Source organism: Trematomus bernacchii, unplaced genomic scaffold, assembly GCF_902827165.1.
Source record: "Trematomus bernacchii unplaced genomic scaffold, fTreBer1.1, whole genome shotgun sequence".
Lineage (NCBI taxonomy): Eukaryota > Metazoa > Chordata > Actinopteri > Perciformes > Nototheniidae > Trematomus > Trematomus bernacchii.
The window spans coordinates 280,329-350,471 of NW_022987746.1; the positions used below are offsets into that span (position 1 = coordinate 280,329).

The window sequence follows — 70,143 nt, forward strand, 5'->3', positions numbered from 1 at the left end:
GAGGAGTCGAGGAGGGGAACCGAGGAGAGAGGAGTCGAGGAGGGGAACCGAGGAGAGAGGAGGGGAACCGAGAAGAGAGGAGTCGAGGAGGGGAACCGAGGAGAGAGGAGCTGAACCGAGGAGAGAGGAGGGGAACTGAGGAGAGAGGAGTCGAGGAGGGGAACCGAGGAGAGAGGAGGGGAAGCAGCAGGCGGTTAGAGAAATGAGAACTCCTCTCCTCTGAGCGGTCATTTTAAAGAGACGTCCATTAATGATGACAGGAGGCACAGCAGCCCTCTGTCTGATGGACAGATGTGTTCATGACGACTTGTATATTTACTTTTAATTCATTCACAGTGCGGTATGATGAGACAATAACAGGCTACAGATGCAGACACACACACACACACATATATGTATATATATATATATATATATACATATATATATATATATATTCTGTTTGTATATATATATATATATATATATATATATATATGATTTGAAAATCAAACAAGTATCAGAGCACTCTCACAACGTAACAATATCAAAGACTGAATATATCCCCCCCCCCTCTCTGGTCACTACAATGGTTTCTGACCTTCAGCCACTCATCACTGGGGTCCCACAGGTCTCCATCCTGGGGCCCCTCCTTCCCCCCCATACATATAATTTGTCCTAGTCGTTTTCTTTCATATCGCTCGTTGACGTTGTCAGTAAGTTTTAGCCAAATAAGGTCAAAACTATTTGATAGGTTGCAAAGTGACCCTGACGTACATTAAAACTTCACACCATAACATCAGAGCAGAAGTCGACTAAAGAGCGTCACCTCAGAGCAGACGCTCTCTAACAGCCTCAGGTCTGCAGCAGGACTTCAGACTCTTGTCCACGATGAACAGAAGAACTCAGCAGGAAATGGGTAATTCAATATATTCTAATTGTAATGTGTGTGAGTGTAAAACATTGCTTTCTTCTTTTACAGAGACATTGTCTCCATGTTTTCCTATTTATAGTGTTTCTGATTCTTGGTCAGATCTGAGCAGCAAAGTGTTTAAAAACAACATTTATTTCAAATGTGATTTTCAAACTGATGAACACAGAATTATAAATTCAATGCATTTGTTTCTCTCAGAATAAATTGAGTAAGAAACTGGCGATGTATCAACATCTTCTTCTGACAAAATCAATTTGATTATTTAAAAAAGTCAGATTTGAGTTTGTCTAATGGTTTTTAGTTTCAGCAGAAAGATATTTGTTTGTGATTTTAAAGAAAAAGTCAGGGTGAGAACCGAACAATTCTCTGTGTGTTTTTTAGTTCTGCTTTAGATTAATATCTGTGACTGGAGATGAACGTCATGCTTTGTCAGCGTGACCAGAACGTTTATTATACATTACAACTTTACAAATGATAAAATCCACCTTTCAGTGCAATGGTTCCTCATGGATGCTCAACACACTGGGAGTAAAACTGCATTAACATATAAATAATGTGTTTATCTTTCAGAGGAAATTGAAGAACAAGAAGATGACTATGTTAATGCCTCAAGAGGCGCTGTGGATAAAAAGAGAACCCGTCCAGGTGCATTATGAACACAAAACAATCCACATTTAATATTGTCAGAAATGGGATTTATGTAGCAATCATATAGTGTTCAAAAATGGGAGTGCAGAAAGTTGAAAGTGTGAATATTTAATCGTGTCTTTTTGTTCTAAATGTATCCTAAGCATCTGTGACTGTCATGTTGTTTAGCTTTTTTAACTGAATTATTATTTTTCAGGCCAGAGGTTTTTTCTTCTGATAGCAGTGTGTTGGCTCATACTGTTAGCCATCATGGGTCTCCGTATCTACTGTGAGTATCTTCTGTGTGAAAGTCAGTTCAACAGTTTGTATTAGATGTGACCTGAAGCTCTGTAACTCTGTCTGTTGACCCAACAACATCTCCTCTCTCTTTTGCTGCAAAGATTCTGCAATAGGAAGCTGAAATATGTGTTAAGGGCGAAGTGTGTGTGAAGGTGTCTTCCTGTTCTCCATATTTTGCAAAAGGCAGTGGTTTGAAATGTCAGAGCTGTTGTAAGATGTCTACAATACAGAGGAGACCAGTCGCTTTCCAAATGCATTTAGCTCTTTGCTATGTGAAGCAAACATGTGAACCCAGTCTTCCATGTTTATCAAGAACATTCAAACACTCAGAGACACAAGCCTTACAGCCCAACACCTTCCTCTGTCTGTGTCTGTAGTGACCTCTGAACTTTCAGGAAACAATGCCGAGCTGTACTCACGAATCCAGGAGCTGGAGACAAACTGGAAAGAGCACAACGCCAGTCGAGCTCAGTGGAGCATCGATTCCTACTGCTTAGGAAACACCGGTATGTTCAGATCCTATATATTAGGTCATAATTACAATGTTTTCATACTGCAGTCATGATGTTGATTGTTGGGACTCTGTTGTTTCAGATAAAAAGTGTCTACCTTGTCAGAAGGGCTGGTGGCTCTCTCAGCCCAGCTGCTATGCGTTCAATAACCCAAAACAGAAAACAGGGAAAACCTGGGAAGAAGCTCGAGAAGACTGCAAAGGAAAGATTTCAGATTTGGCTGTTGTACATGATCCTGCTGAAAAGGTAAGTCTATTAATATGATGCAATTAGAAAGTAATTGTGTTTTGTGTAGGTTTGAACACACTTTGGGTCTTTAGGTCATTATGTGTTTATTACAGTTTAATGTTTAAATATCTGACAACTCTCTCTGTTTTCCAGGAAGCCATCAATGCTAACAGCTTTGGAACTAATGTATACTGGATTGGTCTGAGAGTTGAAGATGGGAAATGGAAGTGGGTGGATGGAAGTGATCTGACTGATAGGTAAGAGACACGTTACTAAACACTTTGAATAATAACATCTATCAGTCTTCATCTAAACATCATGTTCTCTCCTCAGCTCCTGGATACCAGCTCCTGTTGAAGGTCACTGTGCAATGTTTTACAACGGCAGAGACACATGGTTATCATGGAGCTGTGATTATAAAGGCCCATGGATCTGCCAGAAGAAGGCTCTGTCTGTTTAAACAAATCAGTCATACTAAGAAGGTTTCTGGAAACTCTTTGAAAAAAAGATGAATTACTTCATTACTACAAAAAATAAAACAAAAAAAGTATAAAAAACAGTAATTCCAGAAACGTTTCACAAACTCGATACAAACAATAAAACACAAAAGTTAACTCATGTGGATTATTTTAAAATCAATGTACTTTTAGTTTGACTTAATTTCTATGGAGCTTGCTAAATTAATGCAAATATTTCTTTCTTTAACATTTTTATGGTGTTTTTATCAGATATGGATGGTTAAAATAGTTATTCTGTTTTGTGTGAATAATGTTATTCTATTGTGTTAGAGATGCAATGCTTAAACTCTGCAGATTATTGCAAAGATTATGGACCATTTTATTTGATTGCTTCTACCGGCCAACAGAGGGCGCTGCATCACTTGTTCTCAATACAATGTTCCAGAGTCTGTTTAATAACTATTTTCAAGATTCAAGATTCAAAGGTTTATTGTCATGACATTTAGAAACTACGGTGTAATTATGTAATGTATAAAAAATGTGATCGCAGGTTCCTTAACAGTGCAATTAACAAGACGTAAGAAATACATATAACAAACAACAATACAAATAGAAATAGTGCAAGCTCAGGTGTTTAATAGTCTAATGGCCAGTGGGATGAAACTGTCCCTGATACTATTCTGATGACGCACACTTTATGGATGATTTGTATCTATCTGTATTTCTATCTATGAGCAATGTCTTGTTTTACTCTGTTGTCACCAGTGAATAAATGTGCTGCCACACATTGTTGTTTTTGTCTTTCTCTTGAAAACATCAGTGCTTTAATCAAGTCTGGAGAAACAATCTTATTCATGGTGCGACCATTTTGATGAAAATAAGATAGAAGGAGATCAAGCCTCAATATTCAGTCACTCTGTCAACATCAGCACCAGCAGAGTTTCAGAGAGGGACAGGAAGTGGAGGTGAATTGGCCAAAAAAAGAGCAAACACTCAGTAAGATGTATGTATGATGATAAGATGTGATAATAGTGTTTAAACTCATCAATGCATCAGTGTCCATCAATGCTGCTCAGTTCCTCTAACCCTTATGTTGTGTTCAGGTCTCCTGTGACCCTTTTCAAGTTAACATTATATAATAACTACCCTCTAGTTTTTATCAGAACAAGGCTTCATGATATCCTCCACAACAGCTATATGAACTCTAACAAACTGATTTAGCCAAGTCTGTTGGGGGGCGTGGCATGAACAACATTTTCTAACAGAAGCTTGTTTTTTGTAACTTTTTCTAGCATGAATCTATATGGGTTGATTTTGACCCGTAACACCACAGAGGTTACTACAGTATAGTTAATAATATGAAGTTCTAAACACTTATTTTTTAAAATTGTATTCTAGTATTAGTCTATCATAGTCAGATAACATAATTACCCTTCTTCACTATAGGGAATATAATGAGTGAATTGAATCCCATTTTGTTCTTAAATATGTGGTGTAATGTGTTTTGGGATTGTACGGTTATGAATGCATAATAAGTTAGTTATCATGTCGTAAAAACAATATTGGATGATAGTCATTATTTTGTAGGGTTTTGGAGATAAATCATGGGTCAAAATGTACCCGCGAACACCATGAACGGTAACAGCTTTCGAACACACTTTTTGTCCCAAAGCAAGACACACACACCAAAATCATGTTACTGATTACATCGTGACTTATTGAAGGACCCAAGTATGTGTATTAAAATACAAGAGTTTCTTGTTTGTCAACCTAGGATGGCTTAGAGTAGAGGACAGAGTACAGCTACTTGCAATGGGCCTGGTCTACAAGATCCACTACACCTCTATGGTACCCATGTACATGTCAAAATTCTTCCCAAAGGTCAAGGAATACCATGATCATAACACCAGAGGGAGCTCCACAAATCATGTAAAACCCAGATTTGGCACAAAAAAGGGGGAATACACGTTTCGCAATTATGCCACATCAAGGTGGAACGCTCTTCCCACAACTGTAAAGGAAAGTAAAACTATACTTACCTTCAAAACCTCTCTTAAAGAGCACCTTCGGGGGAGAGCATTGCAAAACTGGCCCCGGTAATGGTACAAATCTCACCCTGTCGTACAATGGACAGCTTCCCCCCCCATCTATATATATACTCGCATTTTAGACTCTGTTACTAACTGTATATCTGTAGACTTGGTATGTCTTAAATGTCCGGTTAGGATGTATTAGAACGAAATCTAAAATGAAAATTGTAAATAAGCCATCTGTATGTAAAAAACCACCTGTATGTAAATTGTAAATAAGCCATCTGTATGTCAAATATGTCTTATATGTCTTAAATGATATGATGAATTGGAAATGGGGGACCCTGATGTAAACAAGACGAAAGTCTTTCTCTGGTCTGCATCCCCTTAACAATTGTATGTTTTGAGCTGTACTGTACTGTACCCAATATACAAGCTGTTAATAAACTTTTCAATCAATCAATCAATCAGATGGTTGGATTCAATTACTTTGGGTGCATGCTTTCACAGGAAGTTCCCAAACCAGTTTTATCAGTATTTGAGTGACTTGAAGAGGGTTTGTTTCTGACCTTCATCAACTCATCACTGGGGTCCCACAGGGCTCCATCCTGGGTCCCCTCCTTTATTTCTCCATACATATCTTTTGTCCTAGTCGTTTTCTTTCATATCGCTCGTTCACGTTGTCAGTAAGTTTGAATCAAGCCAAATAAGGTTGCAACATGTCTGACTCTGACGTACATTAAAACTTCACACAGAAGATTTGAGTTTTTCCCTTTGGTCTTTACTCTTGTTTTAAAAAGTCAGCATGATACACTTCTCCGTGTGTTTTTAGTTCAGATTTCCTGCTCTGTTCGTTGCGTAACTGCAACTCATTTTACATCGTTGAGTTTGATTATAAACTCCATCATTTAGTGAAATGGTTCCTCATGCGTGCTGAACATAATGGGAGTGAAGCTGCATATCTGATGAAACAGTATGTGTTTATCTTCCAGAGGAAATCACAGAAGAAGCTGACTATGTGAATGCACCAGAAGGCCCTGCGGATAAAAAGGCAACGCGTCCAGGTGAGCTGTGAACACAAGCAAACATGAGATTTATTTAACAGTCATGTTATTTAAAAATTAAAAAGTGATGAAGATTAAACATTTGAATATTAAATCAGCTCTTTTTGTTTTATAATAACTGTTAATTCATGTTGTTTAGTAACTTAACTCAGGCCAGAGGTTTCTCTTCTTCACTGTATTTTCCACCAATAGCAGTGTGTTTGCTGATTATAAAATCCATCTTTTGTCCAATGGTTTTGAAGTTTGATCATATTGGGAGTTAAATGCACATCAATGTTTTATTTTTTTTCATTAGTTCACATATTTTGTTCCAAATCTATTTCTGCGATTTCAACCATATTCTGTTTAAATACTGCTATATTTTAGTACATTTTTGAATATTTTTAAATGTTATTATATTTTTCTTAAAATATTTTTCTACCTGTGTTTTATTTTTATTTATGTACCACGACATCAAGCCAAATGCCTCGTATGTGTTAACCTACCTGGTAATAAACCTGTTTCTGATTCTGATTGTGACACATTACGTTTATATTTTTCAGAGGACACCAGAAAAGAAGCTGCACCAGAAGGCACCGTGGATACAAAGGCATCCCCTCCAGGTGCCTGATCAATACATTTCACTATTTAATACTGTTAACATGTTTAAAAAAACATAAAGGTAAAACAGTGAGATAGTGACAAAGGTTGAAATGGTTTAGCTATTTTTGTGGTGTGTTTATAATGTATTGAAAGCATTAGCTTAGCCTGTTAAATGGTTTTAGGTGTTAGGATAAAGCTAAACTCCTGAGCTTGCACTTTTAGTGTTTTTTGAATTTATTTTAAGTCTTGTACATGTTTATATTACATGTTTTAACCAACCTGTGACCTCAGTCTTTATCTGTGTATATGACTTTAAAACCTTTGAAACCTTACAAAAGGCAGTGGTTTGAATCGTCAGAGCTGTTGTAAGTTGTCTACAATACAGAGATCAGTCGCTCCGCCTGTTATCTCTCCAAATGCAGTTAGCTCGTTGCTAACTTGTTGCTGCTCTAGTGAAGTTAGCCGGCTGTGGCTGACATGTTCCTATGGTTCACTTTTTCAAAGGACAGGTCTGTCAGACGCCCACATGTACATAGAAACAGTTGGTGTTAGGTGTAATCCTGCCTCCTGTTAACACTGGCCCTGTGCAAAGATGTATTTCAGAAGAGGTTTTTTGTTTCACTTTCAAATCAAATCAAATCAAGTTTTATTTATATAGCACATTTTTAAACGATTTTTGGTCGAGCCAAAGTGCTGTACATATAATAAAAATACCCTACAGTAAAGACACTTTACAGCAAATACAACAGCACAGTTTGTGCAGAATATCAGTATGAGAAAACGACACCCTCTGTCCTTAGACCCTCTGTCCTTAGACCCTCTGTCCTTAGACCCTCACATCGTACAAGGAAAAACTTCCAGAGAAAAACCCACAGTTTAAAGGGGAACATGGGAGAAACCTCAGGGAGAGCAACAGAGGAGGGATCCCTCTCCCAGGACGGACAGACGTGCAATAGATGCCGTGTGTAAATCGAAGAGAAAATACATTTTACAGCATAGGTAGGTAGACCGAATGTTTGGAAATGCATGTGTCTATAATAAGAAGATGAATCCACGAGGATGTCAACAACAACCCTGTGGGAGCCTTCAGGGAAGTAGCATGATGAGAGTCAGGCAGGACCGCAGAAACAGGTTCAGCCACGACTCGAAGTCCACGACTTTATCCAGAACTCAGGATAGAGGATCCAGGGCACAGGACCACAGCAAGAGGATCAGCCTCGACTCAGGATCCCGGCGTCGATATAGACACAAAACAAGAACATTTGGGGGAGGCTGGGTTAATCGGAACAAGAGAGTACACAGGTACAGACAGGCAGAAGGAAGAACAAGCACTCCCTTAGGATAGGTTGAGGGGAAAGGGTAGCAAGTAAGAGAGTAAGAAACAGAGGTGGAGAGGCACACGCAGGGAACAAGGTCCCCACTGGAGCCTTAGTTGGAATTGGTGAGAGGTAAGGAGGTACGCTGTGAATACGAATCATAACACTCCCCGGCCTGCCTCAGCCACTCTGCAAACCTGTTTCCCTCTAATAAAACCTCGAGAGGTCAGAGAGGGAAAAGGTTTTTGGATAAAGAGAGGATAGAAAGAATAGATTACAGGAGTAGAGAGTATGAGAAGTAGAGAGAGAAAAGATTTAGAAGAATGAGTAGTAGTAATAACCTTATTTTTAAATATAAGATCCAAGTTTGTTTATCTTCTACTTTAGAAGATAAACACTTGATTTAACAATCTTAGACCATCAATGCTGCTCCGTTCACATGTTTATATGTGCGTCTGACTATTGTTTTAGGAAAGATAAAACATATGAACGTGTTCTTTAATGTCTATTATGATCATTAATCACTCAGAGACACAAGCCTTACAACACCTTCCTCTGTCTCTGTAGTGACCTCTGAACTTTCTGAAGACAACGCCAAGCAGACTGCAGAGATCCTGAACCTGACATCAAGAATCCAGGAGCTGGAGACACGGGAGAATCTCACGGACCAGTTGGGTAACCTGACACAAGCCTTTACTGTCTCAGAAAGCAACGTGAAAGACCTGTCTGCAGAAGTCCAGGAGCTGAAAACACGAAACCAGGAGCTGGAGACCAAGAAGAAGAACTTGACACAGCAAATACAAAACATGGAGACAACCTCGAATGAGCTCAACGTCAGTCAAGCTCAGTGGAGCATCGATTCCTACTGCTTAGGAAATACTGGTATGTTCAGATCCTATATATTAGGTCATCATTACAATATTTTCCTACTGCGTTGTTGATGGTTTGGACTCTGTTGTTTCAGATGAAAAGTGTCAAGCTTGTCAGTTTGGCTGGGGACTCTCTCAGCCCAGCTGCTATGAGTTCAATAACCTTCCTTCTCCTGGTTGGAAAACCTGGGAAGAAGCTCGAGAAGACTGCAAAGGAAAGAATTCAGATTTGGCTGTTGCACATAATCCTGCTGAAAAGGTAAGTCTATTAATATGATGCAATTAGAAAGTAATTGTGTTTTGTGTAGGTTTGAACACACTTTGGGTCTTTAGGTCATTATGTGTTTATTACAGTTTAATGTTTAAATATCTGACAACTCTGTTTTCCAGGAAGCAATCTATATGTACAGCTTTGGATTCAATGGATTCTGGATTGGTCTGAGAGTTGAAGATGGGAAATGGAAGTGGGTGGATGGAAGTGATCTGACTAATAGGTAAGAGATTCATTACTAAACACTTTGAATAATAACATCTATCAGCCTTTCTCTAAACATCATGTTCTCTCCTGAGCTCCTGGATAGATCCTCCTGTTGACGGTCGCTGTGCAGTGTTTTACAAGGGCATAAACACAGATAAATAATTCCTAAGTAGCAGCTAGATTAATGTTATGATGTTGTTTCAAGTTCAGGTGTTTAATATTCTTATGGCCTTCGTTACCGTACTGAAGTACATTTTTCTGGTATCAGTTCTTTACTCCACTACTTATTTTTCTGACGACTTTTTACTTTGACTTCTTACATTTTGAACACAAATACCTGTACTTTCTACTTCTTACATTTTGAACACAAATACCTGTACTTTCTACTTCTTACATGTTGAACACAAATACCTGTACTTTCTACTTCTTACATTTTGAACACAAATACCTGTACTTTCTACTTCTTACATTTTGAACACAAATACCTGTACTTTCTACTTCTTACATGTTGAACACAAATACCTGTACTTTCTACTTCTTACATTTTGAACACAAATACCTGTACTTTCTACTTCTTACATGTTGAACACAAATACCTGTACTTTCTACTTCTTACATGTTAAACACAAATACCTGTACTTTCTACTTCTCACATGTTGAACTCAAATACCTGTACTTTCTACTTCTTACATTTTGAACACAAATACCTGTACTTTCTACTTCTTACATGTTGAACACAAATACCTGTACTTTCTACTTCTTACATGTTGAACACAAATACCTGTACTTTCTACTTCTCACATGTTGAACACTAATACCTGTACTTTCTACTTCTTACATTTCCCAAACAGGCTGGTTCCTTTAGTTTGAATGTGTGTTTGGTGGCGTGATCATTATTATTTAGAGTCATTGCGTGCCTATTGATTTGAACACGATCCGTGTATCCATCATTTCCTGGTCTTCTCTAAAGAAGAGGGACCAATGAAAACGTTGTCATGTTGCCGTTGTTCAGCATGGAAACATTCATTAGCTAACAATGACATTATTGTTCTATTAATATAAAGGGAGGTCAGGTACTCTTTAAAACAGCTGCTAGTTATGGGTACTTTTTACTGAAGTACTCTCTAGTTCCTACATCCCTCCACGCAGGGCCGGCCCTAGACTTTTGGGGGCCCTAAGCGAGCTTTGGCTTGGGGGCCCCCCTCACTCTAGCCCGTTCTCACTACACACAAAACGGAACCAACTTTTGTCTTATGATGTTAGCATAAGCACACATATTGTATAAATAAGCATGTAAACACCGTGGACCTAACCTCCTCTAGGGGGTTCCTAACCTCCTCTAGGGGGGTCTTAACCTCCTCTAGGGGGGTCCGGGGGCATGCTCCCCTGGGAAGATTTTTTTTTAAATATTGAAGTTAAAAGCATCAATCTGGTGCACTTTGAGAGCAACATTAAGAGATCTATGGATACATCTCTCAACACCCATATGAAACAGAACTGTAAACAGATTTTTCTTTATGGATATTTTACAAATCACTCTCCTTTTAAACTGTATTCTTGTTTTGTCATAGAGTATTTCATAACTGTTTTTCCTTTATTCTCTCTGCCTTTCCATCTCATAATGTTCACATAGAAACTAGCTGTCAATAGGAATATCATTCTGAAGAATTATAATTTCATGCAAAAATCAGTCACAAAAAGAGGTTGCACATTTACATTCAGGTGTTGTTATGGCAACGTCAGTGGCCAAACAGCCACATTTACTGCTGCAAATATGTTCAAACATGCTGTCGACACGTAAAGCAGTGGCAACTATGCCACCATTTCAGCTGACTTTTTCTCAGAAATACTGTCACATAACATCCATATATTTCAGTGCTAGGTTGATGCTTAGCTAAGCTAACTATGAAACACTTTAACTGACAGGACTCAGGATCAACTGTCTACTGTAAGGTAGCTTCTAGCTTCATGTCGAACAGTAAGTCAACATTTCCCAGAGAGCTTTCTTTGAAATCACCAGGGGCCTCATTTATAAAGGGATATACGCTCAAGAAATGGCGTACGCCAGTTTCTACGCAATGTTTGCGATTTATAAAATACTAGCTTGACGGGAAAATGTGCGGTCCTCCACGCACACTCTAACCCATGCGTACGCACTAAGCACAACAACGGGAGAGACGAGAAACTGCGACACCGTTGGCAGAAGGAAGAATGGAGAGAAATATGTGGAAATAATACCATAAATAAAATGTTACCTCTCATTTATCAAATATGAAGAATTCATTTTCAAACATTGATTAAAGCCAATCTTAAAATGATTAAACAAACGCCTGTTTGAGACTCCTCAGTGCACACAAAAACATAACTTGGAGAAATAAATAAATACGGAAATGTTATTTAAAACCACCTCGAATATGTTGTGTTCATGTTATGAAATGTTTTCTCATAAATGATGCGGTAAGCAGGAGGACAGAATTACGTCTAAACTGACGCCGTTTTGCATTTCTATAGGTTGTAGATACGAGCATGGTTTTATATACTATCACGTTTAATCGTGTTTTATGCCGTTTGCCAAGACTTGATAAGTCGCTCGTAAAACACAGGAGGTATGGAAACTAGGAACACCATATGTGGTAAATTGTACAGCTAATATAACACAACACATTGTATTTCCTTTAACTGGTGGATTATGGATATATAGTTGCTGATCGACAGCTGGAACACAAACCACCAAATACAACAAAATAATTCAGATCCAGTCGTCATGACTCCACTCCGGAGGGATTCCCCCATCATTTCTTACAGTTTCTCATCAAGGGGGTGTCTCCTGTCCCCGGGACAAACACACTGCCTGAGGAAGGTTATGTGTATTTGTTTTGTCATTAACTTTTTTCGGACCACTTATTTATTTATTTTGGTGACGATCCGACCTCCATGCTGCTACTCTGGTTCAAACTGCATCCACCAAACAATATGATTTATCTCGACCTCCCCAAAATAACCAAAATCTGACACGGTGTGAGATGTCTTTTTTAGCTGTTCTATCGTAATTCCCTGCGATCTTCTTCATGCAGTCAGTCAGAATGAATGAATGAATGGGCGTTTCTTTGACTATTTATAGGCAAATATGGGCGTTACGAGTCGATTGTGATTTATAAAGGGAAACAGGCGTAGGAAGTGCCGTACGCACTTCCCTCGCCGGTACGCAATGTTTTGTGAATCGGAAAATGTCGGAACATTTCTGTACCTATTTTTTTGCTTTGTACTACGTAAGCAATCTTCCCACGTCAATCCTACGCAAGGCGTTATAAATGAGGCCCCAGGTAACGCTAAAAAACATAACATTTAGATTGTATGACAAAGTGTTTATTTAATATATCTGGCTAGCTATAGCTACTTGCTAACGGTTTAGCTTACCCCCACGATTCAAAGTAACGTCAACGTAGGTTTAATTTATGCTTTGCTTACATGTTCGCATAACTTGTAAGTTTACTGACATTTACATACCTTGTTCACCTGGCTCAAGTGCTGGCTCTGGGGTTGTTGTGTGAGCCACCACTTGAGAATTGTCTTCTTTTTTAAGAAAAAATGTTCATATGTCCATCTTCAAAAACTCTGAGTCCGACTGACAGTTTATTTTAAACATTCCTCTGTTGCATTCACTGAACACGGGAAATTAAAATCCTGCCGTCCTCTCTAGTGTCATGATGAGGTTCAGGTGTAGCACGGTTAATGTATTATATGATTGACTCAATAATATAATACATGACTTTGAGAGTAGGCAATCTAGGCATATTAACACAATTAATTAAACATACTTATCACGGCGACGGTGTACTGAGATTATTATTATTATTATTATTATTTATTTTTTTTGCTAGGGGGCCCTTAGTGGCTGCAGGGCCCTAAGCGGCCGCTTATGTCGCTTAATGGGTCGGGCCGGCTCTGATGACGACTTATATATTTACTTGTAATTCATTCACAGTGCGGTATAATGAGACAATAACAGGCAGATGCGGATTTACACTAGAGATGGCAAATCCGGATCATTTTACGGACTCAGGGTCTTCTGAGTCAGTCATTGAAGAGATCCGGATCATACGAGTCATTTGAGTCATTTGAGTCAGCATCACCAAGACCGTAGAAATCCTATTGGTGAAACCGAAAAGTTGATGCATTTCACGAGCATATTATTATTCCATATATTTTGAATATATATATATATTTGTATATATATATATATATAATATCTGCATGTATATTTTCTATTTCGACATGTATATTTTATATTTTATTTTTATTTCTATTCTTGTATATTTTGTAGTTTTGTTTTATTGTAAAATGCCTTTTATGCTGCTGTAACAACAACAATTTCCCAATTTGGGATCAATAAAGTACTATCTATCTATCTATCTATTAAACTGACGTTATATTAACCTCCGCTACACAGTGTATTTTGCTTTAATAAAAAATGTTGATCACAAAAAAAAGGGTTATTTTGCGATTTGGCAAATCTGAGTCTGCTGTTGACTCGTGCATGAGGACGAGTCTGCTGGATCTCTGGATCTGCTGCTATATACGGCTCCGAGTCCGCACGAGTCTGATCCGCTGTGTGTTGCACACACAGTGAGTCAGGATTTGCGAATCCGAGTCTGCTGTGGACTCGTACATGACGACGAGTCTGCTGGATCTCTGGATCTGCTGCTATATGGTTACGGCTCCGAGTCCGCACGAGTCTGATCCGCTGTGTGTTGCAGCGAGTCAGGATTTGTGAATCTGCGAATCTGCGAATCTGCGAGTCTGCTGTTGGAGCCGTCGGCTCCTCTGAGTCCCCACGAGTCTGCAGGAAGTTTCACTGATCCGCGTCTCCTCCCCTGAGCCAAACGATCACTTCTGGCAGCTATCCTGTATACTTGCTAAAGGGTAGGTAGATGGACTTGGGGTACGTTGTAATGTGATTTTACATGTTATAAAGAGAGTAGCGAGTGACGCAATTTATAGTTTTAATTTGTACGTCACACCAAGTGTGGGACTCAAGGACTCGGGTTAATGGAGAGGGGAGACTCGTCACGACCAGCTCATTTCTAGGATCCGGGTTAATGATCCGGATGAATCAGGACTCGCCCATCTCTAATTTACACACACACACACACACACACACACACACACACACACACACACACACACACACACCACACACACACACACACACACACACACACACACACACACACACACACACACACACACACACACACACACACACACACACACACACACATACACACACACACACACACACACACACACACACACACACACACACACACACACACACACACATATATATATATATATAGTTCTGTTTGTATACGATTTCAGAATCAAACAAGTATCAGAGCACTCTCATAACGTAACAATATCAAAGACTGAATATATCCCCCCCCCCCCTCTCTGGTCACTACAATGGTTTCTGACCTTCAGCAACTCGTCACTGGGGTCCCACAGGTCTCCATCCTGGGGCCCCTCCTTCTCCCCCCCAAACATATAATTTGTCCTAGTCGTTTTCTTTCATATCGCTCGTTGACATTGTCAGTAAGTTTTAGCCAAATAAGGTCAAAACGATTTGATAGGTTGCAAAGTGACCCTGACGTACATTAAAACTTACCTCCATAACCACAGAGCAGAAGTCGACTAAAGAGCGTCACCTCAGAGCAGACGCTCTCTAACAGCCTCAGGTCTGCAGCAGGACTTCAGACTCTTGTCCACGATGAACAGAAGAACTCAGCAGGAAATGGGTAATTCAATATATTCTAATTTTAATGTGTGTGAGTGTAAAACATTGCTTTCTTCTTTTACCGAGACATTGTCTCCATGTTTTCCTATTTATAGTGTTTCTGATGTCAGATCTGAGCAGCAAAGTGTTTAAAAACAACATTTATTTAAAATGTGATCTTTAAAATTGTGATTTTCAAACTCTGATAAACACAGAATTATAAATTCAATGCATTTATTTCTTTCAGAATAAATTGAGTAAGAAACTGATGAACGTCATGCTTTGTCAGCGTGACCAGAACGTTTATTATACATTCAAACTTTACAAATGATAAAATCCATCTTTCAGTGCAATGGTTCCTCATGGATGCTCAACACACTGGGAGTAAAACTGCATTAACATATAAATAATGTGTTTATCTTTCAGAGGAAATTAAAGAACAAGAAGATGACTATGTTAATGCCTCAAGAGGCGCTGTGGATAAAAAGAGAACCCGTCCAGGTGCATTATGAACACAAAACAATCCACATTTAATATTGTCAGAAATGGGATTCATGCAGCAATCATAGTGTTAAAAAATGGGAGTGCAGAAAGTTGAAAGTGTGAATATGTAATCGTGTCTTTTTGTTCTAAGTGTATCCTAAGCATCTGTGACTGTCATGTTGTTTAGGTTTTTTAACTGAATTATTATTTTTCAGGCCAGAGGTTTTTTCTTCTGATAGCAGTGTGTTGGCTCATACTGTTAGCCATCATGGGTCTCCGTATCTACTGTGAGTATCTTCTGTGTGAAAGTCAGTTCAACAGTTTGTATTAGATGTGACCTGAAGCTCAACTCTGTCTGTTGACCCAACAACATCTCCCCTCTCGTTTGCTGCAAAGATTCTGCAATAGGAAGCTGAAATATGTGTTAAGGGCGAAGTGTGTGTGAAGGTGTCTTCCTGTTCTCCATATTTTGCAAAAGGCAGTGGTTTGAAATGTCAGAGCTGTTGTAAGATGTCTACAATACAGAGGAGACCAGTCACTTTCCAAATGCATTTAGCTCTTTGCTATGTGAAGCAAACATGTGAACCCAGTCTTCCATGTTTATCAAGAACATTCAAACACTCAGAGACACAAGCCTTACAGCCCAACACCTTCCTCTCTTTGTCTCTGTAGTGACCTCTGGACTTTCTGAAGACAACGCCAAGCAGACTGCAGAAATCCTGAACCTGAAAACACGAAACCAGGAGCTGGAGACTGAGAAGAAGAACTTGAAACAGCAAATACAAGACATGACAACAACCTGGAAAGAGCTCAACGTTAGTCGAGCTCAGTGGAGCATCGATTCCTACTGCTTAGGAAACACCGGTATGTTCAGATCCTATATATTAGGTCATTATTACAATATTTTCATACTGCAGTCATGATGTTGATTGTTTGGACTCTGTTGTTTCAGATGAAAAGTGTCAACCTTGTCAGAAGGGCTGGAGACTCACTGGTCTCAGCTGCAATGCGTATAATAACCCTCCTTCTTCTGGACGAAAAACCTGGGAAGAAGCTCGAGAAGACTGCAAAGGAAAGAATTCCGATTTGGCTGTTGCACATAATCCTGCTGAAAAGGTAAGTCTATTAATATGATGCAATTAGAAAGTAATTGTGTTTTGTGTAGGTTTGAACACACTTTGGGTCTTTAGGTCATTATGTGTTTATTACAGTTTAATGTTTAAATATCTGACAACTCTGTCTCTGTTTTCCAGGAAGCAATCAATACTGGATACTGGATTGGTCTGAGAGTTGAAGATGGGAAATGGAAGTGGGTGGATGGAAGTGATCTGACTGATAGGTAAGAGACACGTTACTAAACACTTTGAATAATAACATCTATCAGTCTTTATCTAAACATCATGTTCTCTCCTCAGCTCCTGGATACCAGTTCCTGTTGACGGTCGCTGTGCAGTGTTTTACAAGGGCAGATACATATGGTCATCACTGAGCTGTGGTGACCACAAACAATGGATCTGCCAGAAGAAGGCTTTAACTTTATCTGTTTAAACAGGGCAGTCATATAAGAAGGTTTCTGGAAACTCTTTGAAAAAAAGATGAATTACTTGTGAATAATGTTATTCTATTGTGTTAGAGATGCAACGCTTAAACTCTGCAGATTATTGCAAAGATTATGGACCATTTTATTTGATTAATTCCACCGGCCAACAGAGGGCGCTGCATCACTTGTTCTCAATACAATGTTCCAGAGTCTGTTTAATAACTATTTTTCAAGATTCAAAGGTTTATTGTCATGACATTTAGAAACTACGGTGTAATTATGTAATGTATAAAAAATGTGATCGCAGGTTCCTTAACAGTGCAATTAACAAGACATAAGAAATACATATAAAAACAACAATACAAATATAAATAGTGCAAGCTCAGGTGTTTAATAGTCTTATGGCCAGTGGGATGAAACTGTCCCTGATACTATTCTGATGACGCACACTTTATGGATGATTTCTATCTATCTGTATTTTTATCTCTGAGCAATGTCTTGTTTTACTCTGTTGTCACCAGTGAATAAATGTGCTGCCACACATTGTTGTTTTTGTCTTTCTCTTGAAAACATCAGTGCTTTAATCAAGTCTGGAGAAACAATCTTATTCATGGTGCGACCATTTTGATGAAAAATAAGATAGAAGGAGATCAGGCCTCAATATTCAGTCATTCTGTCAACATCAGCACCAGCAGAGTTTCAGAGAGGGACAGGAAGTGGAGGTGAATTGGCCAAAAAAAGTGCAAACACTCAGTAAGATGTATGTATGATGATAAGATGTGATAATAGTGTTTAAACTCATCAATGCGTCAGTGTCCATCAATGCTGCTCAGTTCCTCTAACCCTTATGTTGTGTTCAGGTCTCCTCTGACCCTTTTCAAGTTAACATTATATAATAGCTACCCTCTAGTTTTTATCAGAACAAGGCTTCATGATATCCTCCACAACAGCTCTATGAACTCTACCAAACTGATTTTGAACATTTTAGCCAAGTCTGTGGGGGGGCGTGGCATGAACAACATTTTCTAACAGAAGCTTGTTTTTTTTTAACTTTTTCTAGCATGAATCTATATGGGTTGATTTTGACCCGTAACACCACATCCCGATAGCAATGAATCACTTAAAGGGCCCATGTCATGCTTTTCCGGTTAATACCCGTCCCCTTGTGTGTTATGAAGGTTTTTATGCATGTAAACGGTGTGCAGAGTCAAAACCCTCAAAGTACACCCTGTAGCGAGTAAAACTCTAACCCTAACCCTAACCCTCCCCAAAACGCCTCGTTGGAGATACGTCATTGTCCATTTGATTCTTCCATTTCGTTCCGGGTACGGCATGATGTCAAGCCGTACCCGGAACGAAATGGACCAATCCGTGGCGCCGTTACGTTAAGCCCCCGCTGATTGGTCCAAATTGACCAATCCACGGACTTCCTCACACACACATCTGTGTGCAGGGAGCAGGCAGCTCAGCTGATTTCTCCTCCCTGGCTGCAGGCTGATAACAGACAGTTGGGATCACGGCGAAATTCTCTCTGCAGACCCATTCTCTCTGCAGACCCATTCTCTCTGCAGACCCATTCTCTCTGCAGACCCATTCTCACAGCGTTTATCAACCTTTTTCTTACTCAATATCAAGCCACACTTATTGTTTTTACTTCGGCTGTGAGTTTGTGTGTGCTCAGGATGAGTTTGGCTGTGTTTCGCTATGTATCCTAAACAAGGAAACAACACCTCCACGGAGCTCAGCGCGATTCACAACGTCCCGACCAATCAGAGCACACTGTGCTCACAGGGAGGGTGGGGGCTGGAGCTATTGGAGCTACAACGAGCCGTTAAAGGCAGAGAGTGAAATTCAGTGAATACACGTAGTTTACAGAGATGCTGTTTGAGAAACCAATGTGAGTTTGGAAAAATGTACAATATAAATCTATTCTAGTAGACCTCAACAATGGAATTATGATCAGTGGAAATGGCCATGACATGGGCCCTTTAAGTGCTTTGACAAAAAATCCATAAAGAAATGTCATCTGTGGAAGCCGTAGTACTGTAAAAAGCACGACCAATCATTTTAGCCGGCCCGGCTAAAATAACTGGATGGCCTACCTGCCTGTCAGCCTTCCATCTGTGCACACACTTATCTCGTGCCCTCATTGGTCATGTGCGCGTTCGTGTGTGTTGGAGGAGGGGCTCTATAAGGAAGTGGCAGATTTTCTCCAGTTGTGTATTTTCAAATTCTAGCGATCTCGAGCCGGTTTCTCAAACTTACCTACCCTACCTTTAATAATATTCATAAACTTAACCATGTGGTAGCCTGAGAAAGGCTAAACCATATCAAAGAATACATTTATTAACTACATTATCTCATTTAGCTGTAGCTTTTATAAACAACAAAAAATACGTATTGTTCAGTCGTTGAACCAGGGACCCTGCGGTCGTGAGTCAACTGCTTTCCAGCTGAGCCACAGCACACACGCTGAATCTCCCTGAAAACACTGCACCATATTTATTCCTGTATTTATTCATTTATTTATTCATGTTTTTATTCCTACATTTATTTATGCTTGTATCTATTTATACTTATGACATGTTCCGACCTCTATATAAGTGAGGGTCTGAGCTCTTTTAATTCCATCGTGTCACCAGCGGGCCGGGGGTACAGGAGGGGTAATATGGTTCTTATTATACATCCATGGGTATTATGAGCGTTGTGGTTCAACGGTTCAACCGATCTGAATCGCTTCCTGAAGCAGTCACGTGGTATCGACAGGCAGCGAGGCTTCGTTTGTCATCGATGACGTCACTGGCCCAAAACGATACAAGCCTCGATACATGCTTCACAAAAAGCTTCAGGGATTACTCGACACACGCTCCAAAGCCTCGGCGCAATACGTAACATCACTACTATTTAGTCACTTTTTTTTAACAGAAAGTTGTCCTTATGTTCCTTATTTATTTGTTTGTTTTGCAAATTGGCTGGTGAGCCTCTTTACTTTTTAATGAAAACCTCACTTTGTGGCTTCAGCAGTCAGTTTCCTCTCCTTTTTCTCTCGCCCGGTTGTTTTTGTGTTTTGTTACTTCCCTTTGTACCCCTAGTTTAGGAGGGAACGTAACAAATGGGGGCTCGTCCGGGATCTTTGAGACAAGGAGTGAGTATTTGATTGTTTGTTGTGTAGTGTTGAGATTGTGTTTGGTGGTGAGCAGTCGTGTATATAAGTGTAGCATTGGCTGTGAAGTCTCTTACTGTTGAAAAGCTTCCTCAGTTTAGACAGGGGAGCGTCTAGCTGGGCTGTACAGTCCTTCCTTCAGGCACTCATTTATTATTTTGCCTTTTTTATTTTCGGGGTAATCCTGGGTGGGGATTTAGTCCCTGTTGGGGGCAGCAGGCGCTTCAGGGTTTCGGCCGCTGATGTTTGCCTTTTTAACCTGTTAAGCACTGAGCCTGTTTTTCAGGTCTCAGGCTCGAAAATGCCATTCCCAGAACAAATGACCATATCTTCCCTTCTAAAAGGGTTAAATTAATAATCTTTATTCTCAAAGTAATGATAACCCTGTGAGTTGGATGTAGAAAAGTCAGAATCAATATAGATGTTTTTTATTTTAAAGAAAATTCAGATTTTACATAGTAAAAAACTGTAAATTATAGTGTCCGTCCAAAAATTATTTTTTACTTATAGTGAAAACTACCCTTGGATGATGGGTTAGTAGACTAAAAGCTTTAGGAATCCAAAGTACAACATATAATAAGTACCCTGTATCAAGATTGATGCAAAACAAGTGACATTTGACCTTTTTAGAGAGGTTTAGCAAAAACAACTCCACCTCTGAGGTGATTTGGGTGGAAATGTTTTTTTTTCCATATCTCTGGCCCCCCTTGCTCGATTTTTGACGAATGAAATCTCTTTCTGACCGTTAGAGCCAATGGAATCGAAGGGGAATCTCCACACTCACACTGTAAAACAAAAAGGTGGGGGCTTCGCGCATGCAGTTTTTCATCAGAGTGGACCTATCTCTAGCTCTGACATCTGGAAACGGAAAAGCAGGTTTATTGCTTTTGGATTATCAGAAATCATTTCAAAGGGACACAGACACATTGGATTAACCTATGGATTAACTTCAGCAGCGTTTTTATCGTTTTAATGCCATTGAAGACCAGTTTTGACCAGACAACGACACAGGTAAGCCATGTTAGCGTTTTTACCTAGTGCCACATGTTTTGATGTCTGTTTGTGTTTATAAAGTCGCAAGTTCGTATCATAGAGTGATAATGTATGTACCCTTCGATTCTGTGTCACCTCACGATGTGAATCGATGTGTTGGATGTGCAGAAAAGATAAATAATAAGGTTTTATGAGTGATTTTCGGTGCAGTAATCTGTTAGCATGTTTCGCTCGTTGCTAATTCAGAGGCTCAGTGTTAGCATTGTGGGTTTTATTTTGAAAAAAAAATGTAAATGATCAGTTAGATGAGTTTTTTCCCGTTACATGGATATAAAACATTCATAGTTTATTAAATATTAAGATGCCCTCAGACACTGTTTCCTCAGATGACGCGTTTTTCCCCCCGGTATCGAGATGCACTTGCCTCGAGCCCGGCACGCTGCAGAAGATAGTTAGGTAAGTTGTGGTAGGCAGGATCTGGGGAAGTTTGTTATTTGAAAGACTAGAGTCAATGTTTGTGTAGCATCAGATATATTTGAAAATGAGTTTGTGTGTTTAGTATGGCCTCCCTTGTGTTGTGTTGGTTCTAAATTAGATGCCAGGTTGAAAGTGAGGTTAGCTCGTCTCCAGTGGGAGAAGGAGGAGCGTGAGCGAGATTTTCAGCTCAGGAGGGAGCTGGAGATCAGGAAGTTAGATGCAGACACAGCTTTCAGGATGGGTCGGCTAGAGCTGCAGACGGGTTCAGTGGGGTCCTCTTCGGGTACACAACCATTGTCAGGTTCTGATGCTCCTTTTGATGTTGGTAACAACATTCAGCTGGTTCCAGTATTTCGTGAGTCTGAAGTTGAGTCATACTTTGTTGTGTTTGAGCGCATTGCTGCTGCTTTGCACTGGCCCAAAGATGTGTGGGCCATACTGTTACAGTGCAAGCTAGTTGGTAAAGCTCAGATGGTTTGCTCTTCTCTTCCTGTTGAAGATAGTATTGTGTACGAAAAGGTTAAATGCGCTATTCTCAAAGTGTACGAGCTTGTGCCTGAGGCTTATAGACAGCGTTTTCGTGGCCTAAAGAAAACACCTGGACAAACTTTTGTAGACTTTGCGATAGAGAAGAGAAAGCTATTCAACGGATGGCGTAAGGCATCAAAGGCTGACGACTTAACTTTATTCTGAGAGAAACAAATGTGATTTAGTGCAGCATGGTGTCTCTGTCTCTGTGTGAGGCCTGTGCTTTTGTGAATTGTTAGATGTACTCCAGTTTATCTTTGTGTGTGTTGTACTATTTAGTCACTTTCTTTTAACAGAAAGTTGTTCTTAGTTAAATAAGTTTGTTTTGCAAATTGGCTGGTGAGCATCTTTACTTTTTAATGAAAACCTCACTTTGTGGCTTCAGCAGTCAGTTTCCTCTCCTCTTTCTCTTGCCCGGTTGTTTTTGTGTTTTGTTACTTCCCTTTGTACCCCTAGTTTAGGAGGGAACGTAACATTATGAATGAGAAAAGTAATAGTCATCGATGCCCGACCGAGCTGAACGTTTTGATGTTTGAACGGAGTTTTCGCGATGTGGGATGTGGGAGGAGAAGAGGCGCAAAATAACCCGGCGGAATAATAAAGAATTTCGTGCGTCGAATAACAGATAGTGAATACTAATACTAGTACTAAATAACAGGCAGATGCGGATTTATACACACGCACACATATATATATATATATAGTTCTGTTTGTATATATATATATATATACAATTTCAAAATCAAACAAGTATCAGAGCACTCTCATAACGTAACAATATCAAAGACTGGATATATCCCCCCCCCCTCTCTGGTCACTAGAATTGTTTCTGACCTTCAGCCACTCGTCACTGGGGTCCCACAGGTCTCCATCCTGGGGCCCCTCCTTTCCCCCCCATTACATATCATTTGTCCTAGTCGTTTTCTTTCATATCGCTCGTTGACGTTGTCAGTAAGTTTTAGCCAAATAAGGTCAAAACTATTTGATATGTTGCAAAGTGACCCTGACGTACATTAAAACCTTACACCATAACTACAGAGCAGAAGTCGACTAAAGAGCGTCACCTCAGAGCAGACGCTCTCTAACAGCCTCAGGTCTGCAGCAGGACTTCAGACTCTGGTCCACGATGAACAGAAGAACTCAGCAGGAAATGGGTAATTCAATATATTCTAATTTGTATGTGTGTGAGTGTAAAACATTGCTTTTTTCTTTTGGCGAGACATTGTCTACATGTTTTCCTATTCATAGTGTTTCTGATGCTTGGTCAGATCTTAGCAGCAAAGTGTTTAAATCAAATCAAATCAAGTTTTATTTATATAGCACATTTAAAAGTGCTGTACATGTAATAAAAACACATTACTACAATCAAAATAAAAGACAATAATTTACAACAGAAATATACAGGGTTCTTGCGGTCATTAAAAACCTGGAAAAGTCATGGAAATTCTAAATGCTAATTCCAGGCCCTGGAAAAGTTATGGAAAACAATATTTTTCCCAAAGTTTTGTTAAAGTCATGGAAATGTAACTAAAGTTGCATCAAATATAATTTATATTTTATCTAATCGCCGAAATAGTAATACTATAATGATAATAAATACTGTATCGTATAGTAATGAAACGGAAAATGGCATTTAACTGCATGTCGAGGTATTTTGCTGGTGAGAGATTTTAGTTGCTTTAGCGTGTAGAAGCTAGTAAGCCAACTATTGGATTTGTTTTAGATAGGCACGGCATGTTTCATATGCAGACCTTATGTTCCTGTTCCATGTGGTACCGCTGAGAAAGAGTAATTTTTTTGGTCATGGAAAATGAGGTAAAGGTCATGGAGAAGTCGTGGAAAAGTCATTGAAAATCATTGGTGAAAAAGGGTATGAACCCTGAATATAAAAAACACAGGGAATAGTCAGGTGTCATGCTCCTGTTGTTTGCAAATACCAACATTTATTTCAAATGTGATTTTCAAACTCTGATGAACACAGAATTATAAATTGCATTTGTTTCTCTCAGAATAAATTGAGTAAGAAACTGGCGATGTATCAACATCTTCTTCTGACAAAATCAATTTGATTATTTAAAAAAGTCAGATTTTAGTTTGTCTAATGGTTTTTAGTTTCAGCAGAAAGATATTTGTTTGTGATTTTAAAGAAAAAGTCAGGGTGAGAACCGAACAATTCTCTGTGTGTGGTTTTTAGTTCTGCTTTAGATTAATATCTGTGACTGGAGATGAACGTCATGCTTTTTCAGCGTGACCAGAACGTTTATTATACATTCAAACTTTACAAATGATAAAATCCACCTTTCAGTGCAATGGTTCCTCATGGATGCTCACCACACTGGGAGTAAAACTGCATTACAATATAAATAATGTGTTTATCTTTCAGAGGAAATTGAAGAACAAGAAGATGACTATGTTAATGCCTCAAGAGGCACTGTGGATAAAAAGAGAACCCGTCCAGGTGCATTATGAACACAAAACAATCCACATTTAATATTGTCAAAAATGGGATTCATGTAGCAATCATAGTGTTCAGAAATGGGAGTGCAGAAAGTTGAAAGTGTGAATATGTAATCGTCTCTTTTTGTTCTAAGTGTATCCTAAGCATCTGTGACTGTCATGTTGTTTAGCTTTTTTAACTGAATTATTATTTTTCAGGCCAGAGGTTTTTTCTTCTGATAGCAGTGTGTTGGCTCATACTGTTAGCCATCATGGGTCTCCGTATCTACTGTGAGTATCTTCTGTGTGAAAGTCAGTTCAACAGTTTGTATTAGATGTGACCTGAAGCTCAACTCTGTCTGTTGACCCAACAACATCTCCCCTCTCGTTTGCTGCAAAGATTCTGCAATAGGAAGCTGAAATATGTGTTAAGGGCGAAGTGTGTGTGAAGGTGTCTTCCTGTTCTCCATATTTTGCAAAAGGCAGTGGTTTGAAATGTCAGAGCTGTTGTAAGATGTCTACAATACAGAGGAGACCAGTCACTTTCCAAATGCATTTAGCTCTTTGCTATGTGAAGCAAACATGTGAACCCAGTCTTCAATGTTTATCAAGAACATTCAAACACTCAGAGACACAAGCCTTACAGCCCAACACCTTCCTCTCTTTGTCTCTGTAGTGACCTCTGGACTTTCTGAAGACAACGCCAAGCAGACTGCAGAAATCCTGAACCTGACATCACGAAACCAGGAGCTGGAGACACGGGAGAACAACTTGAAACAGCAAATACAAGACATGACAACAACCTGGAAAGAGCTCAACATCAGTGGAGCTCAGTGGAGCATCGATTCCTACTGCTTAGGAAACACCGGTATGTTCAGATCCTATATATTAGGTCATTATTACAATGTTTTCATACTGCAGTCATGATGTTGATTGTTTGGACTCTGTTGTTTCAGATGATAAGTGTCAACCTTGTCAGAAGGGCTGGGGACTCACTGGTCTCAGCTGCTATGAGACCAATGACCCTCCTTCTTCTAATCCAAAAACCTGGGAAGAAGCTCGAGAAGACTGCAAAGGAAAGAATTCAGATTTGGCTGTTGCACATAATCCTGCTGAAAAGGTAAGTCTATTAATATGATGCAATTAGAAAGTAAATGTGTTTTGTGTAGGTTTGAACACACTTTGGGTCTTTAGGTCATTATGTGTTTATTACAGTTTAATGTTTAAATATCTGACAACTCTGTCTCTGTTTTCCAGGCAGCAATCTATAGGTACAGTTTAGGATTCAATGGATTCTGGATTGGTCTGAGAGTTGAAGATGGGAAATGGAAGTGGGTGGATGGAAGTGATCTGACTGATAGGTAAGAGATTCATTACTAAACACTTTGAATAATAACATCTATCAGTCTTTATCTAAACATCATGTTCTCTCCTCAGCTCCTGGATAGATCCTCCTGTTGACGGTCGCTGTGCAGTGTTTTACAGGTTCAAAGACAAATGGTCATCAGAGAGCTGTGATGAGAAACAACAATGGTTGTGCAAGAAGAAGGCTCTGTCTGTTTAAAGAAAGCAGTCATACTAAGAAGGTTTCTGGAAACTCTTTGAGAAAAAGATGAATTACTTGTGAATAAAAACAATTTCCAAACAAAAAATAAAACAGAAAAAGTATAAAAAACAGTAATTCCAGAAACGTTTCACAAACTCGATACAAACAATAAAACACAAAAGTTAACTCGTAATGTGGATTATTTTAAAATCGATGTACTTTTAGTTTGATTTAATTTCTGTAGGCTGGCAAAATGAATGCAAATATTTCTTTCTTTAACATTTGTATGGTGTTTTTATTAGATATGGATGGTTAAAATAGTTATACTGTTTTGTGTGAATAATGTTATTCTATTGTGTTAGAGATGCAACGCTTAAACTCTGCAGATTATTGCAAAGATTATGGACCATTTTATTTGATTGCTTCTACCGGCCAACAGAGGGCGCTGCATCACTTGTTCTCAATACAATGTTCCAGAGTCTGTTAAAAAACTATTTTTCAAGATTCAAGAATCAAAGGTTTATTGTCATGACATTTAGAAACTACGGTGTAATTATGTAATGTTTGAAAAAATGTGATCGCAGGTTCCTTAACAGTGCAATTAACAAGACATAAGAAATACATATAAAAAAGAACAATACAAAAATAAATAGTGCAAGCTCAGGTGTTTAATAGTCTAATGGCCAGTGGGATGAAACTGTCCCTGATACTATTCTGATGACGCACACTTTATGGATGATTTTTATCTATCTGTATTTTTGTCTATGAGCAATGTCTTGTTTTACTCTGTTGTCACCAGTGAATAAATGTGCTGCCACACATTGTGGTTTGTGTCTTTTCCTTGAAGACATCAGTGCTTTAGTCAAGTCTGGAGAAACAATCTTATTCATGGTGCAACCATTTTGATGAAAATAAGATAGAAGGAGATCAAGCCTCAATATTCAGTCACTCTGTCAACATCAGCACCAGCAGAGTTTCAGAGAGGGACAGGAAGTGGAGGTGAATTGGCCAAAAAAAGAGCAAACACTCAGTAAGATGTATGTATGATGATAAGATGTGATACTAGTGTTTAAACTCATCAATGCATCAGTGTCCATCAATGCTGCTCAGTTCCTCTAACCCTTATGTTGTGTTCAGGTCTCCTGTGACCATTTTCAAGTTAACATTATATAATAACTACCCTCTAGTTTTTATCAGAACAAGGCTTCATGATATCCTCCACAACAGCTATATGAACTCTAACAAACTGATTTAGCCAAGTCTGTTGGGGGGGCGTGGCATGAACAACATTTTCTAACAGAAGCTTGTTTTTTTTAACTTTTTCTAGCATGAATCTATATGGGTTGATTTTGACCCGTAACACCACTATACAGTAGTTAATAATATGAAGTTCTAAAAACTTATTTTTTTAAATTGTATTCGAGTATTAGTCTATCATAGTCAGATAACATAATTACCCTTCTTCACTATAGGGAATATAATGAGTGAATTGAATCCCATTTTGTTCTTAAATATGTGGTGTAATGTGTTTTGGGGCCATAAAATAAAATTACAACAGGATTGTACGGTTATGAATGCATAATAAGTTAGTTATCATGTCGTAAAAACAATATTGGATGATAGTCATTATTTTTAGGGTTTTGGAGATAAATCATGGGTCAAAATGTACCCGCGAACACCATGAACGGTAACAGCTTTCGAACACACTTTTTGTCCCAAAGCAAGACACACACACCAAAATCATGTTACTGATTACATCGTGACTTATTGAAGGACCCAATTATGTGTATTAAAATACAAGAGTTTCTTGTTTGTCAGATGGTTGGATTCAATTACTTTGGGTGCATGCTTTCATAGGAAGTTCCCAAACCAGTTTTATCAGTATTTGAGTGACTTGAAGAGGGTTTGTTTCTGACCTTCATCAACTCATCACTGGGGTCCCACAGGGCTCCATCCTGGGTCCCCTCCTTTATTTCTCCATACATATCTTTTGTCCTAGTCGTCTGCATATCTGATGAAACAGTATGTGTTTATCTTCCAGAGGAAATCACAGAAGAAGCTGACTATGTGAATGCACCAGAAGGCCCTGTGGATAAAAAGGCAACGCGTCCAGGTGAGCTGTGAACACAAGCAAACATGAGATTTATTTAACAGTCATGTTATTTAAAAATTAAAAAGTGATGAAGATTAAACATTTGAATATTAAATCAGCTCTTTTTGTTTTATAATAACTGTTAATTCATGTTGTTTAGTAACTTAACTCAGGCCAGAGGTTTCTCTTCTTCACTGTATTTTCCACCAATAGCAGTGTGTTTGCTGATTATAAAATCCATCTTTTGTCCAATGGTTTTGAAGTTTGATCATATTGGGAGTTAAATGCACATCAATGCACACAATGTTTACAGTATCTTTTTTTTCATTACTTCACATATTTTATTCCAAATCTATTTCTGCGATTTCAACCATATTCTGTTTAAATACTGCTATATTTTAGTACATTTTTGAATATTTTTAAATTTTATTATATTTTTCTTAAAATATTTTTCTACCTGTGTTTTATTTTTATTTGTATTTATGTACCACGACATCAAGTCAAATGCCTCGTATGTGTTAACCTACCTGGTAATAAACCTGTTTCTGATTCTGATTGTGACACATTATGTTTTTATTTTTCAGAGGACACCAAAAGAGAAGCTGCATATTACATGTTTTAACCAACCTGTGACCTCAGTTTTTAGACTAAACTGTATCTGTGTATATGACTTTAAAACCTTTGAAACCTTACAAAAGGCAGTGGTTTGAATCGTCAGAGCTGTTGTAAGTTGTCTACAATACAGAGATCAGTCGCTCCGCCTGTTATCTCTCCAAATGCAGTTAGCTCGTTGCTAACTTGTTACTGCTCTAGTGAAGTTAGCCGGCTGTGGCTGACATGTTCCTATGGTTCACTTTTTCAAAGGACAGGCCTGTTAGACGCCCACATGTACATAGAAACAGTTGGTGTTAGGTGTAATCCTGCCTCCTGTTAACACTGGCCCTGTGCAAAGATGTATTTCAGAAGAGGTTTTTTGTTTCACTTTCAAATCAAATCAAATCAAGTTTTATTTATATAGCACATTTTTAAACGATTTTTGGTCGAGCCAAAGTGCTGTACATATAATAAAAATACCCTACAGTAAAGACACTTTACAGCAAATATAACAGCACAGTTTGTGCAGAATATCAGTATGAGAAAACGACACCCTCTGTCCTTAGACCCTCTGTCCTTAGACCCTCACATCGTACAAGGAAAAACTTCCAGAGAAAACCCACAGTTTAAAGGAACATGGGAGAAACCTCAGGGAGAGCAGCAGAGGAGGGATCCCTCTCCCAGGACGGACAGACGTGCAATAGATGCCGTGTGTAAATCGAAGAGATAATACATTTTACAGCGTAGGTAGACCAAATGTTTGGAAATGCATGTGTCTATAATAAGAAGATGAATCCACGAGGATGTCAACAACAACCCTGTGGGAGCCTTCAGGGAAGCAGTATGATGATAGTCAGGCAGGACCGCAGAGACAGGCCCAGCCATGACCCGAAGTCCACGACTTAATCCAGAACTCAGGATAGAGGATCCAGGGCACAGGACCACAGCAAGAGGATCAGCCTCGACTCAGGATCCCGGCGTCGATATAGACACAAAACAAGAACATTTGGGGGAGGCTGGGTTAATCGGAACAAGAGAGTACACAGGTACAGACAGAGAGAAGGAAGAACAAGCACTCCCTTAGGATAGGTTGAGGGGAAAGGGTAGCAAGTAAGAGAGTAAGAAACAGAGGTGGAGAGGCACACGCAGGGAACAAGGTCCCCACTGGAGCCTTAGTTGGAATTGGTGAGAGGTAAGGAGGTACGCTGTGAATACGAATCATAACACTCCCCGGCCTGCCTCAGCCACTCTGCAAACCTGTTTCCCTCTAATAAAACCTCGAGAGGTCAGAGAGGGAAAAGGTTTTTGGATAAAGAGAGGATAGAAAGAATAGATTACAGGAGTAGAGAGTATGAGAAGTAGAGAGAGAAAAGATTTAGAAGGCCTACGCACAGTCCCTCAGAGATGCACGGTCCCAGTACTACTCCTCCCTCATCAACAACAGTACTGGAAACTCCAAGCAACTCTTCTCCACCATTAACCACCTCCTCAAACCCCAAAGTCCTTTACACTCCGACTCCACTGAGAAGCAGTGTAGCAACTTCGCCGCTTTCTTCACAAACAAAGTTGACACCATCCGCTCCCTCCTCTCTAGCCCCTCTGCACCTCCAGTTCCAACTGCTGACCCACAACCTGGGACAACCCAGCCTCTTCGCTGTTTCACGGACGTCTCTCAGCGAGAGGTTGAGGGCATCGTTAGGAGGATGAAGCCCTCCACCTGTGTCCTGGACCCCCTTCTGTCAGCTCTGGTGAAATCGTACATCTGTACCATGAGCCCCATGATCACTAAGATCGTAAACCTCTCTCTCCAGGCTGGCCATGTCCCCTCTGCCCTAAAAACCGCTGTCATCAAACCTCGTCTCAAAAAACGCTCCCTTGACCCGGGAGTCCTGGCCAACTACAGACCCATTTCCAACCTTCCTTTTCAATCAAAGGTGCTGGAAAAACTAGTTGCTGCTCAGCTCCAGGACCACCTAAACTCCAACAACGTATTTGAGAAGTTCCAGTCTGGTTTCCGCTCAGGCCACAGCACAGAAACTGCCCTGGTCAGGGTCACCAACGACCTGCTGATGACGGCTGATGCTGGCTCTCCCTCTCTCCTCATCCTCCTCGATCTCACTGCAGCTTTCGACACCGTCGACCACGGCATCCTCCTCCATCGTCTGCACTCCACCATCGGACTCTCTGACTCTCCCCTTGACTGGTTCAGATCATACCTCACCGGGAGAACAGAGTACGTCTCCTTGGGCGAGGCAGAGTCGGGTACCCACAACGTCACCTGTGGTGTCCCTCAAGGATCAGTTCTCGGCCCCACCCTCTTCACACTCTACATGCCCCCCCTTGGCTCTATCATCAGCCGACATGGAGTATCATTCCACTGTTACGCTGATGACACCCAACTGTACTTCAGGATCAACCCTACCTCCTCTGCAGCCCTGCCTTCACCCACACTCACTGCCTGCCTGGAGGAGATACAGGCGTGGATGAAGCAAAACTTCCTGAAACTCAACAGCTCCAAGACCGAAGCCATTATAGTTGGCACCCCACACCAGGTTCGGTCATCCACCATCACCACCATCACCTTCTCCGGCCAGGACATTACCCTCTCCTCAATAGTCACCAACCTGGGTGTTAAAATGGACGCCCATCTGACCTTTGAGGCCCACATTAAACAGCTGTGCAAGAACTCCTTTCATCACCTCAGGAACATCGCCAAACTCCGCCCCACACTCACTCTGTCTGACGCCGAAAAGCTGGTCCACGCCTTTGTCTCCTCCAGGCTGGACTACTGCAATGCACTCCTCATCGGGATCCCTAACAAAAGCATCCAGAAGCTCCAGTACATCCAGAACAGCGCTGCTAGGATCCTGATGAGGGTGCGCAAATATGACCACATCACCCCCATCCTTAAAGCACTACACTGGCTACCCGTGGAACTGAGGATCGAATTCAAGGTCTCCGTCCTCACCCACCAGTGTGTCCATGGAACTGCCCCTCCCTACCTCAAGGAACTCCTCACCACCCATACCTCCTTGCGGACCACCCGCTCCAGCAACTCCAACCTGCTCAAACCCCCCAGGACTAAGCTCCGTACTATGGGAGACCGGGCATTCTGCTCGGCTGCTCCCAGTCTGTGGAATGCTCTCCCCGACCACATGAGAGCACCACAGACCGTGGAGGCTTTTAAAAAAGGCCTCAAAACCCATCTCTTCAAAAGAGCCTTTGCCTAGACCTTTTTACCACCCTTTTATTTTTATTTATTTTTTATTGCTTTTTATTAATTCTACCGTGTTGTGTCATGTCTATTTATACTGTTCATGCTCACTGCTTGTAGCACTTCGGGATTTGAATTCGAATATGAAGTGCTTTATAAATGGAACCCATTATTATTATTATTATGAGAGAAGAATGAGTAGTAGTAATAACCTTATTTTTAAATATAAGATCCAAGTTTGTTTATCTTCTACTTTAGAAGATAAACACTTGATTTAACAATCTTAGACCATCAATGCTGCTCCGTTCACATGTTTATATGTGCGTCTGACTATTGTTTTAGGAAAGATAAAACATATGAACGTGTTCTTTAATGTCTATTATGATCATTAATCACTCAGAGACACAAGCCTTACAACACCTTCCTCTGTCTCTGTAGTGACCTCTGAACTTTCTGAAGACAACGCCAAGCAGACTGCAGAGATCCTGAACCTGACATCACGAATCCAGGAGCTGGAGACACGGGAGAATCTCACGGACCAGTTGGGTAACCTGACACAAGCCTTTACTGTCTCAGAAAGCAACGTGAAAGACCTGTCTGCAGAAGTCCAGGAGCTGAAAACACGAAACCAGGAGCTGGAGACCAAGAAGAAGAACTTGACACAGCAAATACAAAACATGGAGACAACCTCGAATGAGCTCAACGTCAGTCAAGCTCAGTGGAGCATCGATTCCTACTGCTTAGGAAATACTGGTATGTTCAGATCCTATATATTAGGTCATCATTACAATATTTTCCTACTGCGTTGTTGATGGTTTGGACTCTGTTGTTTCAGATGAAAAGTGTCAAGCTTGTCAGTTTGGCTGGGGACTCTCTCAGCCCAGCTGCTATGAGTTCAATAACCTTCCTTCTCCTGGTTGGAAAACCTGGGAAGAAGCTCGAGAAGACTGCAAAGGAAAGAATTCAGATTTGGCTGTTGCACATAATCCTGCTGAAAAGGTAAGTCTATTAATATGATGCAATTAGAAAGTAATTGTGTTTTGTGTAGGTTTGAACACACTTTGGGTCTTTAGGTCATTATGTGTTTATTACAGTTTAATGTTTAAATATCTGACAACTCTGTTTTCCAGGAAGCAATCTATATGTACAGCTTTGGATTCAATGGATTCTGGATTGGTCTGAGAGTTGAAGATGGGAAATGGAAGTGGGTGGATGGAAGTGATCTGACTGATAGGTAAGAGATTCATTACTAAACACTTTGAATAATAACATCTATCAGCCTTTCTCTAAACATCATGTTCTCTCCTGAGCTCCTGGATAGATCCTCCTGTTGACGGTCACTGTGCAGTGTTTTACAACGGCATAAACACAGATAAATAATTCCTAAGTAGCAGCTAGATTAATGTTATGATGTTGTTTCAAGTTCAGGTGTTTAATATTCTTATGGCCTTCGTTACCGTACTGAAGTACATTTTTCTGGTATCAGTTCTTTACTCCACTACTTATTTTTCTGACGACTTTTTACTTTGACTTCTTACATTTTGAACACAAATACCTGTACTTTCTACTTCTTACATTTTGAACACAAATACCTGTACTTTCTACTTCTTACATTTTTAACACAAATACCTGTACTTTCTACTTCTTACATGTTGAACACTAATACCTGTACTTTCTACTTCTTACATGTTAAACACAAATACCTGTACTTTCTACTTCTTACATGTTGAACCCAAATACCTGTACTTTCTACTTCTTACATGTTGAACACAAATACCTGTACTTTCTACTTCTTACATGTTGAACACAAATACCTGTACTTTCTACTTCTTACATGTTGAACACAAATACCTGTACTTTCTACTTCTCACATTTCCCAAACAGGCTGGTTCCTTTAGTTTGAATGTGTGTTTGGTGGTGTGATCATTATTATTTAGAGTCAATGCGTGCCTATTGATTTGAACACGATCCGTGTATCCATCATTTCCTGGTCTTCTCTAAAGAAGAGGGACCAATGAAAACGTTGTCATGTTGCCGTTGTTCAGCATGGAAACATTCATTAGCTAACAATGACATTATTGTTCTATTAATATAAAGGGAGGTCAGGTACTCTTTAAAACAGCTGCTAGTTATGGGTACTTTTTACTGAAGTACTCTCTAGTTCCTACATCCCTCCATTCAGGGCCGGCCCTAGACTTTTGGGGGCCCTAAGCGAGCTTTGGCTTGGGGGGCCCCCCTCACTCTAGCGCGTTCTCACTACACACAAAACGGAACCAACTTTTGTCTTATGATGTTAGCATAAGCACACATATTGTATAAATAAGCATGTAAACACCGTGGACCTAACCTCCTCTAGGGGGGTCTTAACCTCCTCTAGGGGGGTCCGGGGGCATGCTCCCCCGGGAAGATTTTTTTTTAAATATTGAAGTTAAAAGCATCAATCTGGTGCACTTTGAGAGCAACATTAAGAGATCTATGGATACATCTCTCAACACCCATATGAAACAGAACTGTAAACAGATTTTTCTTTATGGATATTTTACAAATCACTCTCCTTTTAAACTGTATTCTTGTTTTGTCATATAGTATTTCATAACTGTTTTTCCTTTATTCTCTCTGCCTTTCCATCTCATAATGTTCACATAGAAACTAGCTGTCAATAGGAATATCATTCAGAAGAATTATAATTTCATGCAAAAATCAGTCACAAAAAGAGGTTGCACATTTACATTCAGGTGTTGTTATGGCAACGTCAGTGGCCAAACAGCCACATTTACTGCTGCAAATATGTTCAAACATGCTGTCGACACGTAAAGCAGTGACAACTACGCCACCATTTCAGCTGACTTTTTCTCAGAAATACTGTCACATAACATCCATATATTTCAGTGCTAGGTTGATGCTTAGCTAAGCTAACTATGAAACACTTTAACTGACAGGACTCAGGATCAACTGTCTACTGTAAGGTAGCTTCTAGCTTCATGTCGAACAGTAAGTCAACATTTCCCAGAGAGCTTTCTTTGAAATCACCAGGGGCCTCATTTATAAAGGGATATACGCTCAAGAAATGGCGTACGCCAGTTTCTACGCAATGTTTGCGATTTATAAAATACTAGCTTGACGGGAAAATGTGCGGTCCTCCACGCAAACTCTAACCCATGCGTACGCACTAAGCACAACAACGGGAGAGACGAGAAACTGCGACACCGTTGGCAGAAGGAAGAATGGAGAGAAAATGTGGAAATAATACCATAAATAAAATGTTACCTCTCATTTATCAAATATGAAGAATTCATTTTCAAACATTGATTAAAGCCAATCTTAAAATGATTAAACAAACGCCTGTTTGAGACTCCTCAGTGCACACAAAAACATAACTTGGAGAAATAAATAAATACGGAAATGTTATTTAAAACCACCTCGAATATGTTGTGTTAATGTTATGAAATGTTTTCTCATAAATGATGCGGTAAGCAGGAGGACAGAATTACGTCTAAACTGACGCCGTTTTGCATTTCTATAGGTTGTAGATACGAGCATGGTTTTATATACTATCACGTTTAATCGTGTTTTATGCCGTTTGCCAAGACTTGATAAGTCGCTCGTAAAACACAGGAGGTATGGAAACTAAGAACACCATATGTGGTAAATTGTACAGCTAATATAACACAACACATTGTATTTCCTTTAACTGGTGGATTATGGATATATAGTTGCTGATCGACAGCTGGAACACAAACCACCAAATACAACAAAATAATTCAGATCCAGTCGTCATGACTACACTCCGGAGGGATTCCCCCATCATTTCTTACAGTTTCTCATCAAGGGGGTGTCTCCTGTCCCCGGGACAAACACACTGCCTGAGGAAGGTTATGTGTATTTTTTTTGACATTAACTTTTTTCGGACCACTTATTTATTTATTTTGGTGACGATCCGACCTCCATGGTGCTACTCTGGTTCAAACTGCATCCACCAAACAATATGATTTATCTCCACCTCCCCACAATAACCAAAATCTGACACGGTGTGAGATGTCTTTTTTAGCTGTTCTGTCCTCATTTCCTGCGATCTTCTGAATGAATGAATGAATGGGTGTTTCTTTGACTATTTATAGGCAAATATGGGCGTTACGAGTCGATTGTGATTTATAAAGGGAAACAGGCGTAGGAAGTGCCGTACGCACTTCCCTCGCCGGTACGCAATGTTTTGTGAATCGGAAAATGTCGGAACATTTCTGTACCTATTTTTTTGCTTTGTACTACGTAAGCAACCTTCCCACGTCAATCCTACGCAAGGCGTTATAAATGAGGCCCCAGGTAACGCTAAAAAACATAACATTTAGATTGTATGACAAAGTGTTTATTTAATATATCTGGCTAGCTATAGCTACTTGCTAACGGTTTAGCTTACCCCCACGATTCAAAGTAACGTCAACGTAGGTTTAATTTATGCTTTGCTTACATGTTCGCATAACTTGTAAGTTTACTGACATTTACATACCTTGTTCACCTGGCTCAAGTGCTGGCTCTGGGGTTGTTGTGTGAGCCACCACTTGAGAATTGTCTTCTTTTTTAAGAAAAAATGTTCATATGTCCATCTTCAAAAACTCTGAGTCCGACTGACAGTTTATTTTAAACATTCCTCTGTTGCATTCACTGAACACGGGAAATTAAAATCCTGCCGTCCTCTCTAGTGTCATGATGAGGTTCAGGTGTAGCACGGTTAATGTATTATATGATTGACTCAATAATATAATACATGACTTTGAGAGTAGGCAATCTAGGCATATTAACACAATTAATTAAACATACTTATCACGGCGACGGTGTACTGAGATTATTATTATTATTATTATTTTCTAGGGGGCCCTTAGTGGCTGCAGGGCCCTAAGCGGCCGCTTATGTCGCTTAATGGGTCGGGCCGGCTCTGATGACGACTTATATATTTACTTGTAATTCATTCACAGTGCGGTATAATGAGACAATAACAGGCAGATGCGGATTTACACTAGAGATGGCAAATCCGGATCATTTTACGGACTCAGGGTCTTCTGAGTCAGTCATTGAAGAGATCCGGATCATACGAGTCATTTGAGTCATATGAGTCAGCATCACCAAGACCGTAGAAATCCTATTGGTGAAACCGAAAAGTTGATGCATTTCACGAGCATATTATTATTCCATATATTTTGAATATATATATATATTTGTATATATATATATATATATAATATCTGCATGTATATTTTCTATTTCGACATGTATATTTTATATTTTATTTTTATTTCTATTCTTGTATATTTTGTAGTTTTGTTTTATTGTAAAATGCCTTTTATGCTGCTGTAACAACAACAATTTCCCAATTTGGGATCAATAAAGTACTATCTATCTATCTATCTATTAAACTGACGTTATATTAACCTCCGCTACACAGTGTATTTTGCTTTAATAAAAAATGTTGATCACAAAAAAAAGGGTTATTTTGCGATTTGGCGAATCTGAGTCTGCTGTTGACTCGTGCATGACGACGAGTCTGCTGGATCTCTGGATCTGCTGCTATATGGTTACGGCTCCGAGTCCGCACGAGTCTGATCCGCTGTGTGTTGCAGCGAGTCAGGATTTGCGAATCTGCGAATCTGCGAATCTGCGAGTCTGCTGTTGGAGCCGTCGGCTCCTCTGAGTCCCCACGAGTCTGCAGGAAGTGTCACTGATCCGCGTCCCCTCCCCTGAGCCAAACGATCACTTCTGGCAGCTATCCTACTTGCTAAAGGGTAGGCAGATGGACTGGGGTACGTTGTAATGTGATTTTACATGTTATAAAGAGAGTAGCGAGTGACGCAATTTATAGTTTTAATTTGTACGTCACACCAAGTGTGGGACTCAAGGACTCGGGTTAATGGAGAGGGGAGACTCGTCACGACCAGCTCATTTCTAGGATCCGGGTTAATGATCCGGATGAATCAGGACTCGCCCATCTCTATTTTACACACACACACACACACACACACACACACACACACACACACACACACACACACACACACACACACACACACACACACACACACACACACACACACACACACACACACACACACACACACACACACACACACACACACACACACACACACACACATATATATATATATAGTTCTGTTTGTATACGATTTCAGAATCAAACAAGTATCAGAGCACTCTCATAACGTAACAATATCAAAGACTGAATATATCCCCCCCCCCCCTCTCTGGTCACTACAATGGTTTCTGACCTTCAGCAACTCGTCACTGGGGTCCCACAGGTCTCCATCCTGGGGCCCCTCCTTCTCCCCCCCAAACATATAATTTGTCCTAGTCGTTTTCTTTCATATCGCTCGTTGACATTGTCAGTAAGTTTTAGCCAAATAAGGTCAAAACGATTTGATAGGTTGCAAAGTGACCCTGACGTACATTAAAACTTCACACCATAACCACAGAGCAGAAGTCCCCTAAAGAGCGTCACCTCAGAGCAGACGCTCTCTAACAGCCTCAGGTCTGCAGCAGGACTTCAGACTCTTGTCCACGATGAACAGAAGAACTCAGCAGGAAATGGGTAATTCAATATATTCTAATTTTAATGTGTGTGAGTGTAAAACATTGCTTTTTTCTTTTACCGAGACATTGTCTCCATGTTTTCCTATTTATAGTGTTTCTGATGTCAGATCTGAGCAGCAAAGTGTTTAAAAACAACATGTATTTAAAATGTGATCTTTAAAATTGTGATTTTCAAACTCTGATAAACACAGAATTATAAATTCAATGCATTTATTTCTTTCAGAATAAATTGAGTAAGAAACTGATGAACGTCATGCTTTTTCAGCGTGACCAGAACGTTTATTATACATTCAAACTTTACAAATGATAAAATCCATCTTTCAGTGCAATGGTTCCTCATGGATGCTCAACACACTGGGAGTAAAACTGCATTAACATATAAATAATGTGTTTATCTTTCAGAGGAAATTAAAGAACAAGAAGATGACTATGTTAATGCCTCAAGAGGCACTGTGGATAAAAAGAGAACCCGTCCAGGTGCATTATGAACACAAAACAATCCACATTTAATATTATCAAAAATGGGATTCATGTAGCAATCATAGTGTTAAAAAATGGGAGTGCAGAAAGTTGAAAGTGTGAATATGTAATCGTCTCTTTTTGTTCTAAATGTATCCTAAGCATCTGTGACTGTCATGTTGTTTAGGTTTTTTAACTGAATTATTATTTTTCAGGCAGGAGGTTTTTTCTTCTGATAGCAGTGTGTTGGCTCATACTGTTAGCCATCATGGGTCTCCGTATCTACTGTGAGTATCTTCTGTGTGAAAGTCAGTTCAACAGTTTGTATTAGATGTGACCTGAAGCTCAACTCTGTCTGTTGATCAAACCACATTTCCTCTCTCGTTTGCTGCAAAGATTCTGCAATAGGAAGCTGAAATATGTGTTAAGGGCGAAGTGTGTGTGAAGGTGTCTGCTTGTGTTCTCCATATTTTGCAAAAGGCAGTGGTTTGAAATGTCAGAGCTGTTGTAAGATGTCTACAATACAGAGGAGACCAGTCGCTTTCCAAATGCATTTAGCTCTTTGCTATGTGAAGCAAACATGTGAACCCAGTCTTCCATGTTTATCAAGAACATTCAAACACTCAGAGACACAAGCCTTACAGCCCAACACCTTCCTCTCTTTGTCTCTGTAGTGACCTCTGAACTTTCAGGAAACAATGCCGAGCTGTACTCACGAATCCAGGAGCTGGAGACACGGGAGAACAACTTGAAACAGCAAATACAAGACATGACAACAGACTGGAATGAGCTCAACGCCAGTCGAGTTCAATGGAGCATCGATTCCTACTGCTTAGGAAACACTGGTATGTTCAGATCCTATATATTAGGTCATAATTACAATATTTTCAAAAGGCAGTCATGATGTTCATTGTTTGGACTCTGTTGTTTCAGATGATAAGTGTCTACCTTGTCAGAGGGGCTGGCATCTCACTCAGCCCAGCTGCAATGCGTATAATAACCCTCCTTCTCCTGGTTGGAAAACCTGGGAAGAAGCTCGAGAAGACTGCAAAGGAAAGATTTCAGATTTGGCTGTTGCACATGATTCAGAGGAAAAGGTAAACCCATTAATATGATGCAATTAGAAAGTAATTGTGTTTTGTGTAGGTTTGAATACACTTTGGGTCTTTAGGTCATTATGTGTTTATTACAGTTTAATGTTTAAATATCTGACAACTCTCTCTCTCTGTTTTCCAGGAAGCCATCAATGCTGACAGCTTTGGATTCAATGGATACTGGATTGGTCTGAGAGTTGAAGATGGGAAATGGAAGTGGGTGGATGGAAGTGATCTGACTGATAGGTAAGAGACACGTTACTAAACACTTTGAATAATAACATCTATCAGTCTTCATTAGTGCAAATGCTGTTTACAGCATTCCACTATAGTTCTTCAAATCTTTAATCCCCTTATTATTATTTCAGCCAATACTTTGGCTCTCCATAACTTCAGCTTATTTTCAGCTACAGAAACCATTCAAATATTAAACTATTCAGCCTTTTCAGGAATCGATGGGAAACCTTCAACTTTTTTGAAATATTTTATACTTTTTGAAATATTCAGCTTTTTAAACTCTTATTTTAACATGGAAGTCAATGGGAGGAGCCTTCAAATCCTCTTTTAACTAGACCTTACGCCAAATGCTTCTCCTTCCACATACTAGAGAAGGAGACTTCATTCCAACTTTAAAATGAGCACAAGACCTTCAGCTATTCAATTCTTATTCACATTTGTGATATCTTCTACACTTTTTGAGATATCTAACTTAGTTTGGAGCTTGGTAGAGAGGCCTTTTTCAGATTTTAACATTAGTGTGGATGGAGCAGCTCGTTAAGTCTTAGAGTGCTTTGATCTCAAAACAGAGTGGAGGTGTGCTTGAAATTCTCCCCAAAAAATATTTTAAACCTGCCATAATTCCCAAACCCTACACTCCTCAGACATAATTTTTCATGAAAAACTTAGGAAAACCTCTCCTAGGTTGGAAAATAAAAAGGAATTGAGAAAAAATATTAAACAAAATGCCTCTTGAGGGCATGAAGAGACAAAAAGTCCACCTAGCTCCCAATTGATTCCCATGTTAAATCTTTCCGGAACTTTCTTCAGAACAGAGAGAAGTACACTTTAGACAAACTGCTCTCATCTTCACATTTACCACACAAAACCCAAAGAAAAAACATATATCAGTTCATTGGGGTTCCCTGATGCTCACGGTCTGGTAATTTTTTTATAGGAGCCATAGTTTTTGAACAGGTGGCAAAATTGTCAGATATGATCCTCAATGCATTCTTAATGGCACTCAGTGCTGCAGTTGGTTGCCATGGTGTTGCTGGGCAGATTGGAGCCACACACCTGAGTGACATCATCTAATCAGAGCAGACACGCAGACTGGAGGTTTGTATTATTATTTGTTCAATAACTTCATCACCATGGTAACCTTTGATCTCTGGGCTTACACACACAGGTGTTTGTAAACATTCATTCACTACTACTTACATTTAATATTTAACTCCTTCAGCCTACTTTCAGCTATAAACCATTCAACTATTAACTTATTCAGCTATTTCAGGACATTGAGGCATACATGTTGTTGTGTATACCTTTTTTAAACCTTTTCTTTTAAATATTAAGCTTCTTCACTATTTTTCCTACTCTTCCAGTTTAACATTTCAACAAAGTCATTGCAATGCATTTGAGCTGTAACAATTTTGATACAAATCATTTCACTTTTCTGCATTTCTCCGCTAAGTTCAGCAACACACATACTTGGTTTTTGTACTGCAGCATCTAATCAGAGCAGACACGCCCACAGACAGACAGACAGACAGACAGACACACACACACACACACACACACACACACACACACACACACACACACACACACACACATACATACATACATACATACATACAGACACAGACACAGACGTAAAAAGGTATTTTGATAACGTTGTCCCCATGGTAACCTTTGATCTCTGGGTTTACACACACAGGTGTTTGTAAACATTCCTTCACTACTACTTACATTTAATATATTTATTTAACTCCCTCAGCCTACGTTCAGCTGCAGAAACCATTCAAATATCAAACTATTCAGCCTTTTCAGCACATGATGGGAAACTTTCAACTTTTTCAAAATATGTTATACTTTTTAAAACATTCAGCTTTTTAAAGTCTTTTTTTAACATAGAAGTCATTGCAATGCATTTGAGCTGTAACAATTTGATTCAAATCATTTCACTTTTCTGCATTTCTCCGCTAAGTTCAGCAACACACTGACTTGTTTTTTGTAGCTAAAAGCAGCTACCATTCAGCTAATAAAATATTCAGCTTTTTCTGCATTTTCAGCTAAATTCAGCCACAAATGTTCACAGTTTACAGCATTCGCACGCATTTTCTGCAGGAAATGCATTTTCTAGTCTAAACATTATGTTCTTCCCTCAGCTCCTTTAATGCAGCTCCTGTTGACGGTCGCTGTGCAGTGTTTTTAAAAAAAAACACATGGTCATCAGTGAGCTGTGATGAGAAACAACAATGGATCTGCCAGCAGAAGGCTCTATCTGTTTAAACAGGGCAGTCATACTAAGAAGGTTACTGGAAACTCTTTGAAAAAAAGATGAATTACTTGTGAATAAAAACAATTTCCAAACAAAAAATAAAACAGTAATTCCAGAAACGTTTCACAAACTCGATACAAACAATAAAACACAAAAGTTAACTCATAATGTGAATTATTTTAAAATCAATGTACTTTTAGTTTGACTTAATTTCTATAGGCTGGCAAAATGAATGCAAATATTTATTTCTTTAACATTTTTATGGTGTTTTTATTAGATATGGATGGTTAAAATAGTTATACTGTTTTGTGTGAATAATGTTATTCTATTGTGTTAGAGATGCAACGCTTAAACTCTGCAGATTATTGCAAAGATTATGGACCATTTTATTTGATTGCTTCTACCGGCCAACAGAGGGCGCTGCATCACTTGTTCTCAATACAATGTTCCAGAGTCTGTTAAAAAACTATTTTTCAAGATTCAAGATTCAAAGGTTTATTGTCATGACATTTAGAAACTACGGTGTAATTATGTAATGTATAAAAAATGTGATCGCAGGTTCCTTAACAGTGCAATTAACAAGACATAAGAAATACATATAAAAAACAACAATAAAAATAAAAGTAGTGCAAGCTCAGGTGTTTAATAGTCTTATGGCCAGTGGGATGAAACTGTCCCTGATACTATTCTGATGACGCACACTTTATGGATGATTTGTATATATTTGTATTTTTGTCTATGAGCAATGTCATGTTTTACTCTGTTGTCACCAGTGAATAAATGTGCTGCCACACATTGTTGTTTTTGTCTTTCTCTTGAAAACATCAGTGCTTTAATCAAGTCTGGAGAAACAATCTTATTCATGGTGCAACCATTTGGATGAAAAATAAGATAGAAGGAGATCAGGCCTCAATATTCAGTCCTCTGTCAACATCAGCACCAGCAGAGTTTCAGAGAGGGACAGGAAGTGGAGGTGAATTGGCCAAAAAAAGAGCAAACACTCAGTAAGATGTATGTATGATGATAAGATGTGATAATAGTGTTTAAACTCATCAATGCGTCAGTGTCCATCAATGCTGCTCAGTTCCTCTAACCCTTATGTTGTGTTCAGGTCTCCTCTGACCCTTTTCAAGTTAACATTATATAATAACTACCCTCTAGTTTTTATCAGAACAAGGCTTCATGATATCCTCCACAACAGCTCTCTGAACTCTACCAAACTGATTTAGCCAAGTCTGTTGGGGGGCGTGGCATGAACAACATTTTCTAACAGAAGCTTGTTTTTTGTAACTTTTTCTAGCATGAATCTATATGGGTTGATTTTGACCCGTAACACCACAGAGGTTACTATCAGTGATCTGATTGATAGGTAAGAGACACATTACTAATCAAATCAAATCAAATCAATGTTTATTTATAAAGCACATTTAAAAGCGATTTTTGGTCGGGCCAAAGTGCTGTACATGTAATAAATACTACAATCACATAAAAACACATTACTACAATCACAATAAAAGACAATAAATTACAACAGATATATAAAAAACACAGGGAAAAGTCAGGAGTCGTGCTCCGCTCTGACTAGAAGGCCAGGGAGAAGAAGTGTGTTTTTAGTGTAGATTTAAAAACCCCTAGGGTCTGGGCCGACCTCACATGGAGGGGCAGACTGTTCCAGAGCCTAGGGCCAGCTGCTGCGAAGGCTCGGTGCCCTCGGGTTTTAAGCCTGGTCTTGGGCACTACCAGCAGCAGCTGGTCAGCAGACCTTAAAGCTCTGGCTGGGGTGTAGCGCTGGAGGAGTTCAGCTATATAGGCCGGAGCCAGCCCATTTAGTGCTTTAAAAACAAATAAAAGGATTTTAAAATCAATTCGGAACCGAATTGGAAGCCAGTGCAGTGAGGCCAGAATAAACACTTTGAATAATAACATCTATCAGTCTTTATCTAAACATCATGTTCTCTCCTCAGCTCCTGGATAGATCCTCTGTTGACGGTCGCTGTGCAATGTTTTACAAGGGCATAAACACAGATAAATAATTCCTAAGTAGCAGCTAGATTAATGTTATGATGTTGTTTCAAGTTCAGGTGTTTAATATTCTCATGGCCTTCGTTACCGTACTTAAGTACATGTTTCTGGTATCAGTTCTTTACTCCACTACTTATTTTTCTGACGACTTTTTACTTTGACTTCTTACATTTTGAACACAAATACCTGTACTTTCTACTTCTTACATTTTGAACACAAATACCTGAACTTTCTACTTCTTGCATGTTGAACACAAATACCTGAACTTTCTACTTCTTACATTTTGAACCCAAATACCTGTACTTTCTACTTCTTACATGTTGAACCCAAATACCTGTACTTTCTACTTCTTACATGTTGAACACAAATACCTGAACTTTCTACTTCTTACATTTTGAACACAAATACCTGTACTTTCTACTTCTTACATGTTGAACACAAATACCTGTACTTTCTACTTCTTACATGTTGAACACAAATACCTGTACTTTCTACTTCTTACATTTTGAACACAAATACCTGTACTTTCTACTTCTTACATGTTGAACACAAATACCTGTACTTTCTACTTCTTACATGTTGAACTCAAATACCTGTACTTTCTACTTCTCTCATTTCCCAAACAGGCTGGTTCCTTTAGTTTGAATGTGTGTTTGGTGGCGTGATCATTATTATTTAGAGTCATTGCGTGCCTATTGATTTGAACACGATCCGTGTATCCATCATTTCCTGGTCTTCTCTAAAGAAGAGGGACCAATGAAAACGTTGTCATGTTGCCGTTGTTCAGCATGGAAACATTCATTAGCTAACAATGACATTATTGTTCTATTAATATAAAGGGAGGTCAGGTACTCTTTAAAACAGCTGCTAGTTATGGGTACTTTTTACTGAAGTACATTTCAAAGCCCTCTTTACTTTTACTTGAGTAAAGAAGTTTAGTCAGTACTTCTACTTTTACCAGAGTATTTTTTAAACACCAGTATCTGTACTTCTACTTGAGTAAAGGATGTGTGTACTTTTGCCCTCTCTGGTTTGCTGGGCTCAGATATGTGAGTGTGTTTGTCAGTGAAGCTGCAGAAAGCTGTACGTCAGTGCCTCTCCCTTCACGTCGCTCAGAGGAACTTGTGTGTAGGAAAAACCGAAGAGAAGCCATCTGCGTGTCGCCCGCAGGAAGTGAGCCAGCAGTCGGATCAGCAGCAGAGAGGCCAGCGTCAGCGTGATGATCAGCCATGTTTGTCTGCACAGAGAGGGAGCTTTACGAAGTACTCTCAACAGCATGTGGACGGGATTAGGAACAGTGTAACGGCTGCATACTACTTGCTGTTTTACAAACCTAAAGACCAAAAATCTCCACCCAAACAACACAATTTAAAGAAAATCTACATTCAAATGACCAACAATTTAAATACATTTCCATTCAAGGTACAAAATCCAAAGAAAATCTCCACCCAAACATCAAAATCTACAAAAAACTTCTGAATCCAAACTATAAAATCTAAAATAAATCTCCAACCAAATAACCAGATCTAAATACAATCTCAAATTCTCCAGAAAATAAAAATAAATCGACATCGTAATGACAAAATCTCCCACCCACTTTCCTCCAAATCACAATATCTAAAAACAAACAAATATGTCATCTAAAGCATGTCCCAAAAATCATCTGCCTCCAAATGACAACATCTCCCCAAAAATTAACATCTGAATTGCAAAATCTGAAAGAAAAGTCTTCCTCAAATGACAACATTTCCCCTAAGAAAGGACAGAAGGGCACTCACTCTGTTAGATAGGGTTCGTGTCTGTACGCCTCCTTCTGTCGCCTCCTCCCCAAACACTGAACCGCTGTGGAGGAATAAGAACGGCACTAGTGAGAGTAATATCAAGGTGAGATACACAGAGAGGCACAGAGAGGCACTGTTGGTCAGAAGCAACAGCCAACGGGAGACATGACAACATAATAGAACAAATAGAAAACATGGGATAACAGTAGAATAGATTGCACTGAAACCATTTTTTAAACATCAGAGATATAAGTTAAGTACCTATAACAGGGTTTTTTCTAGCTGGATAAAGTATAAGATAATACTGTGGTGCTGATCTTGTATATCCATTGGCCGATTTGGACAATTCTGGAGTGGTTTTGGGGGTTATTGAGGATGTTTAGTACATTTCTGACATTTTCCGGATCTAACATGGCAGTTTTAACCAGAAAGTGGCCATTTCTGTTCTCTCTTTGGGCTGATTTAGATACATTTTGGAAGATTTAGGGGACTCTGGATCATCCGGCAGTGGCTCAGTTAGTAGGGGCTTGGTCTGGGAGCCGTAGGGTCGCCAGTTCAAGTCCCCAAACAGACCTAAAATATGGAGTGTGGACTGCTACTTGGAGAAGTCCCAGGTTGCATTCGAATAGTCCATTTAGCTTAGGAACCTTCCTAACGGAGTGAAATGACCCGGAAGTCCCTCAGTGGCAGCCATGATAAGTGCCGTTCCAATTCTCTAAATGAAAGGAAAGGAGGTTTCAAACTTCCTTTATAACCTCCTTTAGCTTAGGAACCACTGGACCTCCCTAACCGAAAGGAGAGGAGAAAATGCTGCCCCACAATGCCTTGCAGCCGCAGCATTTGCCGTCACACAACAGTCGGCCGTTCACGGAAACAACCGATTATGAACGAGAAATGATATCATGAAAGTTACGGTGCTTATTAAGCATTTTAAAACGTATGTGGTAAGTTGCCAAAGTGCTTTGTTTTGAACGTTCATCAGTATTATAATCAAAAAGAGAAATATGAACGTTAGTTTTTACTGAAATGATCAAATAAAGTCAACATTTCACAGTCTTTACTGAGCTGTGTGGGGTTTGTTCAACTTTTAAAAGATGTTTGAATGGTGATATACACAGTGATAGATGTTCAGGACTAACGTTTATAATAAATACATTTGTATTGATTTTAAGATCTTTTCATACAATCATATGTATTGGGATCATTTGTATTAATGTGGACCGGAGGGAGAGGGTGAAGAGCATAAGTTTCACTTTCCTTTTTTATTTCAATTCCAACTTTGGTCATGAAGAATATGTTTCTCTGTTGTCCCCGTTCATAAAGCATAAAACAACAGCATCAGAGCACGGTGCAGAGTCTCTAGATGAGTTTACAGTAGTCCCTCGTTCTTATTAAACATCCATGTTGTAGTCCGCTGTATAGAAAACTGTAGTTTCCATAGTTTCCCCACAGCAGCAGGCGCACATTCATGACCTCTGCTGGCGCATCATAAACACGTCGGATAGTGAAAGTGCAGTCGGATTCTCTAAAGTGCCGCAGTCTCTTCTCCTAAATCCTTTTGAATTCTCCTATCCACTATCCCTTAACCCCGTGACGTTTCACTCCGAGGTCAAGGAATAGACGATAGGGTTAGAACTTAGGAGCTGTTTTTTTGGAGTATTCGAACGCAACCCCAGTTCACCTCCTGGGCCCTGCCGTGGTACCCTTGAGCAAGGCACCAGTTATTTAATTGAAAGCAAAATGTCCACAGCAGAGATAATAATGTTCATCTTGTGCTCTCTATATCCAATGTCCAACACTACTCATGGTAGTCAAAGAGAGTCACACAGAGTACAGATATGATCACTTTCTGGTTAAAACTGCCATTTCTGATCCTGAACATTTCAGAAATGCATTCAAGATCCTAAATCACCTCGAAAACCACTCCAAAACTGTCCAAATCGGCCAAGCCATTTATTAACTATTGTCTGCATATGCTAATAAACACAACTTATGCTAATTGTTCAAATGTCCCAACCTCTGCAGGTTAGCATCCGGCAGTTTATATGTGCTGGGGACCCTACTATACATTTCTATCATAAAACGTGGTATTAGTACCTCTGGTATTAGTACCTCTGGTATTAGTACCTCAGTTGGACGTACCTCTGGTATTAGTACCTCTGGTATTAGTACCTCTGGTATTAGTACCTCAGTTGGACGTACCTCTGGTATTAGTACCTCTGGTATTAGTACCTCTGGTATTAGTACCTCAGTTGGACGTACCACTGGTATTAGTACCTCAGTTGGATGTACCTCTGGTATTAGTACCTCTGGTATTAGTACCTCAGTTGGACGTACCACTGGTATTAGTACCTCTGGTATTAGTACCTCAGTTGGACGTACCACTGGTATTAGTACCACTGGTATTAGTACCTCAGTTGGACGTACCACTGGTATTAGTACCTCAGTTGGACGTACCTCTGTTGGACGTGCTGTTGCAGCTTCCTGTCTGCGGGTCACATGCACACGGGTCTTCACACGCACACTCCTCAGCACAGGACAGACCATAAAAACCTGCAGGGCAAACTGACGGAGACATGTGTTTAAGTTAATAAAAAATAAAAAAAACCTTATCAGCCCTGAACACTTTCACAATAGAAGACCTGTGATTAAATACAATAAAAAAACATTATGCTCTAAATCCAAACAAATGTTTATACGTATATTTTATACCTGTCCTACCCAGGGTTAGGAGGGTTCATTTAAAAATGTAATCATAGTTACCTGTAAAAAAGAATCTGAGTATCAGAATATAAAAGTAGCCTGATTACTTTCCGTTACTTTTGGATTACCTCAACATCAGACACAATGCTAAAAGATAAAAGATAAAAGAAATAACAATGAGATGTTTTTTGGTAGGTATATGAAGCATGGGGAGACGCACAAAAAAGCCTCTTGACGGCATATCCTAAAACACAAGGCAGTTGGAAGATTAGGATTTTATTGGCAATTTTGGCCGTATTTTGCACAGCTCTCTTTAAACATCCATGGTGAAAACATGTGGAATATGAACACTTATTTGCAACATGGTCCCCAATTTGATAAAAGAACAGGACAGACAGTCACACAAAACATGTACAAAATCAGAAACCTGATCTAAGTATCACAAATTACAATAAGTAATGTAATCTGATTACTTTCCATTACTTTTGGATTACCTCAACATCAAACGCAATGCAAATAAATACAAGAGAAAAAACATATCTATACAATGTTTTTAAGTGTATTACGTAAAATAACAGAACACTGTGATTTTAGAAAAGAAGATATTTAGGATCAGAAATGTGTCCTCTTTAGGCTGGACATACAGAAGAGTAGAGGTTACACAAAGGGGTTTTAGTTCAATATATTAATTAAAAGCAAACAGTATTTCATTTTTAATAGATCAGGCGTCCAGCGAACTGCATTAAAACAATTTATTTAAACAAAGAATATATATATAATAATAATAATAATAATAATAATATATGTTGATCTTTATTGATAAACTGTAATCCTGCAAGTAATCTGATTACATTATGTTTTTAATGTAACATTAAGGGAACACAGTTACTTTTCTTGTATCGTGATTACGTATTACACGTAATCCCGTTACACGTAATCCCGTTACTCTGGTCCTACCTTTTTCGCAGAAGTTGCCGTAGAAACCAGGGGGACAGGTGCAGCGTCCGTTGTCGTGGTTACAGAAAGCTCCATTAAAGCACGTGCAGGTGTGTCTGCAGCCGTCGCCATAGTAACCTGGGAGGCATGCTATGCCAAGGAGAAACGGCGAATTAACAACTGCTAATGAAGCACATCGTTAGTGGTAATTATGAAATAAAATGTGAGGGTTGTGATTACGTTCAGTGCAGCGCTCTCCTCTCCATCCAGCAGCACAAAGACAGCCGCCTGCAACTCAGGAGACTTCAGATCAGACTTCAGATCAGACTTCAGATCAGAGTTCAGATCAGAGTTTAGATCAGACTTCAGATCAGAGTTTAGATCAGAGTTTAGATCAGACTTCAGATCAGAGTTTAGATCAGAGTTTAGATCAGACTTCAGATCAGAGTTTAGATCAGACTTTAGATCAGACTTCAGATCAGACTTCAGATCAGACTTTAGATCAGACTTCAGATCAGAGTTTAGATCAGACTTCAGATCAGAGTTTAGATCAGAGTTTAGATCAGAGTTTAGATCAGAGTTTAGATCAGAGTTTAGATCAGACTTCAGATCAGAGTTTAGATCAGACTTCAGATCAGACTTCAGATCAGACTTTAGATCAGAGTTTAGATCAGACTTCAGATCAGACTTCAGATCAGAGTTCAGATCAGACTTCAGATCAGACTTCAGATCAGAGTTTAGATCAGACTTCAGATCAGACTTCAGATCAGAGTTTAGATCAGACTTTAGATCAGACTTCGGATCAGACTTCAGATCAGAGTTTAGATCAGACTTCAGATCAGACTTCAGATCAGAGTTTAGATCAGAGTTTAGATCAGACTTTAGATCAGACTTCGGATCAGACTTCAGATCAGAGTTTAGATCAGACTTCAGATCAGACTTCAGATCAGACTTCAGATCAGACTTCAGATCAGACTTCAGATCAGAGTTTAGATCAGACTTCAGATCAGACTTCAGATCAGACTTCAGATCAGAGTTTAGATCAGACTTCAGATCAGACTTCAGATCAGACTTCAGATCAGACTTCAGATCAGAGTTTAGATCAGACTTCAGATCAGAGTTTAGATCAGACTTCAGATCAGACTTCAGATCAGACTTCAGATCAGACTTCAGATCAGACTTCAGATCAGAGTTTAGATCAGACTTCAGATCAGACTTCAGATCAGACTTCAGATCAGAGTTTAGATCAGACTTCAGATCAGACTTCAGATCAGAGTTTAGATCAGCCTAGCTCTTCTACTTTTACTCAAGTACCAGATCTAAGTACTTCTATCACAGACCCTGCCCCCCATGTTTAAATGTTTAAAGTGAATAACCCCCCTCTCGCTGTAAGTTAACAGGTCTCCTCTAAATATGGACGACTTGCCGTTGATGACGTCACATTCCCGTTCCCTTTAGCCTCCTCCTGTGTGTGTGTGTGTGTGTGTGTGTGTGTGTGTGCGTGTGCGTGTGCGTGTGCGTGTGCGTGTGCGTGTGCGTGTGCGTGTGCGCGTGTGTGTATGTCTTACTGGCGGTGCAGACCCCGTGTCCGCTGCAGTCTGCAGGCTGGCAGCGCCGCCGGTGAACACACAGCACGGTGGAGACGTGACGAGCACAGCGCCACCTGCTTCCAGGCTTACTGAGGGGGGGACAAAAACACCTTTAAACCTCTTTCTGTTTTTAAATCTGATGTGTATGAGGTGCTTGGTTTTTGCAATTGTTCCCTTGTTAAGTTACAGTCACTCATGCACCGTCTGTCCCTGCACTTCCTGTTTTATTTTGTACTCACCTTTCCCTCTCGTTCCTGCCGTTGTGTGTTTTCCCGCCTTTCAGCCCCTCCCTAGATTGACTGTGTCCCATTACCTCTTGTATAAATCGTCTCCCTTTGTCATGCGCCATTTTGTCTTGTGTCGTCAAGAGAGCCAGTGTTTGAAACCAAGAATCTTTGTTGTTATATTCCATAATCAATTTTTTTAGTTCCTTGTTTTTGCAGTTTGCTTTTGCTACGTTCTGCCTCTACATGAGAGATTTTTGTTGTACTTTTGTTGTACTTTCGAACTTTGTCTGGAGTCGTGCATTTAGGTCCAAGGTCTGAGTCACGTTCATAAGCACTTCTCACCATGTGTCCGTAGGGTAGCTGGCCAACGTGCCGTTGATCACAAAGCTGGAAGACCCTCCTCCGTCCAGATTGATGGCGTTGATCACCCCGTTATTCTTCAGGAAGTCTGCCACCTCCCAGAGACTCATACTGCCAAACATCATCAAACACACAAGAGCTATGATCAGAGGTGTACAGTAACTAAGTACATTTACTACTTAAAGGGGACCTATCATGCAAAATGCACTTTTCCACGTCTTTTATACATGAATATGTGTCCCTGGTGTTCCAGGGAACTCACCAAGTGTCAGAAAACACAACCCTCTCTATTTTCCTCCATACCCAAATCTCTAAAAAAGGGGCTGCAACGGATCTGATAAAAACTGATCCAGATTTGAACACTGTCCTGACGTCAGGATGGTGGCACTACGGCTATTGGGCCAACTCCACCAATCAGGAGGAGACAGCCGCGGCCATTGCCGTTCGAAAGCGCTGGAGACGATGTAGTACATATGCCAGGCCAGTAGATGGTGCTGTGCTCACAGAATCTGCCCTTGCAAAAACAGAGCTAACATTTTTCAAATTGAACGAAATGAGGCATGGCTAAAATGCATGATCTGTTTGGTATTTTGAAAAAAAAAAGTATAAATATGCCTTATATAGGTATGGTCCTACACTATATTATTCAAATATAGCATGATAGGTCCACTTTAAGTACAATCTAAAGGTACTTGTACTTTACTTGAGTATTTCCTTGTTATGCTACTGTGTTCTTCTACTCCACTACAGTTCAGAGGTACATGGTGTACTTTTACTCCACTACATGTATTTAATACCTTTAGTTACTTTACAGATGTGGATGAATGATGTGAAATCTAATCAAGTGTTAAATCAGACTTTAGTTCCACCTGGAGTAAATCCACAAGCTACCCTGCAGTATACAAAGTCATTCAGACTAGCTGCACCTTTACCAGCTTTGAGAACACTTTCATGATCAATCATTATAAAACATATCATATATATTATTCTGAAATGGACCAATCTGCACAATCACTACTTTTACTGTCTCTACTTTCACTATATTTTGATGATAATACTTTTCTACTTTTATTTGAGGAACATTTTGAATGCATGACTTCCAAATGTACTTGATTACATTCTAGCCCTGGCTTTAGGCTTTTACTAGACTCCGGTTTGATTCAAACGGGATCGATGTGAATAAGAGTTACCCTCTTTTGTGGGTCTGTCCGTCCACGTGAAACATGACCACATTTCCGTTGACGTCGTGTCCGACTGCTGTCCTCCCTGAGCGCACGTCCACAAAATCACGAAACAGCTCTGTCAGAATATAAAACACAACCATTTTTCATTAGGTTAAAAACTGCAATAGATGACCACCGTTATCCAAATAATGATTCTAGAAATGAAAGGTCCCCTATTGCACTTTTTTCCAAGTCCATATCTCTGATTGTCTGAAACACCAAACAGATCATTGCAGCATTACCCATAATCCCCTCTGTTTCAGCCCTGTTTCCAAAGAGATTTAGTTACAAAGAACTCAATGGTGCTCTAGGAGGAGATTCAGGTGATGAGGGGGGGGGTGGGGGGGGTTACCTTGGTTGGTGATTGGCTAATAGTTGCGCAACCCAAAAAAACATTGTGACATCACAAAGTGACCAAAATCTGATCAGCTGATTTTCAGACAGGTTTTTATAAAGATGGATCAGGACCAAAAGTAATTTAATCGATGTAAAAATGAATGGACAAATTGAAAACTAAATGTTGTTAGCAGCATATTGTTCTGTGTTTTTTATTATCTCTTAATGGGTGTGATTGCTGAAACCAAGGTGTGAAATGTGTGTTTTTTTTGTCTCTAAGGGATGGCCAAATTGAAAATATCTGATATTTGTGTGAGTGTCTTTCCCTTGCAGACAAGTTGCTACAAAAAAGGCTCCGAGCTTTGAGGATTTAAAAAAAATGCTGTGTCTTTTAGCGGATGCTTTTCTTCTGCTTTTACCCATATCGACTATCTTGTCGCACTCGGCCTTCAGACTCTGGTTGATGTAAACCTCTCCGTTCCTCAGGAGCCACACCACCCCGCTGACCAGCTGCTCAAACGGGTTGGACTGGTCCAGAACGTCCTCCTGAGACAGATACCTGGAGAGATGCATAGTTAGAATTTGTGTGACGTTAATAGTCTGATAATTACCTACACGCCGCAGGCACGCCCTACATCAGTCTCAAAGTCAAGTCAAGTCAAAGTCAACTTCATTGTCAATCCTTCAGTTTGTGTGTACAGACGGAGAGATCGAAATACAGCTTCCCACAATCCCGAATATAAAAACAAATATATATACAAATATTTGTGCAAATATGTATATCCTACATATACACAATCAAAGACACATTTTACATGTGCAAACATTAAGGCCTAATTAAAAACACAACAATCAATATATACAAAATAACAGTTGTTGTGGCGATCTAGTACTCACAACAGGAAAGAATGAAACAGAGAGGAATCAATGAAACACAAACACAGAAATAGTTGAGATTAATCATTATTATTTAGTTGCGCACCACCAAACAACAATGGGGAAACATTACCTTGCTTCAACAGCAACCAATCGCAGAAATGCTCCCACGAACACAAGAAAACACAGGGGAGATATAGGTTTCCTAAATGACACACGAACATGTTCCCTAAACATTTTTAACGCACACACATTGTCAGTTCTCCTAAACTTGGACATGTTCCAGATGTCGAAAGGTCATCATCTCATGACTTCTTTAGGAGTCTTGCAGGATATGAATTATCCAATTAACAAACTATATATACGTCTGCACATGAGCGCACATACATTTCTTACATTAACTAACACTTAACTGTATTATATCTAAATGTAGCCCCTTTGCATTTCCTCTGAGCTTGGCGTCAGCTCACTTGACGTAATAATTAGCAAAGAGACGATTCTATTGAAACTGTAACTTAATAACATACCTAGTTACTATGACTAGGTCCAAGATTGATATAACACAGTCACTTCAATATCTTGAGAATGTGCATTAGTGCAAGTCTACGCTATATTTAGAAGATATTCGCTGCTTTGCCTGTCTCTCAGACCGTCCTTTCTATCGGGGAAGAGCATCCACCAGACTCCATTGAAAAAACCCCAGTAATTATACCTGCAGGTGTTGCTGGTTTACAAATTTGATGATTTGCTAGTTAGTTTGTATTGTCGTGAGACTTTGGTGAATCCATCTCTTAAACATATTTATATAGGAAGTGGTAAACCAGCAACATCTGTGTTCTGCTTTTCGACAAATAGAATCTGGTGGCTTTAAAATGAGCACAGATTACAGTGATTCCAACAAACCCTTTAAACACCAAATATAGAATCAGAAACTGGTCTAACTGATTGAGGCAGAGGTAGACAGAAAGAGGTGTCTGACAGCAAGTGGTGAAAATATTCTTAATATAGCTAACCTGATGGCGATATAGATTTAGCCGGTGCTCCTGTCTGTGTCTCCACACTGAGTTGGGTTTAATCGTTCTCTCATGTCAGATGCAATCGGTGTTGTTACATTTCACACCAGTGACGTATAAAAAACATTCACTGTATGCAGAAAGATATAGTACGAGTACTATATCATCAATTATCTCGAGAACATGACGGCCGTACACAAGATGGCGCCGTGGACATAAACAACAACAACGTGACGTCAGAGCTCCGTAAAAACAAAGCTGTCTCTGCCGTCTGACGCTCTGTTTGATACTCATCTTTCCTTAGTCCTGATGAGTCCTCCTATCCTCTTTCCTTAGTCCTGATGAGTCCTCCTATCCTCTTTCCTTAGTCCTGATGAGTCCTCCAATCATCTTTCCTAAGTCCTGATGAGTCCTCCTATCATCTTTCCTTAGTCCTGATGAGTCCTCCTATCATCTTTCCTAAGTCCTGATGAGTCCTCCTATCATCTTTCCTTAGTCCTGATGGATCCTCCTATCATCTTTCCTAAGTCCTGATGAGTCCTCCTATCATCTTTCCTATGTCCTGATGAGTCCTCCTATCATCTTTCCTAAGTCCTGATGAGTCCTCCTATCATCTTTTCTAAGTCCTGATGAGTCCTCCTATCATCTTTCCTAAGTCCTGATGAGTCCTCCTATCATCTTTCCTAAGTCCTGATGAGTCCTCCTATCATCTTTCCTAAGTCCTGATGAGTCCTCCTATCATCTTTCCTTAGTCCTGATGAGTCCTCCTATCATCTTTCCTAAGTCCTGATGAGTCCTCCTATCATCTTTCCTTAGTCCTGATGAGTCCTCCTATCATCTTTCCTAAGTCCTTAACTCTGTGACGTTTCTCGCAGAGGTTAAGGAATAGTGGTTAGGATAAGACCTTAAGAGCTGATTTTTTCGACTATAATACGCTGTAGTTCTCTTTATAAATCAATGGGCTTAAGGTGAATGCTTGTCTTACCCGAACACCAGGGTGCCGTCCCTCCGGATGCCAAACTGAGCGTTCTGCACCCCTCCGCTGTCCCTCACCATGCGGCCGTCGCTCACCACGTTGCCCAGACACCCGTCGGAGGTGATGTTGAAGAAGCCGGCGTTCTGGGCGTACAAACACCCTGCAGGCGCCGCCGTCTCCTCCACAGAAACCCTGGGGTTCTCCTCACAGCCGCCCGGCCCGCCCGGCTCCAACACCGACAGCTGCCTCAGGGGGTCGGGGACCACCGTCATGTGACCTGGAGACAGAGGATAGGAGCAAACCAGCTGTTGTCACAGGTGACTGGGTTTAGGGAGTAACAGATTACATGTAAAGGGACTACGTAATCAGGATACAAAAAAATGAACTGTATTCTCTTGGAGTTACATAAAATACTTATATATATTACAGGTAGACGTACTGCATTTGTGTTTGATGTTGAGGTAATCCCAAAGTAACGGAAAGTAATCAGATTACATTACTTTTATATTGTGATACTTAGATTAGGTTTCTGATTATGTACATGTTTTGTTTGACTGTCTGTCTTGTTCTTTTATAAGATGGGGGGACCATGTTGCAAATAAGTGTTCATATTTCACATGTTTTTACTATGGATGTATAAAGAGAACTGTCCAAAAATATTCGACTGCCTTTTATTTTCGGATAAACCTTCAAGAGGCTTTTTTGTGCGTCTCACCATGCTTCATATACCTACCAAATGTCAGACTTTTATGTGAAACGCCAACAAGGGGCTCCATTTTTGCAATTTTGTATAGGGGGCGTTGAAGAGCCTTTATGCCCAAACCCCAAAACGAGACCCCGGCTTAAATATAAAAAATGTCCCCATTCCCATCTATCTCACCAAATGAAATCAACTTTGGTGTGATGGTCAGCTCATTTCTCTCTCCTCTGTTGTCACCAACCTCGGCGTAAGGTTTGACTCCACTCTGTCTTTACAAGCCCACATCAAACATATCACCAAGACCTCCTTCTTTCACCTGAAAAATATTTCCCGACTGAAGCCCTCACTCTCAACTGATGACACCAAAAAACTCGTTCATGCACTCGTCTTCTCAAGACTAGATTATTGCAATGCACTCCTCTCCGGTCTCCCAGCCAAATCCATCAACCGCCTGCAACTTGTCCAGAACAGTACAGCCAGAGTTCTCACCGGTTCAAAAAAGTCCGCACACATAACCCCCATACTTGCCTAACTACACTGGCTCCCAGTCCACTACAGGATCCAGTTTAAGGTTCTGCTCCTCACTCACAAAGCCCTGAATACCTCTGTGACCTCATCCGTACCCATCTACCCGCTCTCTCCGCTCCAGCCACGCTCCTGTTCTTTACATCCCCCGCACACGTCTCCGAACAATGGGAGGCCGAGCCTTCTGCTCATTCGCCCCGCGCCTCTGGAACTCCCTCCCAGATCAGCTGAGATCTGCCCCTTCCGCAGAGGTCTTCAAAACCGGCCTTAAGACCCTCTTCTTTCGGCAGGCCTTCCTATAAACTTTTATCATGGTACACCTGGAGTACTGCCATTTTGATCGCTATCTCTGACTTTTATCTTATTTTTATTTTTATTGTATCAGAGTCCTTCGTTGTGAAGCGCTTCAAGATTTGTCATGGCAGATGTGAAGCGCTATATAAATTAAATTAATTATTATTATTATTATTTGGAAGTACATAAAGGCCCCTAGAAAGCAGAAAAATAGCTCCATGATGCCTAAAGCTTTACTGCTGCCTCCATCACTGACCGTAGACCCAGCGGGAGCTCTCGGCGCCGCCCGGCATGTCGGATATGAACACGCTGGACCGGGCCACTGGGAGTGTGTCGTGGCTGCTGGACGGCCAACTCTCAAACGTCCTCGTGCCAAAGGTCACGGCCTGGCAGTCCCTCACGTGGCGATGGGAGTGAGAGGGACCGTGGCTCTCAGCGTACGGCAGCAGAATGTCTGTGGAAACGCTGTGGAGACAAATGAATGCGTGATAAGACGTTTTGTTAGCACTCAGTTAGCATAGCATTAGCTGTCTGACCTCTGTCCGAATGATTCTCAAGATTCAAAGGTTTTATTGTCATGTGCACAAAGCTATAGTGTAGAAATGACAATGAAATCTTTCTGACCTGAGCTCCTCCAACAATGCAACATATATAATAAAATACAAAATGAAAAGTCGTGCAAGAAGTCTATATACATGTAAATAGAATATGATATGTGCAAGAACAGAATATGAAATAAAATAATGTAAATTAAAACTAAATTAAATACGGTTTATTGTGGTGATAACTATTTATATAAATAAGTGGATTGCAAGATGACAAACAGATGAATGTTTATCGAGGCACTTTACAGAGCTCAGGTGTTCTTATGGCCTGTGGGATCAAACTGTCCCTGAGTCTGGTGGTTTTCTATAGTCATTAAACCTGTAGATCTGAAGGTCCTGTACCCCCCCGTGTGTAAACTTGACATGAGCCTCCAGATAAATAATATTTTAAATTACCAACAGGCTTTAGACACTAGGTCCAAACAGCAGAGAGAACGGACACCAGTCACAGTGACCGTTCTTCTCTTAATTCATACAGACAGATTTAATTCATTCACTTAAATAACGCTCCTCTGTTTCTGCATAGAGCTTCTCTTTGTGAGGGCTTTTATATTCCACACATACACAAGACTTTATATTTTCATTGCCATATCTACACATTCATTTTAGATGCGAAACCCGCTGACAGCTGAGCGGGAAACGCTGATACATGTTGACGGATGCTGCTGTCGCTATGCTATCCTTCAAAGATGGCTGCGATGCCCCAGAATGCACTGCGGTTCCCATTTCCTCTATCAAAGTAGCTATAAATAATATTAGCACAAAAACTTTAAAAAATATAATTATGCTCGCATTTTCAAAGTCTAAGTCAAAGTCAACTTTATTGTCAAGAATTCCACATGTGTTATACATACAGAAAATTCGAAATACTGTTTCTCGCAGTCCCACAGTTTGACATATATACATAAAACAAGATACAAAAAGGGCCTAGATAAAAGGGGTATCCATCTAAGTAATGAGGAGTAATGAGTACTAGGTAATACATATATTTAAAACAAAAAACACAATCAACAGAAACATGAATGTGACATTAGTGCAAGTATTCCTCAGAGCAAAAAAAATGATGTTCGAGGTACCGTAACTTATATTAAAGTAAATGAAAGTAGCTATCATCTCACCGTGCCTCTGTGACTCCCAGCTGCCAACCCCGGAGACCCGTCAGCACCATCAGGAGCCAGCGCTGGCGCCAGCTGGGTGCCATCTATTTGGGATTCTGTGTATAAACCACAGACACACACTGACTGTACGCCTGTATTTAAACACACCGTGAAGACCTGTCATGTCCCGATGAACCGGTTCAACATCTACGGATTCCACATTCCTCATCGGGGACAGGCAGGGACATTATAGGTGGAAGGAATATCTAGCAATTTAGAAACATGAATGTATTTAAACAGAGGTGGAAGAAGTACTCAGACCTTGTTCTAAAGTAAAAGCTTTTTTTCTCTTCCCTTTATTCAAGAATATATCAGAGTAGGTTTAACAAGTACACATAGGAGGAATTTGCTTTGGTATAAATGGTGCAAGCAAAGACAGAGAGAAAAATACGTAGATTTGTATGTAAATCCTACTATTAGATAACATTACATTACATTTAATTTGTTAGACACTTTTATCCAAAGGAAATTACATACATTCAAGTACTGTGGACAATCCCCACAGGAGCAATTTGGGGTGAAGTGTCTTGCCCAGGACAACAACATGCTGTCTGCAGTGGGACTTGAACTTGCCATCCCCTGTTTCAAAGTCCAGCACTCTATCCACTGAGCCACAGCCTAGCTAAATAAGCTGTTATAAAAGCTATTATAAAGACAATTGCAGCAAATAAAAAATAAAGACAATATTTACACAAAAATATAAATATGTAAGAAACTGAGTCACTGAAAAAACTGGACCGTTGACTTTAATTAAATGTATTATGTCAACAAATTACACACAACTGTATTAGGTCAAGTTGAAAGCAATAATATTAAGTTGAATAAAATATATTAGGTTCAACGTAATATTACTGCTGAATTATAGGAAGTTGAATGTATAAACCGGAACCTGACTGTTCATCACTTGTAGTATTTTTACAGTGTAGTATTCGTACTTTTACTAGAGTAAAGGATCTGAATACTTGCTCCAACACTGTCTCAAAACTGAACTTCGCCAGGTTTCAGTTCCACACCCTGTCCTTTTCTTATAATTATCTAATAGTTTAAAACAGGATAAACAGGTTTCAACTAACGTTTCAAATTCTGTTTTTTTTCTTCAGCTGTTTCAGCTACACATTGATTTCTATTATTTATTTTGAAGGCAGTTTTGGGCACTGGGGGATTGTGTCTGTGTTGGTGGTGGTGGGATTATCACAGCAGTTTGGCACGTGGGTTTTTACCAGGGTGACTAAAGGAAAGCCACAGGAAAGGCTTCAGGAGAGGAATACATAGGAAACGTATTCATTGTACTTTAGTTTTATGACATTGGATCATGGAAACACATGGAACAAAACGACTCTGCCTGGACTTGGATCATTTAGACGAGATTAGCTAACTGGTGCCTCAGCAGCCGTTTCATTTTGAGTTAATTTTCTGTTGTATTTCTTTATGATTTCGGCCGATACACATCCCAAAATGTGTATTTATTGACCCGATGACGTCACGGGTTGACACGGAACTTGTAGTAGCGGCTTGTGTGCGGACGGAATGTTTTGAACGTGACACACGGGTGAAAGTTGAAGGGGAAACATGGCAGCAGGAATCAGTGTTAAACATCGATTATTGAGCAGGAAAACGTCGCTTTTTCTCGCTGTTCCCAGACACATCTCAGCCAGCAGTGTTCGTCTCCACAGAGTCGAGAACAGCGCTCACAAAGCGGCTCGGGTCAACGAGAAGTTCTGCCTGGACCTGGTGAGGTGGGTCTGACAGCAGCTAATGCTAACAACACAGCTACAGCTAACAGTTACACAAACAACACAGATGGGTCTGACAACACTAACTATTGTACTCAAGTACCATTTCAAGGTACTTGTACTTTACTTGAGTATTTCCATGTTATGCTACTTTGTACTTTTACTCCACTACATGTATTTAATACCTTTAGTTACTTCACAGATCTGGATGAATGATGTGAAATATAATCAAGTGTTAAATCAGCCTTTAGTTCCACCTGGAGTAAATCCACAAGCTACCCTGCAGTATACAAAGTCATTCAAACTAGCTGCACCTTTACCAGCTTTGAGAACACTTTCATGATCAATCATTATAAAACATATCATATATATTATTCTGAAATGGACCAATCTGCACAACGACTACTTTACTGTTGCTACTTTAACTATATTTTGATGCTGAAGGACTGGTCTGAGATCTGCTCTCTCTCTCTCTTTCTCTTTCTCTTTCTCTCTTTCTCTTTCTCTCCTCTCTCCTCTCTCCTCTCTCTCTCCTCTCTCTCTCTTCTCTCTTTCTCTCTTTCTCTCTTTCTCTCTTTCTCTCCTCTCTCCTCTCTCAGGTCCAGGGACTATGATGGCTTTGTTTCCTCGCTGCTGCTCCCGGTGGAGGCGCGCCGCTCCTCTCTGGCTCTGAGAGCCTTCAATGTGGAGCTGGCTCAGGCAGGTATTCCTACAGGAGAGAGTACTCAGAGTACTGCTGATAGTACTCAGAGTACTGCTGATAGTACTCAGAGTACTGCTGATAGTACTGCATCATCTACATCAGTGGTTCCAGAGCCTCACCCGTCTGTGATCATTCACCTTCTTTTTTTCTTGAATTAAACCCTTTGTATTTGTATTTAACTCAACTTCTCATTTAATGAAATCACTTGTATAACTCACCCTTCAAGGTCACCTGCAAAATCCACTTCTCCATGTCTCTTCTACATCAACATGTGTCCCCTCTTCTTCATGTCTCTTCTACATCAACATGTGTCCCCTCTTCCTCATGTCTCTTCTACATCAACATGTGTCCCCTCTTCTTCATGTCTCTTCTACATCAACATGTGTCCCCTCTTCTTCATGTCTCTTCTACATCACCATGTGTCCCCTCTTCTTCATGTCTCTTCTACATCACCATGTGTCCCCTCTTCTTCATGTCTCTTCTACATCAACATGTGTCCCCTCTTCTTCATGTCTCTTCTTCATCAACATGTGTCCCCTCTTCTTCATGTCTCTTCTTCATCAACATGTGTCCCCTCTTCTCCATGTCTCTTCTACATCAACATGTGTCCCCTCTTCTTCATGTCTCTTCTACATCAACATGTGTCCCCTCTTCTTCATGTCTCTTCTACATCAACATGTGTCCCCTCTTCTTCATGTCTCTTCTACATCAACATGTGTCCCCTCTTCTTCATGTCTCTTCTACATCAACATGTGTCCTCTCTTCTTCATGTCTCTTCTACATCAACATGTGTCCCCTCTTCTTCATGTCTCTTCTACATCAACATGTGTCCCCTCTTCTTCATGTCTCTTCTACATCAACATGTGTCCCCTCTTCTTCATGTCTCTTCCACATCAACATGTGTCCCCTCTTCTTCATGTCTCTTCTACATCAACATGTGTCCCCTCTTCCTCATGTCTCTTCCACATCAACATGTGTCCCCTCTTCTTCATGTCTCTTCTACATCAACATGTGTCCCCTCTTCTTCATGTCTCTTCTACATCAACATGTGTCCCCTCTTCTTCATGTCTCTTCTACATCAACATGTGTCCCCTCTTCTTCATGTCTCTTCTACATCAACATGTGTCCCCTCTTCTTCATGTCTCTTCTACATCAACATGTGTCCCCTCTTCTTCATGTCTCTTCTACATCAACATGTGTCCTCTCTTCTTCATGTCTCTACTACATCAACATGTGTCCCCTCTTCTTCATGTCTCTTCTACATCAACATGTGTCCCCTCTTCTTCATGTCTCTTCTACATCAACATGTGTCCCCTCTTCTTCATGTCTCTTCTACATCAACATGTGTCCCCTCTGTCCCCTGAAAGTTTCAGGAACAAAGATTCTCTCTCTTTTTGATCCATTTTTATAAAAACCTGTCTGAAAATGAGCTGATCAGATTTTGGCCACTTTATGATGTCATGACGATGTTTAGTCTTGTGTAACCATTAGCCAATCGGCAACCAAGGTAACCCCCGGGGCGTGGGGAGGGGCTCCTTATTTTCATCTAAAGTAATAGACAGAGAATCAGCACTTTGGAAACAGGGCTGAAACAGAGGGGATTCTGGGTAATGCTGCAATGATCTGTTTGGTGTTTCAGCCAATCAGAGACAGGCTCTGGATATATCTGAGACCTGTGATATATTGATGAACAACAGTATAATAGGGGACCTTTAATACAAATGAGTTTAAACTTGACATGTGCACTTAATGTGAGGGAAATAAATCATTTTAAGACTCACTTCAAGCAGTTTCAACATCTTTTGTTAAGAGCTTTCAATGAGACACTTGAGCTTTCATAGATCTGAAGGCGGGACACCAGGCTTATGGATATTTATCTAAAACTGACTTTTTGTATGAAAATAAATTGCAATCCCTAATCTTTCTACGTACCCCCCTGCAATACCCTAAAGAACCCCTAGGGGTCCCCATACCCCCGGTTGGGAACCACTGATCTACATTACCACTGACAAGACTGCTCTTATTACTGCACTACTGAACTACTGACAATACTGCACTTATATATGTATTACTACTTGTTACCAGGGGTGGGAGAAGTACTTAGATCTTCTACTTAAGTACAAGTAGAAATACCAGTGTAGAAATATCATGTTACAAGTAAAAAAACCTGCATCAAAATGTTTCACTTCAATTAAAGGTACTTATTGTGTGTCTGGTAAAGGTGGAGCTAAGTTATTACTTTATATACTGCTTATTCTAAATTAATATCATCATGTATTTGTTTTGTATTAATCATCTGGATCTGCAGTAAGCAAGTAAAGCTGTCATATAAATGTAGTTGAGTATAAAGTACAATATGTACATCTGAGTTGTAGTGGAGTAGAAGTACAACGTAGCTTAAAGTGGAAATACTCAGATAGCGCTCCAGGTTACTGCTGCTGATCCCAGTCCTTCTCAATAAGCTCGTCTAAGATGGAGGTTCTGTGTTTTCCTCCACCAGGTGAAGGACTCCGTTTCCCAGAAGTCCATTGGGCTGATGCGGATGCATTTCTGGAAGTCGGCGATCGAGGAAATCTACCGAGACGATCCCCCGAACCAGCCCGTCAGCGCAGAGCTGTGGCGGGTAAATATATAACCTGAGATACATATATATGTTCTGTTTTATTATCTCGAGGATCTGACAGAAGAGGTTCGGATCTGTCTTTTTTTCGGATTTACTGTTTTTATTCTTGACTTTTCTCAAAATTGTTTAGATTTGTTTTCCCCAACATTTACATTTTTCTCTGAATTTTGACTTTACAAAGAATTGTGACTTTTTCCCCTCATTTTGTTTTTTCAGAATTTTGACTTTTTCCTCTAAATTGTTTCTTTTCAAGGAAATCATTTTTTTTCTCAGAAAAAAATTCAAAATGTTGACTTTCTCCTCAAAATATTAACTTTTCTCAGAACCTTTTTTTTTCTCAGAATTTTTACTTGAATTTGTACTTTTTAAAACATTTTGACTCTTTTCAGAATTTGTATTGTAATCTTAAACTAACGGGCAGGAAATCACTAATGAGCAGAATAGGGCCCCTTTTAAATCAACTATCTTTCTTGAAATATGTGAAATAAAATGTGCGATCTGGACAAGAGATTTTTTTTGTGAGTCTGGGATTTAAGTACAAATTCGGAGAAAAATCTAGTAAAACAAAATAGAGAAAATTGTAATCTTAGGCCAAGGGGCGGGACATCTCTAAGCGGTTGACCAATCAAAACAGAGCCGGCCAGCTAACCAATCAGAGCAAACTGGGCTCTGGTTTCAGACAGAGGGTGAAAAAGGTGCTGCAGCACAGGCAGTATGAGAAAAATAAAGAGCTTTTTGAACATTAAAGCATGGAGACATGTCCCAGTTTAATGCCCCTTTAAATCAACAGCATCAGGGCCACATGAGAAAGTGAACCTGAAAATAAGAAGAATGGCACCCTTTAAAATGATTTTGAACATGTTTTGCAGGCTGTGAGGAAACACTCCCTGACGAAGAGATGGCTGCTGAGGATCATCACAGAGAGAGTACGTTTCTCACTTCCAGATGAGACGTTTATTGCTTCTGTTTAAGTGTCCTTTCTTTTTAGTTTGTATCTGATGGTAATCGGATGTATGTGTCCCTTGACCTTGTGTTATATCAATAACTTAAGAACAAGTTACCATTTAGTGTTTGACAACGATTTAAACTGTGTTTGAGCAGGAGAAGGACCTGGATGACCGAGCCTACAGGACCCTGCAGGAGCTGGAGAAATACTCAGAGAACACGCAGTCCTCTTTAATATACCTGCTGCTGGAGTGCTTAGGTAAGGACAGGTGATGCATTACCTGTGCTTTGCGGTACACATGCTACCATACTATTTAGTACATTTTTTCCTTTTATCGTGACTCAAAAACTGACATCCAGAGAAAAGCTTGGTCTCATTTTGAACCGGAGCATCTGCAGATTACTTCCATACCTGATTTGTTATTATCCTCTAAAGTTATACACAATGCAGGATGAATAAATACCTGTTATTTTGTTGTCTTCTTTGCTGCCATCTTTACTGTAAGGGACAATAGAGAGGTGCAGGGGTGACAGATGTGTGTATGATCACACAGAAGTAAGCATCTCCCTGGTTCCCTCAACAAAAATCCAATGGGATTTTCCATTTCCACACTTGTTAGCAACCGCCGTTTTTTAATTCACCAGTGGGGTATTTACTGAATAAAAATCCCTCAGACCTTATTTCAATAACACATTCAGAAAACCTGGACAGGAAGTGATGAAATGCTAATTTCCAGGTTTTGCGACTCATTCCTGCACCACAAGATTGAGTGATACTCTTTTATGGTTATGAAGAGAAAGGGAGACACACCTGTTTGTTTGTTTTCCAGGGGTGACAAACGTCCATGCAGACCACGCAGCAAGTCACATCGGGAAAGCTCAGGGAATCGTGACGTGTTTGAGAGCGACTCCTTATCACAGCGGCCGGAGGAAAGTCTACCTCCCCATGGACATCTGCATGCTGGTGAGTCAACGTGATGCCAAACACTGTTAGACTACACTGTACAGCACGGTCACATGACTTCACGTCACCACCGCTAAGCTAAAGGTGGCTAATGTTGGGCTATAAAGGAACTACAGCACGGTCACATGACTTCACGTCACCACCGCTAAGCTAAAGGTGGCTAATGTTGGGCTATAAAGGAACTACAGCATGGTCACATGACTTCACGTCACCACCGCTAAGCTAAAGGTGGCTAATGTTGGGCTATAAAGGAACAACAGCACAGTCACATGACTTCACGTCACCACCGCTAAGCTAAAGGAGGCTAATGTTGGGCTATAAAGGAACAACAGCACAGTCACATGACTTCACGTCACCACCGCTAAGCTAAAGGTGGCTAATGTTGGGCTATAAAGGAACTACAGCATGGTCACATGACTTCACATCACCACCGCTAAGCTAAAGGTGGCTAATGTTGGGCTATAAAGGAACAACAGCACAGTCACATGACTTCACGTCACCACCGCTAAGCTAAAGGTGGCTAATGTTGGGCTATAAAGGAACAACAGCACAGTCACATGACTTCACGTCACCACCGCTAAACTAAAGGAGGCTAATGTTGGGCTATAAAGGAACAACAGCACAGTCACATGACTTCACGTCACCACCGCTAAGCTAAAGGAGGCTAATGTTGGGCTATAAAGGAACAACAGCACAGTCACATGACTTCACGTCACCATCGCTAAGCTAAGCTTATCAACATCCTAAAAAACGTGGATATTCTTTGGGATTTAAATGGCAAATGAACAAGGACAAAAAGTCAGAAATGTAGGAGACTAAAACGAATAATCTCTGAGATTATAAAGAGATCATAGATTAAGGATTTGTATCTGTTGTTACCTTATTTATGAATATTAAAAAAACATTGGTGTTATGTCATTTGCGACTCTCAGAAATATTGTTGTTTTCTTGTGCATTTGTGAGTGTCTTCTTTGTCTTTAATCTAAAACATTCAGATGACCTCCCTCATCCGGCTTCATGTTTATTCGTCCATCTTTTATTTGACCTACAACCACCCTTGTAAACTTGATTTAATCTGTGTTTCTGCAGCACGGAGCTTCTCAGGAGGACTTTATCCGCGGCAGCCGAGAGCAAAACGTGCGCGACGTCGCGTACGACATCGCCAGTCAGGCTCACGTACATCTACAACACGTACGTACCACCCTCTGTGTTTTCAGTTTCAAACATAGGACAATTCACAGGAGAACGTAGAGGTGATAAATAACTCTGAACCCCAGTCAGAAGGAAGAATTCAGTTACACACGCCTACACAAATGTTAGTGTTTGCATATGAAAAATATCACATCTTCACCCACCAACAGGCTGTGGGATATTTTACATGGATATAGAGTGGAGCAGGGATGCCATATTTTGGTTGTCTGACCCTGAAGGCAGCATCTCCTGGTTCAATGTGATTCCTCCATGTGATTTATTTAAGGTGATAATCTCTGTGTCAAACAAACGTTTATGATTCTTACACGTTTAGTTCAGCGGGATAATCTCCACATGTTAACACTTTATGATTTCTGAAGTAAAAAGCTAATGTTGGGCTATAAAGGAACTACAGCACGGTCACATGACTTCACGTCACCAAGAAATGTAAATAAATTATAACAATTCACACAAAAATACATAACATTGGAGAGACAAAATTACAGACAATGTGCTTTGGTTTTACAGTTTATTTTTTTTAAAACAAACAATAAAACCCTCTTTGTGTTTTTTTCTTTTTCCTCCAGGCGCGATCGTTTAGCCACAACGTCCCAGAAGCCGCAAATCTGGCCTTCCTGCAGACGGTGAGTCTCAAAACACCAAGCAACATCTCTGAGTTTATGCAAAATGATAGATCAAAAAGCTCCAGACTGTGTTGTTGGGTTCCCTTCACTTGGCGGAGAAACTTTCAAACCAAAGTGAAGTATTTTGGAAATGAATGAAAGACTTTTACCTCTGAATGGATTTAAAACACGACATCCCTGCACCACTCTATTTGATGCAAACCCAATTCACTCTCAAGCAATGTTTTCTTCTGTGGTGTTGTGTGCTGCAGGTGGTGTTGGAGGACTACCTGCAGAGAGTGCGGAGGGCAGATTTTGATGTTTTCCACCCGAGTCTGAAGAAGAGAAACCCCCTCCTCCCCATACAGCTCTACCTCCGCTCCTGGAAGAAGTCCTACTGACATCAGTCCTGCTCCTCTTCCTCCTCTTCCTCCTCCTCCTGCAGGAAACACCTCACACACTTTGTTCAATAAATAAATCCTTGAAGACGAATGTTATTACATAATTCCAGTATTTTATATTTCACTTACTGCTACTAACCGTTTTTGACCAGGTGTTTTATGCAAGCTTAATGAGAGACAATACAGGTGAATATGTATAACTTTTTACAACCCTCTGTTAAAAGCTTCAGAATATAGTATGAAAAAAGAAAAACGATGATTATTGAATCAAAGGAGTAGAAACGTTATTAAATTGTATTTAGAGATTTAAGATTTAAAAGAGATATATATGTTAACTGTGGTTGTGACTTGTGTATATATTTTCTGTTAGCTCAACAGTGGCTGTTTTCATCAACAAGTTAAATATTTTCTGGCATGATTTATTTGAAAAAAGTAAACTACATACTTTTTACACTCAAAAGCTAAAATATAATGGAATAAAAAGTACAATATGAATCTCTGAGAAGTATAGGAGTATAAAGCTGCGTAAAGGTGAATACCCAAGTAAAGTAAAGGTGCATTAATAGTGATTAAGTACAGTACTTGATCCACCACTGTTTAATAGGTTAGCCAAAGATGGCAACACCACGACCCTTATTATACATCCTTGGTCAGACCGGGCTGGCTGTGCTCAGGGGCCTCATTTATAAAGGGATATACGCTCAAAAAATGGCGTACGCCAGTTCCTACGCAATGTTTGCGATTTATAAAATACTAACTTGACGGGAA

The 70,143-nt window shown here is 39.9% G+C and overlaps 6 protein-coding genes across 13 annotated transcripts; 5 read left to right on the forward strand and 1 right to left on the reverse strand.

The window, feature by feature from the left end:
- The first annotated feature begins 790 nt into the window (after positions 1–790).
- On the forward strand, positions 791–9,628 carry LOC117496451 (C-type lectin domain family 17, member A-like). Of its 2 annotated transcripts, none has more exons than XM_034148127.1 (7): positions 791–898; positions 1,484–1,558; positions 1,758–1,829; positions 2,218–2,346; positions 2,435–2,598; positions 2,734–2,837; positions 9,470–9,628. In XM_034148127.1, the coding sequence occupies exons 1-7, from the start codon at positions 871–873 to the stop codon at positions 9,537–9,539; spliced, it is 642 nt and encodes a 213-aa protein (XP_034004018.1). In that variant the 5' UTR covers positions 791–870; the 3' UTR covers positions 9,540–9,628. The 2 variants fall into 2 exon arrangements, with proteins under 2 accessions (XP_034004018.1, XP_034004017.1); XM_034148126.1 differs by lacking the exon at positions 9,470–9,628 and adding an exon at positions 2,914–3,825.
- A 5,439-nt stretch (positions 9,629–15,067) lies between these two features.
- LOC117496449 (C-type lectin domain family 12 member B-like) lies at positions 15,068–17,719 on the forward strand. Of its 2 annotated transcripts, XM_034148121.1 has the most exons (7): positions 15,068–15,175; positions 15,580–15,654; positions 15,852–15,923; positions 16,309–16,500; positions 16,589–16,752; positions 16,890–16,975; positions 17,052–17,719. In XM_034148121.1, the coding sequence occupies exons 1-7, from the start codon at positions 15,148–15,150 to the stop codon at positions 17,182–17,184; spliced, it is 750 nt and encodes a 249-aa protein (XP_034004012.1). In that variant the 5' UTR covers positions 15,068–15,147; the 3' UTR covers positions 17,185–17,719. The 2 variants fall into 2 exon arrangements, with proteins under 2 accessions (XP_034004012.1, XP_034004013.1); XM_034148122.1 differs by lacking the exon at positions 15,580–15,654.
- A 5,702-nt stretch (positions 17,720–23,421) lies between these two features.
- LOC117496448 (snaclec 27-like) lies at positions 23,422–27,132 on the forward strand. Its single transcript, XM_034148120.1, has 7 exons — positions 23,422–23,491; positions 24,721–24,795; positions 24,993–25,064; positions 25,450–25,641; positions 25,730–25,893; positions 26,031–26,134; positions 26,211–27,132. Exons 1-7 carry the CDS (start codon positions 23,464–23,466, stop codon positions 26,335–26,337), a joined length of 762 nt encoding a protein of 253 aa, XP_034004011.1. The 5' UTR covers positions 23,422–23,463; the 3' UTR covers positions 26,338–27,132.
- An 11,591-nt stretch (positions 27,133–38,723) lies between these two features.
- LOC117496450 (C-type lectin domain family 12 member B-like) lies at positions 38,724–43,664 on the forward strand. 3 transcript variants are annotated; one of them, XM_034148124.1, is made up of 8 exons: positions 38,724–38,814; positions 39,219–39,293; positions 39,491–39,562; positions 39,950–40,120; positions 40,209–40,372; positions 40,512–40,615; positions 41,614–41,704; positions 42,757–42,926. In XM_034148124.1, the coding sequence occupies exons 1-7, from the start codon at positions 38,787–38,789 to the stop codon at positions 41,678–41,680; spliced, it is 681 nt and encodes a 226-aa protein (XP_034004015.1). In that variant the 5' UTR covers positions 38,724–38,786; the 3' UTR covers positions 41,681–41,704; positions 42,757–42,926. The 3 variants fall into 3 exon arrangements, with proteins under 3 accessions (XP_034004015.1, XP_034004014.1, XP_034004016.1); XM_034148123.1 differs by lacking the exon at positions 41,614–41,704 and having other exon boundaries at positions 42,757–43,664; XM_034148125.1 differs by lacking the exons at positions 39,219–39,293; positions 41,614–41,704 and having other exon boundaries at positions 42,757–43,664.
- A 2,215-nt stretch (positions 43,665–45,879) lies between these two features.
- On the reverse strand, positions 45,880–60,289 carry LOC117496442 (N-acetylglucosamine-1-phosphodiester alpha-N-acetylglucosaminidase-like). 2 transcript variants are annotated; one of them, XM_034148110.1, is made up of 12 exons: positions 60,154–60,289; positions 58,687–58,895; positions 56,921–57,188; positions 54,466–54,605; positions 53,678–53,786; positions 52,470–52,598; positions 51,880–51,989; positions 50,552–50,599; positions 50,333–50,461; positions 49,130–49,237; positions 46,670–46,733; positions 45,880–46,128 (listed from the first exon to the last, which is right to left on the reverse strand). In XM_034148110.1, the coding sequence occupies exons 1-12, from the start codon at positions 60,234–60,236 to the stop codon at positions 45,954–45,956; spliced, it is 1,572 nt and encodes a 523-aa protein (XP_034004001.1). In that variant the 5' UTR covers positions 60,237–60,289; the 3' UTR covers positions 45,880–45,953. The 2 variants fall into 2 exon arrangements, with proteins under 2 accessions (XP_034004001.1, XP_034004002.1); XM_034148111.1 differs by lacking the exon at positions 45,880–46,128 and having other exon boundaries at positions 49,115–49,237.
- A 1,235-nt stretch (positions 60,290–61,524) lies between these two features.
- ndufaf6 (NADH:ubiquinone oxidoreductase complex assembly factor 6) lies at positions 61,525–69,466 on the forward strand. Of its 3 annotated transcripts, none has more exons than XM_034148115.1 (9): positions 61,525–61,928; positions 62,525–62,624; positions 65,129–65,251; positions 66,121–66,177; positions 66,353–66,455; positions 67,027–67,160; positions 68,250–68,351; positions 68,939–68,995; positions 69,247–69,466. In XM_034148115.1, the coding sequence occupies exons 1-9, from the start codon at positions 61,762–61,764 to the stop codon at positions 69,373–69,375; spliced, it is 972 nt and encodes a 323-aa protein (XP_034004006.1). In that variant the 5' UTR covers positions 61,525–61,761; the 3' UTR covers positions 69,376–69,466. The 3 variants fall into 3 exon arrangements, with proteins under 3 accessions (XP_034004006.1, XP_034004007.1, XP_034004008.1); XM_034148116.1 differs by having other exon boundaries at positions 61,755–61,928; positions 62,525–62,628; XM_034148117.1 differs by lacking the exon at positions 62,525–62,624 and having other exon boundaries at positions 61,796–61,928.
- Positions 69,467–70,143: the final 677 nt, after the last annotated feature.

What these genes read in the sequence shown, in the direction of transcription:
- LOC117496451 (XM_034148126.1), top strand. Translation starts at nt 871, where the DNA reads ATGAACAGAAGAACTCAGCAGGAAATGG. An exon ending in AAGAACTCAGCAGGAAATGG is followed by an intron (nt 899 to 1,483) that starts GTAATTCAATAT and finishes TTTATCTTTCAG; the next exon opens with AGGAAATTGAAGAACAAGAA. An exon ending in CTACTGCTTAGGAAACACCG is followed by an intron (nt 2,347 to 2,434) that starts GTATGTTCAGAT and finishes CTGTTGTTTCAG; the next exon opens with ATAAAAAGTGTCTACCTTGT.
- LOC117496449 (XM_034148121.1), top strand. Translation starts at nt 15,148, where the DNA reads ATGAACAGAAGAACTCAGCAGGAAATGG. An exon ending in AAGAACTCAGCAGGAAATGG is followed by an intron (nt 15,176 to 15,579) that starts GTAATTCAATAT and finishes TTTATCTTTCAG; the next exon opens with AGGAAATTAAAGAACAAGAA. An exon ending in CTACTGCTTAGGAAACACCG is followed by an intron (nt 16,501 to 16,588) that starts GTATGTTCAGAT and finishes CTGTTGTTTCAG; the next exon opens with ATGAAAAGTGTCAACCTTGT.
- LOC117496448 (XM_034148120.1), top strand. Translation starts at nt 23,464, where the DNA reads ATGAACAGAAGAACTCAGCAGGAAATGG. An exon ending in CATGGGTCTCCGTATCTACT is followed by an intron (nt 25,065 to 25,449) that starts GTGAGTATCTTC and finishes TTGTCTCTGTAG; the next exon opens with TGACCTCTGGACTTTCTGAA. An exon ending in CTACTGCTTAGGAAACACCG is followed by an intron (nt 25,642 to 25,729) that starts GTATGTTCAGAT and finishes CTGTTGTTTCAG; the next exon opens with ATGATAAGTGTCAACCTTGT.
- ndufaf6 (XM_034148115.1), top strand. Translation starts at nt 61,762, where the DNA reads ATGGCAGCAGGAATCAGTGTTAAACATCGATTATTGAGCAGGAAAACG. An exon ending in TTCTGCCTGGACCTGGTGAG is followed by an intron (nt 61,929 to 62,524) that starts GTGGGTCTGACA and finishes CTCCTCTCTCAG; the next exon opens with GTCCAGGGACTATGATGGCT. An exon ending in ATCTGGCCTTCCTGCAGACG is followed by an intron (nt 68,996 to 69,246) that starts GTGAGTCTCAAA and finishes TGTGTGCTGCAG; the next exon opens with GTGGTGTTGGAGGACTACCT.
- LOC117496442 (XM_034148110.1), bottom strand. Translation starts at nt 60,236, where the DNA reads ATGGCACCCAGCTGGCGCCAGCGCTGGCTCCTGATGGTGCTGACGGGT. An exon ending in GAGCTCCCGCTGGGTCTACG is followed by an intron (nt 57,189 to 58,686) that starts GTCAGTGATGGA and finishes CTCTGTCTCCAG; the next exon opens with GTCACATGACGGTGGTCCCC. An exon ending in GACGGCACCCTGGTGTTCGG is followed by an intron (nt 54,606 to 56,920) that starts GTAAGACAAGCA and finishes GCATCTCTCCAG; the next exon opens with GTATCTGTCTCAGGAGGACG.
- LOC117496450 (XM_034148123.1), top strand. Translation starts at nt 38,787, where the DNA reads ATGAACAGAAGAACTCAGCAGGAAATGG. An exon ending in CATGGGTCTCCGTATCTACT is followed by an intron (nt 39,563 to 39,949) that starts GTGAGTATCTTC and finishes TTGTCTCTGTAG; the next exon opens with TGACCTCTGAACTTTCAGGA. An exon ending in CACATGATTCAGAGGAAAAG is followed by an intron (nt 40,373 to 40,511) that starts GTAAACCCATTA and finishes TCTGTTTTCCAG; the next exon opens with GAAGCCATCAATGCTGACAG.